This window comes from Nuphar pumila, chromosome 7 (assembly GCF_984573655.1).
Source record: "Nuphar pumila chromosome 7, dmNupPumi1.hap1.1, whole genome shotgun sequence".
NCBI classification, from domain to species: Eukaryota; Viridiplantae; Streptophyta; class Magnoliopsida; order Nymphaeales; family Nymphaeaceae; genus Nuphar; species Nuphar pumila.
The window spans coordinates 15,868,526-15,940,614 of record NC_143255.1 but is presented as its reverse complement, the minus strand read 5'-3'; the positions used below and the strand labels follow the sequence as shown (position 1 = coordinate 15,940,614).

General features: G+C 38.0%; 2 protein-coding genes across 5 annotated transcripts in view; both read left to right on the top strand.

Moving 5' to 3' along the window:
* The window catches only part of LOC149831271 (single myb histone 5-like), a 9,903-nt gene extending 5,113 nt beyond the window's left edge, over positions 1 to 4,790 (top strand). For all 4 annotated transcript variants that reach the window (XM_090013783.1, XM_090013784.1, XM_090013786.1 and 1 more), the window contains 3 exons: positions 2,126 to 2,209; positions 2,902 to 3,252; positions 4,376 to 4,790. In XM_090013783.1, the coding sequence (XP_089869909.1) occupies positions 2,126 to 2,209; positions 2,902 to 3,252; positions 4,376 to 4,390 (450 nt within the window). In that variant the 3' untranslated portion in view covers positions 4,391 to 4,790. The remainder of the gene's footprint in view (positions 1 to 2,125; positions 2,210 to 2,901; positions 3,253 to 4,375) is intronic.
* A 10,363-nt stretch (positions 4,791 to 15,153) lies between these two features.
* On the top strand, positions 15,154 to 67,987 carry LOC149831270 (DNA damage-binding protein 1-like). The gene is made up of 19 exons (XM_090013781.1): positions 15,154 to 15,262; positions 15,967 to 16,015; positions 23,195 to 23,254; positions 23,357 to 23,448; positions 48,930 to 48,981; positions 49,211 to 49,273; positions 49,469 to 49,518; positions 57,581 to 57,656; positions 58,459 to 58,668; positions 58,806 to 58,912; positions 60,196 to 60,304; positions 61,542 to 61,742; positions 61,858 to 62,073; positions 62,953 to 63,063; positions 63,687 to 63,962; positions 64,071 to 64,345; positions 64,791 to 65,142; positions 65,538 to 65,822; positions 67,222 to 67,987. The coding sequence occupies exons 1-19, from the start codon at positions 15,159 to 15,161 to the stop codon at positions 67,801 to 67,803; spliced, it is 3,270 nt and encodes a 1,089-aa protein (XP_089869907.1). The 5' UTR covers positions 15,154 to 15,158; the 3' UTR covers positions 67,804 to 67,987.
* Positions 67,988 to 72,089: the final 4,102 nt, after the last annotated feature.

Sequence of the window (72,089 nt, the reverse complement as noted above, 5' to 3'; positions counted from 1 at the left end):
GAAGTAAAACATCGAAATGAGGTGCTCTAATTTTCCAAAACTTGTATTTTTGCTCTTTTTAGATTCTGTTTACTTACCAATAGGTTTTCCTCAAAAAGTCCTCCTTGATAGAAATATCACACTTTTACTTGTCCAGAAAGACCTGAGAATGAAATATGTCCACCCACTGTGCTTTAAGAAACTATAACTACGTCCTATGACAGTTGCTTTCTTAGGTACCAAGATGCTTGTTGGGGATTAGTTTTTGATCCACAGTCATCATGTCAGGCCATGAGTGGTACTGGGTCATGGTGCATCTCAGATGAGTTAATTACATGCGGCATTAGATATTTTTCCAAAAATGTATAACTATTATTTCTTTGCATTTGTTGAGTATGCTTTACCCATTCATTGTTTCAGACTTCTATTCTTATAGTCTGAATTATATTTTTAGGCTTGGGGTATAATCTTTATGCAATGTCTTGAAAGTTATGTTCTAATGCTTTCCAATTTGCCAAGGCTGATTTAGTCTAGCAGCAAACCTGTTGATTTTCATGCAGCAGTCTTATATTGATATATGCAGTCACCAATATTGCCGATATTTTGAAAATATTGTGATGTTATCCTTTCTTGGCAACGGCCAGGAAAACATGAAAATATCATGACGTTTCAAATTAACTCCAGGACAATTAACATGACGTTATTTTTATGACATTTTTGAAAAAGAATTCTTATTTTTTATATATTATAATAAATATTTTCTTTTTTTATTTTGTAGTTTAAAACTTTTTCTACTTGTTTCTTTATATTGGCAAGAAAAAATACAAAACCTATTATTTGTTACCTTTGTATTATTCTATTTTTTTCAATTTTTAAAATTTAAGAGATTTTTCTGAAGTTTTTCAAAGAAAAACCACTTTAAAAAATTCCCTGGAAAAACCTTTCCAAGATATTGTCAAGAATGACACTGGTGACTATGGTTTTATACTACCAATTTTGTTATTTTCTTTTTATGAAATATCTGGAAGTGCAAATTGTGTTCTTCTCTGACAAACGCGTGTATCTTGGACAAATCACCCGAACTCTTTTGACAATAGGGAGGGCGATACTGATACCTCCTTAGGGATTTCTGATGCAGAATTTTGTTTCCAATTCACATGCAATAAGAATATCAATAGAGGTCCTGAAGGCTCCTATGCTAAAAATCATTTTTAGTCCCCTGTATCATGTTTAAAAATTGTAACTTATTATCATCAATGTGTTGGCTGCTTATTATATGCCTAACGGTATTGTCTTGATTTAAGGTACAAAGTTTACTTCTGTTCAGATTTAAGAGTATAATAGTGATTGTTTTGGCCGTATACAATCCATAATCTATATGCATTATCTTGGATGTCATGAGGTGTCACATCCACCGTGCTGCTGCAAGCACTTGAATCTCTTAGCTGTTGGCCTTGCGGCTTTCTTTGCTTAAGGTGGTTAGAAACGTCTGAGTTTTTCCTTTTCACGTCTTTTCTAACAAACTTCCTTTTTAAAGAAACGTATCCAACAGAAATTTAAAGTGATGGTCTGGTGACTGGTCATGTTCTTTATTCTTATGTTGTACACTGTATATTCTGCACAAGTGCCAGACAAGTCATTTTCATGTGGATTTCCAAGAAGTATTGTTTTTTTATTGTTTGCATATAATCCTGATCGAGCTGTTTATCCTATCATGGGGGAGTAGTGTCTAGATCTAGCAATGAATTTGTGGATGGGGGACAGTTGATAAGCAGTCTAGACTCTAACCTCCTTCGATAGAGCATAGGATGAACAATTTAAATTATGAGAATGTTATGCCCATCCATGAAGGTAGCTACTTATATCACACTATATGCTCAGCGACATGTGGTTACAGACGCAAGTGGATGCTCTTGTGCTTGCACCCATTCACATGCAACTGTATTACTATCAGCACATGTGTGCATATATAGTCATGGTTGCATGCATTCAAGTACAACTCTCTTATGATCCTTGTTTTTGGACTCTGCGAGAGCAGATGTTATTTCCAAGTACGTCCATGAGCTATTTTCTCTTGCGATGGTTGGAAGATGTTCATACAATCCATCTTTGAAATTATTTGTCGTTATGTTGCTTTATTTTGTAGGATCAGTACTGGTCACCGCCAAACTTCAAGAGGCTCTTGTCAGCAAAACTTAAGGCTCTAACAGCAAGTGGGAAGCTAATCAAGGTAAGAAGGCACAAAATCCACGTTTGGAACTAGACTAGAGAGACTAGGTTGTTTTAAGAAATGAGACCCTTGACCTCGGGTTGATTTTAACCCATAAGTTCGCCGCTAAGCACTAGCCAAGGAAACAAATCTATTTAGAGGCACATTATTTCCTTGATTGGAGATTTCGGTAGATGTTCTAAAAGACGTTAATTGCTTTAGTAGTTTGATTAGTAAAAGCAAAGATTGGCATCCTGATTTTCTGAAATTCGTAGTTTGTATATATGGAAAGATCCCTCTTTTTTATTGTGGAAATATTGACAAACATCTAGCATTTTTTCATCAGGGAGTTGGTGTTTAAGACTGCTGTAAATTAATCCTAGACTTGGTCGGCTTGGCCTGACTCTAATTTTCTGGGGATTCAAGCCAAGAGCCAGCCTGATGAGAGCCAGGCCAGTCTGGAGCCAATCTAAAACTAGTTTGTCCCTTCTCCTGATGTGGATGGCTATGAGGGAGCTATCCTGTTTGATTGGAGATATCTATTTATTTGTTTGTGCAATCATTTTCTCACTGACTTGCATTTGTAGTAGATGTCTTCAAGTCTCAAGTTTGTTTTCTGAACTTTTCCTTGACTTATGCATAAGAGAACTGCATAAATTTTGGTTTCCACACCATCTTTCTGTTCTTGTTCATTCAAAAATAATCATTTGCAGATAAAGCGTAGATACAGGATTGCACCTAGTATGTCTGTTCCAGAAGAAAGAAACTCTGGGATGTTACTTCTGCAAGGTCCAAGGCAGAAGGACTCTCCTAGATCAAAGAGAGAAGACCTGAGATTTTTTACTAAATCTCACATAGATGCTGAACTAGCAAAGATGAGAAACATGAACGCACAGGAGGCTGCTAGGGCTGCTGCTCAAGCAGTTGCTGAGGCAGAAGCTGCCATGGCTGAAGCAGAAGAAGCTGCGAGGGAGGCAGAGGCAGCGGAAGCTGATGCTGAAGCTGCACAAGCATTTGCCGAGGCAGCAATGATGACTTTGAAAAGCAGGAATGCATCAAAACTGGTAACTGTTTTTGGAAATGTCAGCTTTTTCCTCCTTTTCTTTCCTTTTCCCTTTTCCGAGTTGTGGGCAGTTTGCATGATAGAAGATTGCTCATTTTTTAAGACGTAATTTTTTCAAGTTGATTAAAAGTCAAATAATACTTTTTTTTTCATTTCTTGAACAACAAGCATAAGCATAGCTCAGAAGTGGCATTTCATTCTCGAAAAAAAGTGGTGTTCCAGTGTGGAATGGTTGCTTTATGGGTCCATGAATTCTCAAATGGTCTATTCTTATGTAACTGCAGTGGTCATTTTTAGCAGGCACACTTAGAGCAGTAATGCATTTTCTCTTGGTTACAGAGAATTGGTGCATGTAGATGGTTTGTGGTTTACTTGGTGAACCAACTCATGAATTAGATTCACCCTGGGTCTGCCTGAAAATTTAGGGTCCATTCGATGCTGTGGATCTCTGAGGAGATCCACACACACAGATCAAGGCCTGGGGCCTGACTCCCCCTCAAACAAGTGATCCCTGCTGTAGGCTAAACCCACTTCAAATCCTCAGAACTCTAGTCTGAGGGTAGGGGTGCTGGTCTTGGACTAGAGATCGGAGGATCCCTGGTCAAGATGCCTCAGATCTCATATTTGAAGGATTCAAACACACCCTCATTGACTAGAACATTTGAAGTGACCTGAGCCTTTAGTTTCCCTCGACCTGGCCAGCACAGTCTCTGATCACTATTCCACAACACTCCAGTGTCCGAAAACTTGAGTTTGTATATTACTTGTTCCAGTTTGAGAGTACCCAAAGAAGTGTGAACCTCTAGGATGATTCATTTTTTAAATAATTGACTGCCTTGTTAGTTTGGAAGAATGACAAACTAATTGAATGTCTGGAAGAACGTGGGTTTGCCTGAGTTTCTTAGGGTGCCCAGCATGAGTTGGTTGATTCAGTGATTTATGTATTGGATTCTTTAAAGAGACCAAATTGCTGAGTCCATTAGTGCGAATTCTATGCTAATACTCAAAGAAATAAATCTGCTTTTATATGCTGTCAAGAAAAAATTTCTCCCTATTATCCAAAAGAAAAAGGGGGAAATGTTCTCCCATCTCATGTATTTTTTTTCTTGGTTTTTCTTGTGCAGCTTGTTCATGGTTGAATCAGAACATTACATCGATGGTTTTATTGGATAGGTCGACATTGCCTTGACGAGGAAATTGGTTTGAGGATGCTGGAGAACATTTTACAAACTGTTTGTAAATATGGTAGGATCTGTATGTTGTTAAACAGCTGCTAACAAAGAAAACTTGCATGCAATTTTGCGTCCATGGATAGGAGTTTGAAATTTGAGAATGGGAAACTTTGGATCCAGAATTTTTTTTCTCTTAACATGTGAGTTGTGAACAATTTCTTTCATAGGCTTACGATGAAGTTGATGGTGATAATGGTGATAACTTGTTAGTGGATATGTAAAGCACCATCATGGCTTTCTGGTGTAGGAATCTGATCAGTGAATTGCTGAAATCCAATGAAAACATGAAATTGGAAGTTGATTGTCATTTTCTGAGTTTTCCTAATGGAATTCAATAAAAGGTCCTTTTTCCTTTTCTTTTTTGTTCCTAAATTTATTTCTTCTTTCTGGTAAAATCTTGGTCTTGAATGGTCTCATTCAATTGAAGAGCTGATAGTTCTTTGCCAGAATGCAGTGGCTGTGTATGTGTGTTTCTCAATGTTCAGGAGACCCTTGCATTGGCTGGTTCATTCCACCCTAGCTCATATTTTCAAAGTTTTTTTTTCTGACCATGGTAACAAACTTAGAAATTTGGAATATGTGATAGATCCAATTTAATGTGTGTTCTTAATGTGTTATAGTTTTATTGAAGCTTTTAATGTTTTTCCTTCTTTTCTAGTTTTTTACATTTGTTCAATGTTAATTCTTTTTTTTTGTTAACTTAGAAAAACGGGTTTTTTCATATACTTCTGAAAAATAGTTTTTTAGTGTCTGAGATTTTCTTCTTGAGAAATTCTCAAGACCCGAATTTGACACGATCTATTTCTAGTCTATCCTCTGAAATAGTTTTTCTTATAAGATTGTTTGGGAGGCTATCCTCTGAAACTTGCCTCTCGGTTCAAAAACAACATTTGGTCTTTGTTTAAACTTCAATCAGTTCCCTGCAGAAATGTATGGCATCCGATATCCGTATTTAAGAGGCAACACAATATTTGGTCTTTTAGATGCATGTTTGCTTGGCCCAAATTCTTTCAAGCAATCAAGAGAAAATGGGTTGGTGAGATTTTTTTTTTTTACTCGGAGAAACCGCTCCAGGTGCAGAGACCTAGCTGTGCTGGCTCAGCCTATCGTACTTATGGTCCCTGTCCATGTCAGCATAAAACTCTGATGCTTAGCCCTCGAACCTAGGGAGTCCAAGCTTCGGCTTACGAGGCAGGGTGATGCCCATGGGATTTGAACCTAGACTGCCCGTCAAACGGTCTAGGCCCCATCCTACTACGCCAAACCCCTTGGGTCTGGGGTTGGTGAGATTTGACATCACATTGGAAGCCATTTTATTCACTCGTCCTTTTGAGAAATTTCTTTTGAGAGAGCTATTTTATTCACTTCTCATGTGATTCTAAATCCACATTGTCCACCTTGTGATTTGGAATTATATGATTTTGAATCACGTGAGATGCAGGCAAGTATGCCATAGATGACTGATACTTTCTCTAGAAAAAACTGTAAAAATTGTCAACTTTTTCTAGTGATAACATTCCCTAAGTTTGTTGGGTTCAAGAGAAAGCGTGGCCCCATCTTTTTGGACAATTTTCTAGACAATCAAACAGCTCCTAAAAAGGCAATTCTTCGGGAGAAATTGATCCTACTACCCTTCAAATCCATTATCTTATTCCAACCGTGTTTCCAATAGATTGACAGAATAATAAAAAGAATAAATCAAAGTTTATGTTTACAGTTACGAGAGAGAGAGAGATCTTATATATCATTCCTCCATAGTTTATTTTCTAAGAGTTGATGGTATAGTATCAAATTTGGTTTTAAAAAACAACTTGAAACAAGAATTTTATATTAAAAATATAAATGAATTGAACTTGTTAGCTTTGTATTCCTTGACTTGATATATCTTCATGATGTAAACATGGCATGCTTCTATTCCATTTTTTTCATTTGCTACTATTTCATTCCTTGACTTAATATATCTTCATGACTTGACTATGTCAGCCTTTTTTCTTTGAAACACAAATTTCTTTCATTTGTTTTGACGATTCATATGCTTTTATTCCAGCCTTCTGTTTTTTTTTGTTTGTTTATAATGAACATGGTATGTTGGGCACAAAGTTTGATTTTTTTTGTTTCCTTAACTATTTGATACTTCTTTTTTGTAGATATGATCGTATAAAAAACCTCATGTTGTAAATGTTTATATATATATATATATATTTTATTTATTTATTTATTTATTTATTTGTATTTGGTTGTTGTTGTGGATGTTTTTTATGTGTTTTCATGTATTTTATTTAATAATTATTACCGGATTTACCGTTTAGGGTTTAAAATGTTTATATTTTTTTTTGTTTCTTTTTGTTTTCTAAAAAAAAAATCATATATATATAGTGATATCGATGTCATTTTCTCACATACTAGTTTTATAAGATAAGAGATATGTGTTGTGTGTTTGGTATAGGCACCTAACGATGGCTTTTAAAAGAGTTAAAATATATTATTGTAGCATTGATCACATTGTTTGGAGATCTATATTGGTCTCCAAAAATAATAGTTATAAAAAATTTGTAGCTTTGAAATCTCTTAAAACTAAATATGCGGAAGAGTCAATTAGCCTATGATAGGGGAGATCCCAAATTAGATTACCAATATATATGGATAGAGGTTTTGGATGATGATGACCTAGAATCTATATTATTTAGTGGTAACATTTACTTAGTTGCTTGTAAAATTAAAAATGGGATCCTTTGAAGAACATGCATCTATCTTAGGCACAATTTATTGAGCTCAGTCCTTTGGAGAATGTGCATGCAATGAAGAACGAACAATTAATGTTGTGCATGATCAAAGGATCGCTATAGAACATCAAAAACCACATTGTCAAACCAGTGTCAGTGATAAAGTTAGGTACAAGTTTTAATTTATACTTGAAATATAGGTGCAATTATTGTATTTTTGCATATATGGTTAATCTTGAATGTTATAAATAGAGTAGTGTTGAATGCATAAATGAGTTTGATGTGATAGATACAATGAATCTTGACTTAGTTTGTGTAACCAAACAATCAATTACTGTTAGAAGTGGAAAATCAAAAGATATCAATGATGATGACTATACCATGTTGATGGGAGAGGACGAATACAATGATGACATAGGATAAATAATGGTGGGTAAAAGCGATGCATGAATGACATTTGAAAAGTTGAAACCTTAGTATGTTGTAAAACTTATATGCATTTTTTGGACATAAGAATTGTTTTATGTTTTTACACTAATGAGATGTTGAATAAGTTATTATTCAAAGGATTCTCATACAGTGAAGAACACTTGAAAATCATTGAAGCACAAACATTTCATTTGTATAAGCAATTGTGTAACAAAACACTTAATGATTATAAACAATTTTAGTGGCTAACAACAAACTCAAATGATTGAGACATTGTTATCGGCAAAAGGTTTAATGATCTTCAACATTGTCGTGAGTTTTTAGAAAATCATATTATTAGGAATAACTATAAAACAAAATTTTTAAAGATCTGCAATAATAGAGTCACTATCATATATACGAGAAAGAACCTGCAAACTACAACTATTTACCCCTAAAAGATCCATTGCACAAAAATATGGGGAATAAGGTTCTTTCAAGTGAAAGTATCAAAGAGAGCATATATCCACTGAGCAACCTTGTAGTGGAAAAAGTATATTCCAAGTAGATTTCATATATTATTCACAAACGGATGCATGATAACCCAAAGATAACTCAAAGAGAATATATGAATGACATCAGTCGCGATGGAGTTAAGGTTACATACAAACAAATATAACATAGATGAGAATAAACTAAGGGGGCACTCTATGGTTCATTCAAAGAGTCCTTCAAAATGATTCTCATCTATTTGGATTATTTGATAAAATCTAACCTAGGATCACAAGGGTACATTCAGACCCATCAGAAAATTTGATTTCAATAGATGTTCTTATCCTTTCATCAAAACATCTATGGGTTTTTTAAAAGATGCCCTCCAATTGTTATGATAGTTAGAATTTTCCTAAAAGGAAGATACTTCAGTATATTGTTGTTGACCCACAGTACTGATCCTTGTGGTGAAATATTTTTATTAACATTTGCAGTTGTTGATAAGGAGCCAAAATATTTATGGGAGTAATTTTTGAAGCATTTAAAGGAAAGACTCGTACACTATGATGAATATAAAGCGATATTAGAACTTACAATTATCTCTCATAGGCATGAAGGTCTAAAGTATGTTGTCCCACACACATGACGTGCATTTCATGTTGGATATTGTATAAAGCATTCGACATAGAACTTTTCTAAGAAATTTGGTTCATCACTCAAAGTACTTTGGTGTAGTGCAACTCGAGCAACCACGAGACAACAATACACTTATTTTATCCAAAAAAATAAGAGTAAGACAAAGCCGCATGCAACTATGTTGCCACTGACATGCAACCAAAATATTAGGCTAACAAACACTTTTCAACAAAAAAATATAGGTGCTTAGAATCTAATATAACAGAGAACTTCAATGCGTGAATTCTTGTCATACATGACAAACCCCTAATTTCTCTTATTGAAAAGCTCCATCTCATACTGATAAAACTTTTTGAGAAAAGGAAGAATGTCAAGATGTATATAAAAGGCATTATGGTGTAGAAGGTAAAAGAAAAGTTACAAAAACTCACAGGGAAGGCACAATAAGTACATGTGCAAGTAGTGCATTGCCATCGACAGTGGCATGAAGCATTCAGTCGATCTCACAGTTACAATATTGATCTTCAAAAGCACTTGTGCTCTTGTCAAGAGTGAGAGGTTACAAGAATTTCACACGAACATGCGATTACATGCATTTTTTATGAGAAAAACCTACGAGAGGATTATTGCGATAAGTTCTTCACAATTGAATCATATCGAGCTGCGTATAATATATTTTCATTATTCCTGATGGTAAACAATGTCATACACATCAGTTCATCTACTCTTATACTTGTCTATCCACCAAAAGTGGTTCATAAAGCATGACAACCTAAGGTGAAGAGAAAAAAACATAATATAAGGATATTGTACCTTACAAGTATAGTGTATGTGGTGAGGTTGGCCAAAGCACGAATAACAATGTATGATTTGTTGAGATTTGTTTAATAAATTGCTTCTTTGCATTTATCTAGTATTTTTTAATCAATTAGTGCAATGTCTTGTGCCTTTTATTTATATGTTACGTAGAGCAATAATGTATAGATGTAAAGTAAAACATGATAAAAAGGAAACCAAATATTTGAGCAAGGAACAAATTGTGGTACCTCATATATAATCAATATCCTGAGTCATGTGTATATATTCGTCTTAATGTGAGGATGCACATTTATATACAATTTTAATTGGTGATGATAATAGGATAATGAGGAAGGAGCAGTTGTGCCTGTGAAATAGTATGATTTTGGCAAAGAAACTTTGTTGGCAAGTGACACAAGTATTAGGTTTGCTCGCTTGTATAGTTGTTCTTTTGTTATATTTTTTTATGCAGACTCATTTGAATATAACATGAATGCACCATATTTTTTGTATTATGTAGCATCTAGCAAGATTCGAAAAAGACTTCCAGTGGCCCACAATGAGGACATGAAAAAAAGAATGACATTGCCAAAGATTTTTTCCTTATCTTGTATTTCTTTGCGAGTCTGAAAAGTGGGGTTTCTATTGTTTTTATGTCAACTAATATAAACTAACTGGTAAATGATATTTTGTTCGCAGTAAATTATCGTAACTAAAGAGCAGAAAGATGGGCAACTTCACGCTTGAAGGAAAATGACTTGCCATATCAATTATTTGATATTGATAAGGTATCTGTTGGACAACTTTGAATACTTATAAAACTTAAATTTTTACGTGCACAACGACCTTAAACTCGATTTATATTGCATGTCTTAATTTCTATCAATTGAGGCAACTACCACTGGGTTATTTGAGAAATGAACATGCATGAGAAAGGTGTTCAAGCTGTACAATTTCACGAGTTCTACAGATTTACAAATAAAATTGTCAAACAATTGGTAATGATAACATTACTTATTTAATATTTGTTTTTGTTCTATATTGCATAAGTTTGCTAACTTAATTGTATGTTATGCATTTTTTGCTGGTTAATTTTTTGTGAGGTAGTTTGGCTGTAATTGTTACAATGACTAGAAAATTGAGGTCATGGAGGGTATTTCTCAACATAAAACATGTAATTTCTTTGCATATGTGTTAACTTCTATCACGTGCTTCATACTTCTTTAATACTTGATATATGGTTGTTATAGGTTTGATTGTGGTATATTTGTCCTCACATCCATGAAGTAATAATTGAACTTTATGTAAGTACGGGTTTATATGTCATGTTTTGTTCACTTTTTTTGGATATAATCTACAGTTAATTGTTTGCTAATAACCTTTTTTTTTTTTCAAAAAGTTATCGCAGTGTCCTATCGATATATGATAAAATTCTATGAACACCAGAAGAAAAAGGCTTTGGAGGGTGCCAAGGAGAAGGTTGAACTGCAACAGAATGGAGATGGTACAAGGGATACATTGGACAATGAGGTGCTCGCTGGCGATGTCATGATAACTGAACTGTAAACACTTGCAATGAATTTATTTTGAATTATCAATTTGTATAAATTCAATATTAGAACATAGTCTGTAAACTATGAGTTTTTGTATAAGATTCTTTAAAAGTTTGATATGATTTTTAAATTCACAGTTAATTTTGAATGAATTCGAATTGTAAATATAAATTTACAGTTGAACTGTAAGTTTAAATTTATATATATTTATAATTTGGTATGATTTGTAAATTCGTAGTTGATTTTGCATGAATTTGAATAATAAATATAAATTTGATTCCGTCAATTCTGTAATTCACAGCTTGCAACAACAAATATATGCAAAAAATAAGTCTGCAACAAATATATGCAAAAATAAATTCACAACAAAGATATGAAAAAAAGAAAGTTCGCAACAATATATGCGACAAAAGAAAGTCCACGATAAATATATATGACAAAAATGAAGTCTGCAACAAAACTATATGACAAAAGAAAGTTCGCAACAAATAATGGTGAAGTATTTTTTCTTTTTGCATATATTTTTTGCAGATTTTTTTTTTGCATATATTTGTTGCGAACTTCTTCTTTTCATATATATTTATTGCAAACTTTGTTTTTTCGCTTATATTTGTTATCAACTTAATTTTTTTGCATATATTCATTGCGCGAACTTTGTTATTTTCACATATACTTGTTGCAAACTTTTTTTTACTGATATTTGTCACATATATCCTTTTTTACATGTATTTGTTGCAGGCTACATTTTTTGGCATGTATTTGTTACAGACTTTGTTTTTCGCATATATTTATTGCAAACAAAAATTTTGTACATATTTATTGCAAACTTCATTTTTTTGCATAAATTTATTACAAACTTCAAATTTTCACATATATTTGTTGGTGACTTCATTTTTTTAGAATCAAAACCTCCGTTGTTCATAAAAAACATATCATTTACAAAATCAAAAGCTGCTCAATTAAAAATTACATAATCATTTACAAACATACAATGAATCTCAGTTGATAAATCTCAACTACACTCTTAAAATTTAACAGATTTAGAATTACATAACATTGAACAAATTTATAGAACATTGAAAAATTTTATATTTTGCAGTCACTTTTGCTTGTATAAAATATATTAAACAAATATATAACGAATTACAGAACATTGAACAAATTTACATTTTACAATCCTAAAAACATATTATAAATTTCAGTGTTTTTTGTATAAAAACATACAACGAATCTCAATATTTTTTATATAAAAAGTATATAATTTACACTAAAAAATTACAAAACAATTAAAGGTTCTGTAGTCATTGTTGTTGTAGATGCCTTATATGGGCTCATAGCTCCTTGTTGACCTTATTTGCGTTTTCAAGAAGGCCAACTTGAGTCTGTAACATCTCCTTTAACATACATATTTTGTTTAGTGCAAGAGACAACTAAGTATCCATCGTGAAATCATTTTTTCTCTATTGTGCCCTAACTTCCTCCTCCTCCTCAATGACCCGCTTTGCGGAGGGACTAACTGCAACTTGTTGGAATACAAATACATCCTGGTCATTTGTGGTACATACCATAGATGACAAACCGATGTCTTCACCGTCGTTATGCCAATCTTCAACTTTAGAGTGAAATAAAGTGGGACAATCTTTTGTCTAATCATTTGTTTACAATGAGACAAATTTGGATATGGTACAAGGGAGATGAGGTTGTTGAACAAACCCAAACTATCGAATGACTCGGCTGGCCATTTAATATTCAACTTCATTCATGTTATGCAATCAGATGCCCGTTCAACCACATCAGCATTCTCCTCCTCTGTTGTCACGTCTTCGTAGAGGCACCACTTTACGTACAAGAGTTTAAATAATTTATGGTTAGACATTTAACTTGCTCGACTTACACAATAATTTTGTAAATTGGGTGCGTCCCATGTGATGACCCATCAATCTTCAACAAGTCATTTCTTTTCGGTGTGACCGACAAAATATTGCAACACATGAAAATTCACGTAAAAAATCACGTATTGAGGGACTTATAGTTGATATGTGCTCCCATATCCAAACATGCAAGTATTAACAAAAGAATTAAATAATGTTTGAGTATACATCATAAGTCCTATTGTACAATAAAGAAATAAATACATCCAACAATATGAAGTTCAGACATAATTTTATGCAATTTCGTGATGTCCATAAGAAAAAATATGCAAAATTCCTTTTAAGGGAGAGTTTGCATTACTCAAGATCCGGAGAAATATATCGCGCAGACTTGGCCAGTTTTACCCATGTGAGGGCTAAAAAGGTCATAACTAAATTGGGTGTTTGCGACTTTAGACATGAAGAGAATAGCAAAATTTTTGAGAAACATGTCATAGTTGTTGTTCCATACACCCATTTTTTGATTCAAAATACTTTTAATCTCAAAGGCAACTTAGAATGGATGAATCGAATGAGAAATTTGTTCTGTGCTAACTGAAGTTGAATTAATCACATGGCATAGTATTGGGCAACTCTAGATTTGTATTTACTTATTGTTCCAACTTGCATGAGGGCTATAGGTGTAGCCATTATGTTCATGGTGCCAAGTATTTATAAATTTAGTTTTTTAACTTCTCTATTTTTTCAAAAGAACACATGCGCACGTGAGTTTTGAACTCATTAGATCCAAATGGATCTGATTTTTTTATCCATTGTTGAGTATGGCTTCATGCAATTATTTTGTATTTTAAAACATTAGTTGATATGAACAAAAAGATTTTAAAATCAATTATTATAATATATTTTTCTATGATTGTTAAGATAGGATCCCTTATAATTGTAAAGAGTATAAAATGCTTATTCCTCTCTTTTCAGTCATCTAAGAGGGCATTAAATATAGGAAAGAAAAAAAGAAGTGTACCTTAAAGATTATGGATCTTTTATCTCTCTATTCATCTAGGATCAGACTCTAACCTTAGGTAGAAGTGGTGGTTAATTAAACCACAACCTAATTAATTGTTTGACCTTCACCTACCATATGTTTCTCCTTTACTATTTTTGTGTTTCTATTTTGATTCAACCATAAATCAAGAGCAACATTCATAAAAGTCAGACACAACAATCTTATAGATGCAGAATTTTTTTGCTCAAACATTAAACTAAGTGGAATAACTTTTTTTTGTTAAACTCATATAATCCTAAACTTTATTTGGTCTTTTATAAATTCCGAATCATAGTATTTCATACTCAAAATAGTTTACCAAAGTTGTCAGTTTTTTCATGACTTTATCTTGGTTGTTATGCATAGTTATCTTTCAATAGATCAGGTTCTGACCCCATTTTTAACCGAAATAAGATTTACACAACTCGAGCTATCAGGATAAAATAAATGGGTCCAATTAGATATTCGGATCAGACCTAAAGGGTCTGCCTAACTCGAATTCACATTAATATGTATAATAAAGAATCCAAGAAAACTAACGTTTCACTGGGTTCTTACATGTTATCCGTTTCCAAACCAGAATTTGGGTCTCTACTCATCCCAGGTCCTGCCAAGTACCAACACCTGAAAGTCGGATTTGGATCCCGGGCTTCCACCGATTATGCCGTTGTTTCGGCTTATGTCACAGGGACGCACCATTTTGATTACATGTCCCTGGTGACACGAACAGACACCCGGATACTGACATCGACACGTACAGTTTTTATTTTAATATTTGTATTACATTTTTATTTTATTTTAATGAAAAGCTACTTTTAATGTTAAAATTTTCAAAAAATAGTTTTTATTGATTATAAAGTTAAAAATCCCGTGTCCTCGTGTCCCATTTTGAAAAAAATTGAAACTTTCGAGTCCAACCCAAATCCCATTCTTCGAGTTCACGAATCATTGTGACATTGGGTTTCGGCTTTTCCCGCCCCCATTTTTTTTTTTAATACTGAAACTGACCCTCTTTATTTCAGCAGATGTTTTGGTCGTATTTTACGTGTCCTTCCCCTCCTCCTCTCCCCCATTGTTCCATCACGAGAGAGAGAGAGAGAGAGAGATTAGGGTTTCTATGGGGGGTTTGTTTCTGCAGTGAGAGGAAGGGAGATGAGCGTGTGGAACTACGTTGTGACGGCACACAAGCCCACCAACGTCACCCATTCTTGCGTTGGCAACTTCACGAGCCCTCAAGAGCTCAACCTCATCATAGCGTCAGCCCCTTTCTCTTTTTCTTATTGTTCTTTAGGCATCGATTAGGTTCGAATTATTTTTTTGGTTGTTGCTCTAGTTTTGTTTCGCGAAATTTGGGGTAAATCTCAATGCGAGAAGTTTTCCGGTTGAGAAGGGGAGGATTTTTCTCTGTTTGCTTGTTTATTTGGTTGGATTTTTTTCTCTGAGCAAGTTGATTGATCGGAGTATCGTCTGTTTTCGGTTCATTGATCGGGCTTCGACTCTTCGTATCTTTGGAAATCAGAGATTTCTGCGTTCTGATTCTGTTCAAATATAGTGGAATGCATGTGGTTGGTGAGGTTCATTTTCGTGAGTCGTTTTTTGAAGGGTTTGTTTGCTTTAGCCCTCTTTTTGAGTTTGTGGTTTTGGTGTTGCGTAGCGTGAAACTCGGGTTCTCGTCTGTTGTTATTTCTGATCGAAACTTCTGGAACTTGACCTCGCCTTTTTTTCGAGTGCCTATTTGTTTTATTTTCTCTAATTCTCTTCATTTGCTTTGAAAGTTTAGTATCGGGACGGATTTGATTCTTTTAGTTCATTGGCGTTCTTAATGTTATTCTTCATTTGGGTGTGCTTATTTGGTAATTGTTGCTTCGTTAAGAATTTGAATGTGCATTTTGGTGTGCTTGTTTTGTGTTGCTGCTCGGTAGGAACTCTATATGCTTCTAACATGTTCTGTGCATTTCAGGAAATGCACACGAATTGAGATTCATCTTCTTACACCTCAGGGTTTACAGGTAACTTCTTAACTTTTTGGCCTTTTTGTATATCAGTTTTAGGTGGTTCAATGTTACTCGATTAATGGAAATGGATGATATGTGCAAAAAAGTCAAAGTTTCTATCAGATTTGATTACAGAGGCCTATTTAAATATAGGCTACAATGAAATTGGTGTAGATTTAAACTTACATGCGGGGATTTAAAAATTTGATGTTTATTATTGCTGCATTCTTCCCCGTCACCCACCCCCCACTACCTCTCGGAAGCTGATATTTCCCAAACAAGTCGAGGCATTCACATGACAAAAATGCTGCTTTTACATTTTCTTTATGTTATGTGTTCTCTTCGTAGTTTTGTATTTTTATATTTTTTATATGCCGAGATTTTCCCTAGAAAAAAAAATTGGAATCCATAATATGATCTTCCCTGAGAATTTCCTGAGATTTGTGACATTGGTTGTCACAAGAACACCTCTAATCCATAGTCAGCAGGGTCATGGGTTGTGGATTGTAGTCTGCCAGGTGACCAGATGCTAAGTTATCTTGGCTAAGATCATCTGAACGATGGTGGGCCCTTCTATGCTTAGAATCCTGGTTGTGGTTTAGGTCATGGTTCACAGCGTAAACTAGAGAACCTGATTCAATGTAAAGCAAATAAGATTGTGAACAAATGGAAGGATATATCCTGTGATTCTCATCCATTCACGTAATGAAGGACAAAATCCTACCATGGTGATAATAATCCTCAGAATTGCTTGATTAACCAATAGAGTCCTAAAAATGCTAAGGGACCAAAATACACCTGAGAGCACAACAAATGATTGGGTAACATTTCATAATGCACTTGAGAATGCAGCACATGACCATAATGTTTCATCCCCTCTATTTCTCTTTCCACGTTATTGTTGGATAACTTTCTTGTTTAACAAGATGCAGGATGCTTTGTGAAGGCTTTATATGTTTCATTGTAGTGTATGTGAAGCCGTGCCTTGGGAGTCGTGTGCAATAGGAAGTTGCTATTGAAAGAAGAATAAAGGAGAGAACTGAAAGGACATCCAGCATTGGATTAGGGCTGGCGTCTCCTCTTTTATATTAAACTCATGATAAAATTACAATATTGCCATTACACAAGAGGTTATAACTTGAATGCCTGTTATACCCTCACTAGATAAAAAAAATACAAACACAATGAAATACATGCAAAACTACTGAATTCCTTAACATTCCCCCTCAAACTGTGCATGGGTGAGAACCATGGATAGTTTATTTTTTAAAAGCCAATGTTTTCCGATAGTTAGAGGCTTGGTGGACAAATCTGCAATTTAATCTTCGCCACAAATGAACATAGGCAGAATCTCCTTATCTTCGACCTTCTCTCTCACAAAGTGTTGATCTAACTCCACATGTTTTATTTTTCCATGTTGAACATGATTAATAGCTATTGTAGTAGCACTTTTGTTGTTACAGTAAAGTATCGATCTGTTCACATTACAGTGTAGGTTGACCAAGTGACAAATCCAAGATACTTCAGCTGTGAATACAACCATAGCTTGGTATTTCACTTCAGTGCTAGACCTTGCGATTGTTCTTTGCCTTTTACTCGCCCAAGAGACTAAGTGAGGCCCCAAGTAAACTCCATAGTTCGTGATAGACCTTCGCGTAATCGGGTCTTGTCCCCAGTCAACATCAGAATAGGATATTATGGTTATAGAAATATCCATAACAATCTACTGAGGTCTCTTATAAACAAGTTCATCAAACACAATACCTTAGAATTCTTTTCACGACCTCAATGTGTCTCTTCTGTGCTACTTGCATATACTGGGAGACTTGATTCACAACATAAACCAAGTCTGGATGTGTAAATGTAAGATATTGAAGGGCACCAACTAAACTCCTGGATATTTCTTAGGCTTAGCTAATGGCGAATCCTTCCCCTCAGGGGATTGGCCCAACCGTGTGTTGAGGGTAGGGGTGGCAAAATCTGACACGACCCGCCAACCCGCTTCTTAGCCGGATTCGGGTTTGGCTTAAACGGGTTTAGTCTTAAACGGGTCGACCCGCCTAACCCGCTTATTAAATGGGTCGGGTTCGTGTTAGGGGTATGCCAACCCGCCAACCCGGCTGCCCCGTTTAATAAATGGGTTAGGCGGGCGGGTCAACCCGTTTACCCGAACCCGACCCGTCAACTCGCCCGCCAACCCGTTTACTCGACTCCGACCCACCCGCCACCCCGTTTACTCGAACCCGACCCGCCATCCCGTTTACCCGAACCTGCCCCGCCAACCCGTTTACTCGACTCTGACCCACCCGCCAACCCTAACCTCACCCGCCCCGCCAACCCGTTTACCCTAACCTCACCCGCCAACCCGTTTACCTGACCCGACCCGTTTATTAAACGGGTTAACCGTGTTGTGTCGGGTTACCCGTTTAATAAATGGGTCGGGTTCATGTTTGCCACAGCCGACCCGTTTAATAAATGGGTCGGGTTTGTGTTGAGGTATGCTGACCCGCCAACCTGACCCGATTGCCACCCCTAGTTGAGGGCAACATGGGTGAATATAGGCTTACATTGCAACATCCCACTATGCCTCGGTATGTCCATGGCATATTTTTCTTAAGTCAAAATGAGTGAACCACTTTTTTGATCAACCTGTATCCCAAGAAAGAATCTGAGAGTCCCTAAATCCTTAATGAGAGACTTCCTATAAATAATGTCTTTCAGCCGAGCTATATTAGAATGGTGTCTTGCTATGATGATTATATCATCCACATACACAAGAACCACAATTATATCATGCTTGTCACGCTGAATAAGCAAGGAGTAATCACAATGATTTCTTTGAAACCCAAAGCTTCTGACAACATTACTGAATGTCTTGAACCAAGCTCTAGAGGTTTGTTTGAGACCATAAATGACCTTCAACTTCAAAATTATAGCTTGGACATCTCTTGCTGGGTAGCTCCATATACACTTCTTCACTGAGATCACCATGAATAAACACATTCTTCACTTCTAAGTTTCTAACTAAAACAACTGCCATCCAAAAGTCACTGCTAATGATAAGGCTACTTGTTTCATCTCTATTTGAACAATTGGGCTGAAATTTTCATCAAAATCGAGACCGTACTCCTGTGTATTCCCCCTTGCGACTAGACGATCTTTATATCTTTCTATGCTGCCATCCGCCTTTTGATTTTATAGACCCAACAACATCCTACAACATTCTTGTCTTTTGGCCTATCAACAGTGTCCCACATGTTCCATTAATGCAAGGTTGAAACTTCTTCATTCATGGGATCTATCGGCCTTTGCATTTTTTAGGTTTCACTGAAGGATACAGGTTCTTTGTGTTCGACTAGTGATGCAACAAAAGTCTGAAAATCCATGGAAAAGGCTTCATAACTGACCCACTTCTTTGGTTGATGTCTAATACGATTGGATCTTCGAAGTTAAACTTGTTCTCCCTGTTCAGCCACATTATTTTGAGACTGTGTACAACATTGATCCGGTTCAACATTGTGATTGACATGTTCATGACTGCTGGCTGATTCTGTAGGCACATGTGTCAACTCACGTTCCTCACCATTTACAATCATAGGCTGCAGAATAGAAGACTGCTGCTGTCTTGAGTTGGCTGCACATGATCTCCTAGCATATACGTGCTGAAAAAGGCTGAAACGTTGGCTTATCTGCACCCGTGAGGACTATCATGCTGTTTTGCCTGTGCTGCTGATCACTTTCAGACCTGTCACAATTCTGTTCAGCCAAATCTACATGACTAGCTGAACCTGAAGTGGGCCAAAACACTTGAAGATTTCTGTTGGAATCGAAATCTGTTTCATTTCCACAAACATCCTCCTGAAATACTATATGTCTCGATATTAAAAGTTTATTGGCAGCCAAATCAAAGCATCTGTACCCTTTATACTTGTCATCGTAACCAACAATTTGACATATTATAGCCCTTGGAGATAGTTTATCTATCAAGGAGACATCAACATTTACAAAGCATCAACATCCGAAGGCATGTAGACGAGTATAATCTGGATATTTTCCAAAAAACACACGATATGGTACTCCTCCATTGAGAGAATTAAGAGGCATCATACTTATAAGATGAACAACTGTATGAAATGCCCTTGTTCACAAGTTATGTCTCAAATTAGCATCATACATCATAGTGATCGCAGTCTTAACAATGTGTCGATGCTTGCGTTCAGCCACACCATTTTGTGAAGATGTTCAAGGACAAGGCATCTCAAGTATAATACTTTAGTGTATGAAGCTAGCAAACTCTTGTGAAAGGTATTCTCCACGCCCATCACTACATAAAAAAGGAGTTTTCACATAAGATTTAATTTTTTAAACCTCTTGAATATCAAAAAGACCTAATCCTTGTACTTAAAAAAATCCAAGTGAACCGACTTAAATCATCAACAGAAATCACATAATATTGAGATTCAAAATATCAGAATGAACAAGTTCAAAAGGGAACAAAACTCTTTTATTAGATCTTCCAAAAGCCAACTCATGACTTTTACAAACTTTTCAACTAGAACATAAAAGAGGAATGTCTCTTATCATTAACTGTGACAAGCTGTTTATTACAAAGAACATCAAGAAACCTACTATTGCAGTGGCTTAGATGTCAGTGCTAGAGATCAGCCCCTTTGTAGACCTGCTGCACACTGGAGACGAACAACGAGCAAGACGAGGAAGAAAATTGGAATTGCGATGGAGTTTCATTCAAGACATAGAGATTCTCACATCTCTTTCCCTCAGCAAGCATATGATTCGTGTGAATATTCTTCACAGAAACAAGATAGAGAAAAGGAGATGCAAGAAATAGTTTCACAAGCCTATTGAGAAACAAAAATCAGATTTTTTTTTCATATTTGGGACAAGGAAGGTATTATGTAAATGAAGAGCACCATGAGTAGTAGGGACAAGAGTAGTGCCAATGTGCGTGATAGGGTGATGTTTACCATCACTAGTAACTATTTTGTCAACACCAAGATATGGTTCAACGTGAGACAACTTACCTGGATCTCTAGTAACATGGTGCACCACTACTGAATCCAGATACCACGTGTTTGATGAAGAACTGTGCTGCTGCTGCAAATTTCTTGGTTGCATCATCCCACTTGGCTGCCCTCTTAAATTAACTTGCGAAGAATTCATAGGTGAACTTTGTTGAAGACTTATATCTCCAAACGATGCGCTAAGTGGCCTGATAATCTGAGGAACCACTAGCAACTGACAGAGCATATGGGCTGGGCGGTGACTGCAGAGACGACAACTCATGGCGAAATGAGGGCTGATTTCCATGAGGGGTTCCCACAATAGGAGGGACTCCGGTTAATGCACAAAAACGTGCCTGAATGAGAATTGTTGGAGGGAGAAATGTGGAAACATATCTCCAATAGCAATATGAACTTGTCATCATTGAAATGGGAGGACCACTGTAGTTGGCCACAATTTTGTTGCAGACATGTCTTTTTTGCTTTCAATAACACTTAGAAATTAAAAAGGAGAAGCTCCGGTTTAGTTCCATGCTGTAAAAAAAATCAGTTTTTTGGAGAAACACTGTAAAAAATTATATTTCAGAAATATGGATCTAATTTGATTTGGGGGTCAGGTCGAATTATATTGGCTCTTGGATTCAAATCCCATGGTTCCTATACCCTAACATGCCTTTTCAAGGAAAATTCTCGCCACGTATCCCTTTTCTATGTCGTTTTATAAAACTAAACCAAAATAGATGTGTATATATATCTTCTGCATGTATGATCTTCATTTCTTAATATTTCACATATTGCTAACTATGGAGAGCACTAGGAAGAGTGCATGGAGGAACATGCGACTTCATAAAAACTCCTTATTTTCTGTTGACTTGGGAAAGTAGATCCACAGTTTGGTTTAGGCTTTAGAGTTACTATTGCATGATGATGGATTCTCTTTAATATGAGCCTGAATTCTTTTCTCGTTTTCTAAATGTGCCCTTATAGAAATTAGGGAGTCATGGGTGTATGATTGAATTAAAACATGCAAATTTAATAAATAATTCAATACTCACAACACACAAACACACACAAAAGAATGTAGGCTATCAACTGAGAGAGGAGATCAGGCGGTGCCCTTGAGTGCATCTTGGCGCATCCGGATATTTGACCTCTCTCCAAACAATTAGCTTCATATCAAAATTTAAATTTTAAAAGTGTTCTCCTCTGTTCTAAAAAACTTGGGAGCCCCAACACACTAATCCACTCTTAAGACTCAGTAATGTTTATTCTTATGTCACATGGACATGGAAACAGATTTGACACGCGGACACATGATTTCTGTGAAAAGCAGGGCATGAAGACACATAATTTTTTAAATATTTATTATATAAAAATACATTTAAATAATTTTAATACATAAATGTATATTCATGTATAATAAAATACAAAATTTCATTGCAAAATTATAAATGGCAGCAGACACATGTCATATCATGTCACATGGCTTGTCAATGTGTCGTATCATGTCCCTTAGACTGGGGACTCCAACTGACATGTCCCTATTACATAGGTTTATGCTGTCATATGATGCTTTATGGATTGTTGGTCCAGCCAAAGGCAGAGAACTAGGTAGTATGGGTATATACTTTTGGTAAGATTAACTGATTCTATACATTTGGTTTGCTAGTTATGAGTTCATGACTTCATTCTTTTTCTCTTTTAAGATGTCTATGCTCTTTGAGTATTGAATACAATCATTTATATTATTATCATCATATTGTTGTTATTCTCTTCTTCTTATTATTATATGCAAATGATTGTATTTTATTACAAGGGAGGTGGAATGGCTAGACCTCTTGGGAATCATTCCCTTGCTAAGGTTAGAATCTGTTCACAAACTTTCAAGAGCATGTCCAGTGCTATTATGTTTGAATTTCAGACAACTATTATCTTTTGTGCTGTTCATCCCAGTGCGTATATAAGATTTGCATATCCTCAAAATCTTATTTCTGTGCATGCCATGCTTGTATTTTGTTCCTTTTACTCATCTTCGTGGTGTGTAGAAGTTGGCTAGTGATTGAATTTGATGATTTTGTCTAATTTCTGTGTTTAAAACCACATGTTTTTTCCAATTCTGATTAGATGTTTTCCTTTATTGAGCTAATTTGTGATAATGTTGCATGTTTTGCAGCCTATATTGGATGTTCCCATATATGGAAGAATTGCCACACTTGAACTTTTTCGTCCACATGTGAGTTTTTTTGGTTTAAAAAACTGTTAGTTTTTTTATCCAAGTATCCCTGTCAGTGTCATTTTAAACCTTGACATCTTTCCTGATGCTTTTTGTGGACAGGGTGAAGTACAAGATTTGTTGTTTATTGCGACAGAAAGATACAAATTTTGTGTTCTTCAGTGGGATTCAGAGACTTCTGAACTTATCACCAGGTTTATTACTGAAATCATTCTGTAAATTAAATTTTATGTGATGTTTTACATGGAATAAAGAAAGGGCCATTGATTTGTTGTGTCACCTGTTAAACTTTGCTAGCTCAAGTGATTTGTTAAAATGTGCTTGTAATAGCAGTTTGGCAATTATCTTACATCTGTATGTTTTAGATTGTTGCTGTTGTATGTGCACATTTTTCTGGAGAAGATGACTAAAGAATCAATACAAGGATACAAGTTCCAGATACATGTGACTAATGTTGGGGCAAGTCCTTGTAAAAAATAAAAGGAATTGGACCATGCCAACCATCTAATTGGGCGCTATTATTGCAAAGTTTACTTTTTATTCTGTCTTCAATGATTATGATGTGGTTAGGGTAATTATATTTTTGCCTATGGGAATCTGAACTGAACCTTTGTTCATAATAACCCAGTGATGTTTTTGTTACTTTGTAGTTTGTAGTTCTCAGTAAGATTATAGTTTCCTGATGATTAAGAATGTCAAAGTTCCTCCTTTGAGATACTATTGGAAATCATTTTCTTCCCCTCCTTTTTCTTATGTTGGAGAATCTTGTCTAAGGTTCATCTTTAGGATCACATGGACTAGTTTGAGCACTTTTTGCAAACTCTTTAAGGTTTGAATGGACCTTATCTGGATTATGATTCAGCATTGATGATTTATCTTATGTTTTCCCACTTACTCAATAGGGATGTCAATGGTATGAGTTTGGGTCTGGTACCCGACCGACCTGCATCGTTTGGTCAGGTTTGGTAGAAGATTTTAGATCCGAATACATAATTGGGTCAGGTTCGGTATCAAACTCGGTTTTAGGAAGAAACTGTTAAGATCTGTTAAATGTAAACATATATGTATACATATGTTTACATATGCATTACTGTACATTTCTGTATATTCGGAGTTCAGGGGTGTTTTGGTCTTTTCTCATGTACAGCAGAAATAAGTGTTTTGTATTTTTATTTTTGTGTTTTTATTTTATTCTTTTTAATGTAATAATTCCCAACCTTCATGGGCTTTTTGGGAATTAACCAAGAGCTGTTGGATCCTACCCAGTTGCTGGATTTCTAGCCCTTGGGTAGGTCCCAACGGCTCTCTATGAGCTCCCTCTTGTATATAACGGGGTCTGCCCCCTCTCATTTGTATTACTTCTTTAAGGGATTATTCTCCAATAATATTTATTATTTTTATGTGTGATTCTTAGCCCTTAGTGGTTTATTCTTGTGTTTTCATGTGTTGACCCATAAGTGGTCATATTCTCTAAGTGTTCTCTTGCGCATAAGTGGCACACTGATGCAGTGAAGGGCACAATGAAGACTTCACGGATGTGGTTGCACTTTGCTGTCACGTGAAAATCCCCACACAGCCACGTTAAGGGACTGCCACTGGTACGATGCGCTTTGCTGAGATGGTTGGTACAATGCTCACGAACGTGCGATGTGCAGTGATAAGAGAACAGCCACCCCAAAAATGATGGTGCTGTATTGTTTCTTTTTTTTATTTCAATGGAATCCAAATGAACAATGAGATGAATAATAAACTGGATACCATAAAGAAAGGGAAATGAAAAACATTCAAAAAGGAGAAAACTTAATACTGCCAGAAGAAGACAAAGAGGGGAATCAAAGATATGCTGAAAAGGAAAAACTGTCAGAAGGAAAAAAACTGCAAACAAAATAAAGAATCAAAGAACTGCAAGAAGGGAAAAGCTGCTGGAAGTTTCAATGTTCTCTGCCTCTTCACGAAACCCTAGGCAACTTATTTAAAGGGTTTCAGTTTGGATCCGGGTCTCGGGTCTGGACCCAGACCCGAAACAATGCCTGGGTGTTGTTGGGTTAGTGATGCTTCGGCCTGCTCTGCATCATTCTCCACGGGTTGGGAAGAAGTCGGCTCCGACGACTTGTTGTCACCACACTATTTACAATTCCATCTAAAAGTTTGGCCAAGTTTTGGGCATGAACATTTAAAAAAGTACATTCTGCCTAAGATAATGTAGCGCTCAACGATATTCTTTGCAACTTGTAAGTGATCGAAACTCCTTCCCATAATCGCCACAAGGTATGTAAAGAGATCTAGTAGCTGCACTGCCATTGAAATCGCTTGAATCACTGTGGCTCTCCATAGTTGCATACTGTCCCCCAGAAAAAAAAATTCATCAGCTGATTCACCCCGTAACTTATGAGAAAACTTAGCCAGCTCATTTGCAAATGGATTGATTCTATCACCAAGATGTTCAACGATCAAAGATACCAAGTTTGAAACTACCACCTTCAATTCAAACATTTGCACCGCTCCAAACAACTTGAAACACAGACTCCAACACATTTGGAAACAACCAGAAGGACCTAGTTCGTAATAATTATCATCATCAATAAGAGAATACAACGACCAAATTGTTGCAAGTTCAACTGCTAGATCGTTATCCTGGAGCAAGATAATCAAAGCATACCACACTGGTTTCCTTAAGCCGCCTTTGATCTCTGAAACCCATTTTCCAAAAATCCATGCAACTTTTCGATGTATAATTCGCTGATTAGGATGGTTATTTGAGAGTTCAAGAGACAAAGCCCCTTCATACCAAGTCTTGAAGCTGTGATATTTTGACAGTTCGTGATATGTATGTCCAGCAGAACCATAGGCAACTTCCTTGAGAAACAAGGCAGTCGGTATTTCAGGTTCTATTGCTAAGAATCCAATCATTGCTGCGTGGATCCTCTGATTCGTCTTGAGCGGAGGAGGCAAATCGGAGTGGGGAGGGAGAGCCGAATTCAGACCTTTGTCTTGTACAGGCTGAACGTGCATCGACTGAGGGTGCATCGACTGATCTGGGTCGACTGTCGCAACTTCAATGAGGACGACAACATCGTCGGCCACTCCCGAACCTCTTTGACGTGTAGTCACTGTGTACGGCTCCATCCGCGACTCGATGACCACGATCCGAGTTTCGACCCCATCGAGTCGTTTGGACATGCTGGCTACGTCCCGACTGACACGCAACAGATCTTCGTTCATTCGGGTCATCATCTTCATCATACGTGACATTTGATCTTTCCTACCGGCGTCCTCCTCCTCCTTTCCGATTACCGGATCGTTCCTCACATTTGGCAGCATGTTGCCAGCGACGGAGGATACCCGGTGCTCTGATACCATTTGATGCAGTGACGGGCACGATGAAGACTTCACGGTATTTGAATCTGATGTGGTTGCGCTTTGCTGTCACGTGAAAATCCCCACACATCCACGTTAAGGGACTGTCACTGGTACGATGCGCTTTGCTGAGATGGTTGGTACACTGCTCACGAACGTACGACGTGCAGTGATAAGAGAACAACCACCCCAAAAATGATGGTGCTGTATTGTTTCTTTTTTTATTTCAATGGAATCCAAATGAACAATGAGATGAATAATAAACTGGATACCATAAAGAAAGAGAAATAAAAAACATTCAAAAAGGAGAAAACTTAATACTGCCAGAAGAAGACAAAGAGGGGAATAAAAGATATGCTGAAAAGGAAAAACTGTCAGAAGGAAAAAACTGCAAACAAAATAAAGAATCAAAGAACTGCAAGAAGGGAAAAGCTGTTGGAAGTTTCAACGTTCTCTGCCTCTTCACGAAACCCTAGGCAACTTATTTAAAGGGTTTCAGTTTGGATCCGGGTCTCGGGTCTTGACTCGGACCCGAAACAATGCCTGGGTGTTGTTGGGTCAGTGATGCTTGGGCTTGCTCTGCATCACACACCAAAGCATATATTGTAATTCGTGACATGGTATTAGAGCCTATCGACTCCTTAGTATTATTCAACTCTTTCTCAAGCGTGTTTTGAGGTGGCGTGAAGATTGGGCCTTGCCTTGGAAAACATGCCTACCAACCTTCTTAAAGATTGGTCTTCTTATGAATGCATAGAGACATTGGTGCTTCAAAAAGAGTTGAAAGTTTATTTAAGTATTTATTTCTTTTCCTCTTTCTTTTCTCTTGATTTATATTCTTTGGTTTTATGGCCGAAAAAGAAGTGGTGACGGTAGTTCCAATAAAATTTGATAGAAGGAACTACAATTTATAGGCTACCACCATCAAAAGAATCCTTATTGGAAAAGGATTGTGGGAGTATGTTGATGGTTCCACAATAGAACTGCAACTCACCCTCACAAAATCCATTAAAGAAAAAGATGGAAGCATTAAATAGGAGGGTTTTAAAGGAGAAAAAAAAATCTCTTGTAGGCTATAAGAAAGCCTTGAAGGAATGAGAAATTGCTGATGCCAAGGTACTTTCCTTATTTATGGGAAGTATGAACGAAGATTTATGTAAAACTCAGTTTTAACAAAAATAAATAAATAAAAAATCCCGGACCTGGGTCGGGTCCAGACCCGACCCGAATCCAACCCGTGCCCAGCCCCTCGAAAACCCTTTTCAGAGGGGCTGGCAGCCCGCGGGGGGGGGGGGGGGAATCTCCTGCGACACAGGGGGTGGGCCCTGTGTGCTCCCCCTCCTTATAAAAAGGGGAGAGGGGAGGGCTTACGAGCCTCCCCCGACCCCTCGACTCTCTCTCTCATCTCTCCCCTCTGTCTCTGCTCTCTCCCTCCGACTCCATCTCTCCCTCGTTCCCTCACTCTCCTCCCAGCGAGCCCCGTCGACAACGTCTCCCTCTCCGGCGAGCCCCCTTCACGGCAGCCACTCCCCGACGACCTCCTTTCCCTCAGCAGCCTAGGTAAAACCCCCCTCTTTTCTTCCTCTCTCCGCCTCCCTTGCCTTCATCTTTTTAGCAGGCAGGGGGCTCAGCCCCTTGCCCCTTTTTATCATTCGGGCAGGGGCCATGGCCCTGCCCTTCTCTTTCGTGTAGGGGCCGATGGCCCCTACCCTTCTCCTTATGAAAGGAGGCAGGAGCCGAAGGCTCCTGCCTCATTTCTCGGAAACCCAGCAGGGGCCAATGGCCCCTGCCCCTCTCTTGACCGACAGGGGCCTCTGGCCCCTGTCTCTTTTTTGTCGAACAGAGGCTCGACAGGGGCCATTGGCACCTGCCTCCTCTCTTGATGAGCTGCAGGGGGCCTTTGGCCCCCGCGCTCCTTCTCTCTACTCGATTCCTTGGCAGGGGCCATCGGCCCCTTCCCCTTTCTTTTCAATATCTGGTAGGAGTCGAAGGCTCCTGCCCCTCCTTTCTTTAAAACCCAGCAAGGGCCTCCTAAGGCCCTTGCCCCTCCTTTTGAAGACTCAGCAGGGCCCCCCTGCCCCTCTTACTGTTATCACGGCAGGGGCCGATGGCCCCTGCCCTCCTTTAGATATCCGGCAGGGGCCGATGGCCCCTGCACCTGTCTCCTTTAACGGCATGGGTCATTGGACCCTACCCCGTTCTTTTTAATAACTGTAGCGGCCAATGACCCCTGCATTGAGTCACGGAGAAATCGAGTTTTCTCTCTATCCTTATTCGTTTTATGCATGCTAAACAACGTACTTTTGCTGTGTTACGCAACGGAGCCCGTTCGCGCCTCGCGAACTAAACCAACGATCACCTACGCTCGTAGACGACTTCCTCGCAATACCCCAAGGTAGGAGAAGTTGCACAAGGACTTAAATAATTAAATCAAGCTTAAATAATTAAAGATTGAATGAACTTAATGATATATTTATATACATATACATATATAAGTACACTTTTAAATCAAGGACGTGGTTTTGCGATCCTTGTCCTTTACATTCGCATTTCCTGTTTTTGTTTGCCGTCGCGCTTTGCGCCTATGCTTTTGTTTTAACAATTACTACTTACTGTCTTTTAATTCAAGGACGCGGTTTTGCGATCCTTGTCCTTTGCTTTCATATTTCCTATTTTAGTTTGCCGTCGCGCTTTGCGCCCAGGTTTTTGCTTTCGTATTTACTACTTACTGTCTTTTAATTCAAGGACGCGGTTTCGCGATCCTTGTCCTTTGCTTTCGCATTTCTTGTTTCTGTTTGCCGTCGCGCTTCGCGCCCAGGCTCTTGCTTTTCGCATTATTGTCTTTCGTTTTTGCCTTGCCATCGACTCAGCGTATTTGGGAGGAATACCTATTCCACTATTTTACCCGATATATTTTAGGAAAACCCTTGATCTGGGGCAAAATCAAGTTATTGGGTGATGAGTTCTTTTGCGTTGCCGATTTACCAAAACCAGTGTCGTGACTTGCGTAGCACGCAGACACTGCGTCATCGGATGTCAGATTTGAGAAAATCACTTGCCATATGTTGGCAAGTTGTAGATCGTTTCGAAAGATTTAAAATGTTAAAATAGTTTTTTAAAACATTATATCTCTGCGAAACACGCTCCCGAGGATCCTATTAAGGACCTATATCCCTTTCTTCGTAAGTGTACTCTTGAACATGCGAGGCATGTTAGTACTACGACGAATGGATGAGATGGTCTTATGACCTCGATTAGTGCTTTGTGCACGTTGTTGAAAACACATAAAAATGGGATCGCCTTCTTAGGCAAGATGCTCGTTTTGGTATAATGGACCAGAGCATGGAGAATGAGGCAACGGCTAAGAAACCCCGTCGCGCTCAATTCAACCTGGATTCGTCAAGAGAGAGGACGAAGGGTACCAACTCCGATGGACAGACCATTTACGGTTTTTTTTTAAAAGGTCAAAAGACCCGTTTTCCCCAGTCATCGGAGGTTAGGGGGGGATAGGGGCTATATAAGTTAGCCTAACACTTGTGCAGAAGTTGGATGCATCCCTATGTTAGAAAGTGACTTGGAATACATTGGGTTCAATAATGAACCCATACTTATGCACGTGGAGTGCAAATATACCCATTAAAGGGAAACAACATAAGCACATTGCATATCATTGAAGAATAATGTAGAAGGGGTAAAAACCCCATTACAATGGAGCATAAGCTCACTCAAGAATTAAGAAATACAAAGGGGAGAGCCCCTATTTATAACAACAAAAAGGAGCCTTGGAGGGGCTCCACTCATAGACGTTGGAGCCCCTCCAACGGTCACAAATGTGACCGTTGGAAGGGGCCCAACGTCTATTTGAGTGGGCCCCCCAAGGTACCTTTTGGTACTTGAGAAAAAAGAAAATAAAAAATAAATGAAAAATAAAAATAAAATAAATTACAATCACATTCATAAAGTGAATGTGCGTAAAACAGAGGAAAAGACTAAAATACCCCTACGGCTAAACAAAAGGAAAATATATATTTTATATATATAAATAGGAGGATACATATACATATATACCATATATGTATATGTATCATCTTTTATATATATAAAATATATCTAATTACAACAATTGATGGGTACATTTTAACACCCCCCTCAAGCTTTGCAGGGAAACGAAAAGATTGAAAAAAAAGGCAAAACTCCACGAGGCTTCGGCGACTCCAAGAGGCTTCGGCAAGGATGCAATGAAACTTGAAATAGCCTTCCTCCAATTGTCTTCAAATGATGAACCCATTTCCCGAACCATCCAGGGTAGTTCCCTTTGTCCTATCTCCAAGATCCTGAGAAAAAGAAAACAACAAAGAACAAGTAAACAATATCTTTGCACTTTACTCAAAAAGGAACATTCCTAACAAGGTGCAAAATTTATGCATAATATGATAGTTACTTTAGTATGAAACCAAATAATTTAGAAAACCAAAGTTTCTAAATCATACATTATGTTAAAACAAAATGAGCGGAAGCAAATTATGCAAAAATTGCAAGAATGCATAATGCATTCATAAGGTCCACCATTGGACAAATATAGCCCCATAATGGAGAATAACAAAATGATCCACTAAGGGATACCACAAGAAGCCTACGAAGAGACATAAAATACATATGTTTTATTGAATGAGAGACCAAAAAAGGCCATAAAGAGCATATGCATATACTTATCATTAAATGAATTAATACTCAAAGAACTCATTAATGATCATGCTTCAAACATGTAATGAAGTCCCAAACAAGAGAAACGAAGTCTCCAAGCATACTTTATGCAAAATAAACCCAAGAGTTCACAAGGTTTTAAAATCATTTATGAAAGTCATACTTACTTGACAAAATCCACATTTTGCATATAAGGGTGGCAAAAACCATAAGCACTTAATATATAGATTAAATGCTAAGAAATCAACTTGATATGCATATCAAAAATATGATTTGCTTGAAAAACACAAGTCATGAATGAAATTTTGCAAATTTCAACAATAGTTTATCCATTACAAACATCTTCCTCATTAGTCCTCCAAAACCCATAAATCAAGTGTATAAGCTACTAGATCAAGAATATAAAGCCATTAAAGGCCAAAGACACACGCAAAGGTGTGTAAAAGAACCTCTTGTCTACATATAATAATACTTGAAATAAGTGCATCTACGACAAGAGCAAGAGAATACATGCCAACATGGACTAAAAAGTATCTCTTGTCTACGTAAAAATACACTTAAAACCAAGTATGTTCAGCTACTAGAACAAGAGTAATAAGCCAACCATGGGCTAAAAACATAATACATCTCTTGTCTACATAAGATGACACTTGAAATGAGTGAAATAAGCCAACCATGGGCATACATCTAAGCGACTAGAACAAGAACACAAACGCCAACATGGACTAAGATCACACACGATGGTGTTAATCAACGTGTCTTGTCTACATATAAGATCACTCAAGACAAGTGTGTTCAACTACTAGACCAAGAGAGCAAAAGCCAACAAAGGGCTAAAAACACACGACGGTGTAATAAAATTCTTGTCTACATATGATGACACTTAGATAATGGGCATAAAAGGAAAAGACTTTTGAGGCAATAAACTTGTAATAAAAATAAACCTCGAATGAAACAATATTTCTTTTTTAAAAAAAAGAATACTCATAATAACATTTTGGAATAAATGCAAGTAAAACGTATCTTCAACAAGATACTACAACCGATAAAATAATATTCTTTAGAACAAATGTGTGAACATACACACCAAGAATACTTGTGAAAAAACACAAGAACACATGTGCACAACGAGCACAACATACGGAATCACAAATGTGCAAATGCACTCATAAGATTCATAAACAAATAAAAGGTTGGGCTATAATCCCAAAACATCTTGATTTTAAATGTACCTTAAAACATTTAAGGTTTCAAATACCATATGTCCATCACATTTACTTAGAAGCATCCATAATATCAATGGCACAAGAACAAATTAGTGACACACTCATATATCAAATCATTCTAGAGTCCCAAGGTGCCCATAACTCACCTCAACCACCATCTATAATATGGTAAGTGGACAATCTAAAAAGACATAACAACGAGTGTCACACTCATAATTAGAGATCATATACCAAATCATTCCAGAGTCCCAAGGTGCCCATAACTCACCTCAACCACCATCTATAATATGGCAATTTGGACAATCTAAAATGATATAACACGAGGTGCCCATAACTCACCTCAACAAATATCTCTAATAAAACAATAATAAGGCCAAAACAATGATGCATTAAATAACATGTGATGGACAAACATAAATGCCACAAAAGGGCAATAAACACATAAGGAATCATTTTCCAAATAAATTTTTTTTACAAAGAGGACCGATTAACAAATTGAATCAAGGTCCAATATAATCCATCAAAACAATTTTGCATAACCACGAATTATGCTTAATCTTCAAAAGAAGTCTTGTACACCAAAAAAGGCTTACTATGCAACATAACATGAAATATTAAGCAACATCATGTGTATGAACCGATTTGGAACAAACAAGCCTTAACTATGAAAGACATAAGGTGCAATTAAACGGTGAAGTTGGTGAAGATCAAAAATAACAAACTTAGGCCAATATAGGCATTCATAAAGATGGTGAATTTCGAAAAACTTATGAAATCTACTATTTCAACTTAAAAATGATAAACAATCATGAAATCTTCATAAAAGAGTATATACTCACAAGAAGATTATAAGGACCGAAAGGCTCCTTAAGGAGAGTTTGAACAAACAAACATATACAACTCCCAAAGAAGGAGAAAACTCCATTAAAGTGGAAGAAATCCCAACAAAATAGATTCATTAACAAAACCTTATGATAAATAAGATTGTACTATGGCTTAAATAAAAAGTAAACATTTATTGAGGAAAAATTTAACACTCTTAAGTTTTATCGAAAAACATGACTTAATAGATTATTACCTACTCCTAATGAAATAAGTACACAATAAACATTAGTGAAGACCATAACTTTTGTAATGAAATATGCGGAAAAGCAAAAGAGTGCATTAAGCACTTACAACATTCACTAATGAACAAACAAAAGGGCAAACACCAAAACCCACAAGAGACAATCACAACATAAAAATATAAATGTCTCTTATTGAAAAGAGAGAGAACTCTCTAAATGTTGAAAACATCTTTAAGAGTGTAAAGATGAAAATAAAATCACCATATTCCATAAGACCATTTTAAAACTTAATTCAACCGGTATTAAAAAAAACTTTCTTAATTAAATGTTGCTCATATAAAACGGACACATAATATGGAATTTTTCATATATGCCAAACATTTTTCAAAAAACTATATTTCACAAGCATTTTAATCTTAACATACCTTTCTTTAAAGACTAAACATTCATATAAAGGTATTTTCATAAACAAGGTTAGGTTTAAAATGTAAATTCAAAGTTCCAACGGTCATAAATTTTTACCGACCCATTAAAGCAAGTTTTGAGCAATCATATATCTAATTTTTCGTCAAACAAGTTATCATTTAAAGTTTTTCAAAGAAAAACATACGAAAACGATTCAATGGAGTAGCAAGAAACTCAAAAAAGACATAATGACAAAAATCACACATAAAGAAAAGAACATATTCCATTCTTCATACAATACTCAAAGAAATAGAATGCATACCGAATAACTATAAGAAAGACAATAGAGAGAAATGAATACTTCACCATTTTTCTTTAACAAATTCTTGAATACCACGCTTCCCGATGCACCAAAGAGCAACTCGATCTCAACCGTGCTCTGATACCATGTTAGAAAGTGACTTGGAATACATTGGGTTCAATAATGAACCCATACTTATGCACGTGGAGTGCAAATATACCCATTAAAGGGAAACAACATAAGCACATAATGTGCTAACACATAAAACCCATAAAAAGGGAAAAATATGACATAAAGTCATAAGTTGCATATCATTGAAGAATAATGGAGAAGGGGTAAAAACCCCATTACAATGGAGCATAAGCTCACTCAAGAATTAAGAAATACAAAGGGGAGAGCCCCTATTTATAACAACAAAAATGAGCCTTGGAGGGGCTCCACTCATAGACGTTGGAGCCCCTCCAACGGTCACAAATGTGACCGTTGGAAGGGGCCCAACGTCTATTTGAGTGGCCCCCCAAGGTACCTTTTGGTACTTGAGAAAAAAGAAAATAAAAAATAAATGAAAAATAAAAATAAAATAAATTACAATCACATTCATAAAGTGAATGTGCGTAAAACAGAGGAAAAGACTAAAATACCCCTACGGCTAAACAAAAGAAAAATATATATTTTATATATATAAATAGGAGGATACATATACATATATACCATATATGTATATGTATCATCTTTTATATATATAAAATATATCTAATTACAACTATTGATGGGTACATTTTAACACCCTATCAGGCCTTGGGTACTTACTCTCTCGACCATCGGTCGTCTCCATAGGAATAGGATTCAGTCAGCCAACCGAGGTATCTTAAAATACTTAATATAATAAACACTCAGCTTGGTCTCGGCTGTTTCGACTCACGTGCCATGTATGTATCCGCATGGCCGGTTAACAAGTAATAACTAATTTGAGCATGCTCACCTTTTCAGTTTGTTGCACTCAGTTTGTTTTCTCCAGTTTATTTACTTAGTTTGCTCGTTACTACCTGCTGCATAAATTATTTATGCCTAATTTAGTTCTTTCTGTTTTTGTGCTCACCTACTAGTTTTTTCGCAACACTAACCCATTTCATGGGTACATGTGACTAGGGGTGGCAATTTCTGACACGACCCGCCAACCCGACCCGCCAACCCGCCTCTTAGGCGGGTTCGGGTTGGGCTTAAGCCAACTCGTTTAATAAACGGGCCGACCCGCGTAACCCGTTTATTAAACAGGTCGGGTTCGGGGTTGGGGTATGCCAACCCGCCAACCCGGCTGACCCGTTTAATAAACGGGTTAGGCGGGTGGGTCAACCCGCCGACCCGCCAACCCGTCTGCCCGACCCGTCAACCCGACCCGCCAACCCGATCCGTCAACCCGCCAACCTGACCCGCGAACCTGAAAATCCGTTTACCCGACCCAACCCATTTATTAAATGGGTTGGCGGGTCGTGTCGGGTTACCCGTTTATTAAACGGGTCGGGTTCGTGTTTGCCACAGCCGACCCGTTTAATAAACGGGTCGGGTTCGGGTTGAGGTATGCTGACCCGCCAACCCGCCAACCCGACCCGCTAACCCACCAACCCGACCCGATTGCCACCCCTACATGTGACGAATAGGTGCATCAGGCGATGGCGCGACTGTGAGATGATTTAAGGATCCACTGTTTCTGCTCGTTGTTTTTCTCTTAGACATTTTGGTTTTTGATACGGTTTTCCCTAGAGGAAATCCAAATTTTGTAATAACCTGACACTCTATTTAAATAGAAGAAATGGTTTCCTAAGTATTATTGCAGATCGTCCATGGTAAATCTTTGTTCTCTCGCTAACGTGCCCAAGGTTGTCAAACTTGTCCTTTTTCTTTTAAAGAAATCGTTTTCGCTGATTTTAAAAATAAACTTTGTAAAGAAAAAGAATTTTCAATTATTTCAAGGAAATTATAAAGTTCGAAATTTTGGGGCGTTACAACTTGGTATTAGAGCCGATCGAAAGAGTGATTCTTGGTCATCGAGCATTCGCATCGCGCTGTAAGTAACTTAATTTCCTTTTTTTCTATACTATTAGACTAGAGCATACCTTACACAAGTATTTGGGGTTTTCTTGTTCGAAGAAAATGAACCCTTCGGATGGTGAGAGGTTGGCACGCAGAAGAGGCGCACGAAGAACGCGCTGTCGTTCAGTTAGGGGCAGAAGCTCCGTGGTGGGAAGACTTGAGCGTTCGACTACCGGTTCAGAATATTTGACTAGCCGACCGCCCCTTCCCACTTTTGCGGATTCGTGGGGCTTTACTTTCCTGATGCCTACCAAGCACCGCTGGCCACGACATGGGCAGCAGTGCACTTTCGGGAAGGAAGTCGCGTACCAAATCATGTTTTAGTTATTCGGCACACTTCTCTGGAATCTTCTGAAGCAGAATCTCCCTGGCAAGCCTCGATGGAGTGCAAATTCTGTGGTGAAGGACATATGATAAATAATTGTCAACTCGAGTAAGCATACGATAGAAGGGCGACTGCAACACAAGATCTGGAAGACACAGGATCTTCAGTTCAGGGTACTTTAGACACACCAACGTATGATGGACATATATTACCCCTAGAGAGTTCTCAGGACGTCGCTCCACCCACTCATATGCCTTCCCCCAACTCACCAATATACACACCAACCCCAAACTCACCGCAATACATATCAGATACTCCGGTGAACACTTCGGCTTCACCGCTGTACATATCGGATTCTCCGGTATACACACCAGCTTCACCACAATACATACCAGATTCTCCCGTATACACTCCGGCTTCGCCGCCCTATGCGACGAATGCCTCGCCATATTACACCCCCACTACTCCTCTTCACGGGCAAGGAGTCTCGAACGAGGATTTGCATCCTTTTCCCCCTCTGCGTGGGTTAAGGCGCACGGGTATCGCAAAAGAGTACTTGAAGTACTCTCATCATCCCTAAAAAGGAGATAAAAACTCGTTGGTTTTTGTATCCGTGGGCAGTTTTTGTTTTTGGCTTTTTGTAAGTGCCCTCTTGTACCAGCACTGTTGGGCTTTTGTAATCTCTATTACTCGGAAATACGATAACCTTTTTGATATTATTCTTTCCCTTCAAGTATTAACTTATGTATCATCTGGTTATTTTAAGGATGGTTCGAGGTTCGAATGAGGGTTCGTCTGACGAATGGTCAGATCAACGGGGATTCATCATGGATTCCCTGAGCGCATTGGCTAGCGCCATGCGAAATCAAGTGCACAACTAAGTACCTACCCCAGAACCAAGCCACCATGCGACAGTATCGTATGAAAAGTTCTTAAAACTCGATCCTCCAACCTTCGCAGGCAAGCCTGACCCCGATGCAGCTGAGAACTGGATATTGGAAGTAGAGCGAGTATTCCACGTTTTGATAGTCCTAGAAGACAAGAAGACTCTTTTCGGTACTTTCAGACTTTTGGGTGCCGCCCGCCATTGGTGGGACACGACTCGAAACATACAGTTCCCGAGAGCTTCATTTATTCCTTGGAAGACTTTCAAAAGAGCTTTCTTGGAGAACTATTTTCCTCCTCATGCAAGAGAAAGGAAAAAGGTGGAGTTCTTGGAATTTTGCCAAGGCACGTCAAGTCTGGTAGACTACATCTCCAAATTCCAGGAGTTGGAGCGTTATTGCCCCAACTTATTCGAAGATGATCGCGAGCGGGTGGGGAAATTCATCCGCGGATTTACAGAAGGACTCCGACCAAGGGTCCTTAACAACATGCCCTCAACTCTCTCCGCAGCCGTTGCTGCAGCCACTCTCTTAACCGAGGATTGAGAACGCTCCAAGAGCACCCAAAGTAAGAAGCCACCCGTTGTGGGTAGCGATCAAAAGAAGTATCCCTCTGGCGGTCAAACCAAGCGACCACCCTTTTTCGTAAACAAGGTGGAAGAAAGCAATATCCTCCTTCAAAACGTCAGAGACCTCAGGGCAACCCTCCCGTCCGGCAGCAGGCGGGCGATATCTGCCCTAAATGCGGACCTCACCCCGGGCAAGCATGCCCTCTTCTTACAGGCAGATGCCTGTACTGTGGCAAGATGGGCCAATTCGCACGCGAGTGCCGCAAGAAGGCGGCTGACGACCTCAGACGGAATGGTGGAGCACCTCTGCTCCCCCGACCACCGCCGCAACCGCAACAACAACAACATTCTTACCAGGCGCATCAACCACAGTCCGACCGCCAGAAGAAAGCATCGGGATGCGTTTACACTGCCACGGTCGAACAACTGACCAAATGCGAGCTTGTGCAAGGTACCATCTTGATTGCTAACCAAGCAGCTTTCGTACTCTTTGACTGCGGTGTCACTCATTCTTTTATTTTCGCAAAATTTGTTGAACTCTTGCATGTACCTGTAAGTTCGTTAGATAATGCTCTCAACGTCTATAACCCGATTGGGAAAAACACTATTTGTGCGACTTACGTGCCGGCTTTGGACGTGGTCTTGGCGGATCGACATTTGCCGGCTTGCGTTATCTTTCTAGATATGACCGAATTTGACGTCATCCTAGGCATGGATTGGCTGCATAAGTACCATGCCAAAATCTTTTGCCACGAAAGCAAGATTGTGTTATCTCTAACAGGGATGCCTAAGGTGGAATTCAAGTTCGCAAAGGCGGTCCGTGCAAGCAAGATGATTTCTTCTCTTAAGGCACAAAATTACCTGAGAAGGGGATGCACTGCCTTTTTAGTCAGTGTCGTCCAGTCCGAGCCGACGCAAGTTTCGATAAGAGATCTGGCGGTGATTCGGGATTTTTCAGACGTCTTCCCAAAGGAGCTGTCAGGACTTCCCCCACCACGAGAGGTTGAATTCAACATCGAGTTGCTGCCGGGTACTGCGTCAATTTCTAAAGCTCCATACCGTATGGCGCCAGTCGAGCTCGAGGAACTCAAGAAGCAGCTACAGGAGTTGATGGATTTAGGATTCATTCGCCCTAGTGTCTCACCTTGGGGAGCTCCTGTTTTATTCGTTAAAAAGAAAGACAGATCATTGCGGTTGTGCATCGACTATCGAATGCTCAACCAGACCACGATAAAGAATAAGTATCCGTTACCGCGTATCGAAAATCTGTTCGATCAACTGCGGAATGCTAAGATTTTCTTAAAAATCGACCTTAGGTCAGGATACCATCAACTCAGAATTAAAGGAGATGATATCTCCAAGACGGCTTTTCGAACCAGGTATGGGCATTTCGAGTTTACTGTCATGCCTTTCGGATTCACCAACGCACCTGCAACCTTTATGGACCCCATGAACAGTGTGTTCAAACCCTTTTTGGACACCTTCGTGATCGTGTTCATCGATGACATTCTGGTGTACTTTGAAACCTGGAATCAACATCGTGAACATTTAATCATCATTTTGGAAACCTTGCGGAAAGAGCGTTTGTTTGCTAAATTCTCTAAAAGCGAGTTTTGGATCAAGGAGGTTATGTTTTTGGGACATGTTATATCCGAGAAAGGAGTGTCTGTGGATCCTGCAAAGGTGGAGGCCGTGCTAAGCTGGCAGCAGCCGAAGAACGTTTGGGACATTAGAATTTTTTTGGCTTAGATGGATATTATCGAAGATTTATCCAGGACTTTTCCAAAATCTCTTTACTCATGACAAAGCTACTAAAGAAGGAAGCTAAGTTTATGTGGGACGATTCGTGCGAAAGCAGTTTTCAGTTGCTGAAGGAGCGACTTACTACCGCTCCTATCTTGGCCTTGCCTTCAGGACAAGGCGGCTTCGTGATTTATACTGACGCTTTTGGGACAGGCTTGTGCTGCGTCCTAATGCAGAATAGTAAGGTAATCGCCTACGCCTCACGTCAACTTAAGATTAATGAGAAGAATTATCCGACTCATGACTTGGAATTAGCGGTTGTGGTGTTCGCATTGAAGATATGGCGACACTACTTGTACGGGGAACAATTCGAGGCTTTTACGGATCATAAGAGCATCAAGTACTTATTTTCACAGAAGGAGCTAAATATGAGGCAATGTCGGTGGCTAGAATTTCTCAAGGATTACGATTTCACCCTTTCCTACCATTCAGGAAAGGCGAACGTGGTAACTGATGCTCTCAGCCGTAAGGCTTATAGTATTTCCGTCAACCTATTATACGTTAGTTGGAAGTTGATTGAGGATTTGGTCTCATGGAAACCGTTTACAGTCTCGTCGAATTCTATCACTCTTTCAAATCTGATAGCTCAACCTGAGCTATTAGCCAAGATCTTTGCTGGGCAAAAGACTGATGCGCAGTACGAGAAGCTGAAGACTCGTGCACAACAGACCGATACTCCTTTCCGACTTAAGGACGATAGAAGCATTTGGCTCAAAAATCGTCTTTGGGTCCCAGATGATCCTGTTTTGAGAGTCGAGATTCTCGTAGAGGCCCATAAATCCAAATATACGATTCACTCGGGAGGCACGAAGATGTTCAAAGACTTGTAGCGCAGATATTGGTGTAACAGAATGAAGTGAGACGTGGCCGAATACATCTCTAAGTGTTTGACTTGCCAACAGATTAAGATCAATCATCAACGACCTGATAGAGTGATGCAGCAGATGGAAATCCCACAATGGAAGTGAAAAGACATTGCTATGGACTTTATCGTCGGTTTGCCTAGGACACGAAGACAGAACGATGCGATTTGGTTGATCGTTGATCGACTCACCAAATCGGCTCATTTCCTTCCTATCCGTATTAGTCAGTCCTTAGACAGTTTGGCGGATCTCTACATTCGTGAGATTGTGAGGTTGCACAGTGTTCCGGTATCTATCATCTCCGATCGTGATCCGAGGTTTACCTCAAGGTTTTGGGGACAACTTCAAATCGCTTTGGGTACGAATTTAAAATTCAGCACCGCTTTTCACCCTCAGACAGACGGACAGTCTGAACACACAATTCAGACTTTGGAGGACATGCTGCGTGCATGCATGATGGATTGGAAGGGAGAATGAGATTCTTATACCAGTCTGGCTGAATTCGCGTACAACAACAGTTATCACGCTAGCATCGAGATGACCCATTACGAGGCCTTGTATGGAAAGCCCTGTCGTTCGCCTCTCTACTGGGACGAGGTTGGCGAGCGAAGGATGGAATCTCCTGTAGTGCTACAACACTACACTCAGCAGGTGCAGATGATACGAGAGCGACTCCGTACTGCACAGAGTCGGCAAAAAAGTTACGCTGATTGTCGTTGTCGAGAACTCACCTTCTCGATGGGAGATATGATTTTTGTTAAGGTATCTCCCACAGAGAGCGTATATCGGTTCGGGAAAAAGGGAAATCTAAGCCCTAGATTTGTCGGACCGTCTGAGATCCTGGAACGGATTGGCGAAGCGGCTTATCGTGTGGCTTTACTTCAATCCATAATGTTTTTCACGTATCCATGCTTCGGAAATACGTTCACGACCCATCACACATCATCCATTATGATGATGTAGACATTCAGAAGGATTTGTCTTTCGAGGAAAGACAAGTCGAGATCGTTGATCGTCGAGATCAAGTGCTTAGATCTAAGACGATATCTCTTGTAAAGGTGCGTTGGAAGCATCATGGGATCGAGGAATATACTTGGGAGCCTGACTCTGATATTAGGGAGAAATACCTTGACTTGTACTTTGATCGATAAGTTCAATTTAATTTCGAGGACGAAATTATTTTAAGGAGGGTTGGATGTAAAACCCAATTTTAGCAAAAAAAAAAGTCTCGGACCCGGGTTGGGTCCAGACCCGACCCGGATCCAACCCGTGCCCAGCCCCTCGAAAACCCTTTTCAGAGGGGCTGGCAGCCCGCAGGGGGGGGGGGAAATCTCCGGCGACACAGGGGGCGGGCTCTGTGTGCTCCCCCTCCTTATAAAAAGGGGAGAGGGGAGGGCTTACGAGCCTCCCCCGACTCTCTCTCTCATCTCTCGTCTCTCCCCTCTGTCTCTGCTCTCTCTCCCTCCGACTCCATCTCTCCCTCGTTCCCTCACTCTCCTCCCCAGCGAGCCCCGCCGACGACGTCTCCCTCTCCGGCGAGCCCCCTTCACGGCAGCCACTCCCCGGCGACCTCCTTTCCCTCGGCAGCCCAGGTAAAACCCACCTCTTTTCTTCCTCTTCCCTTTCCCGTCAGGCAAGGGGGCTCCGCCCCCGTTGCCTTCATCTTTTTATCCCTGCCCTTCTCTTTCGTGTAGGGGTCGATGGCCCCTACCCTTCACCTTCCTCGCAATACCTCAAGGTAGGAGAAGTTGCACAAGGACTTAAATAATTAAAGATTGAAATGACTTAATGATATATTTATATACATATACGTATATAAGTACACTTTTAAATCAAGGACGCGGTTTCACGATCCTTGTCCTTTACTTTCACATTTCCTGTTTTTGTTTGCCGTCGCGCTTTGCGCCTAGGTTTTTTAGCAATTACTACTTACTGTCTTTTAATTCAAGGACGCGGTTTCACGATCCTTGTCCTTTGCTTTCACATTTTCTATTTCAGTTTGCCGTCGCTTTTTGCGCCCAAGTTTTTGCTTTCGTATTTACTACTTACTGTCTTTTAATTCAAGGACGCGGTTTTACGATCCTTGTCCTTTGCTTTCGCATTTCTTGTTTCTGTTTGCCGTCGCGCTTCGCGCCCAGGCTCTTGCTTTTCGCATTATTGTCTTTCGTTTTTGCCTTGCCATCGACTCAGCGTATTCGGGAGGAATACCTATTCTACTATTTTACCCGATATATTTTGGGAAAACCCTTGATCTGGGGCAAGATCAAGTTATTGGGTGATGGGTTCTTTTGCGAAGCCGATTTACCAAAACCAGTGTCGTGACTTGCGTAGCACCCAGACACTGCGTCATCGGATGTCAGATTTGAGAAAATCACTTGCCATATGTTGGCAAGTTGTGGATCGTTTCGAAAGATTTAAAATGTTAAAATAGCTTTTTAAAACATTATATCTCTGCGAAACACGCTCCCAAGGATCCTATTAAGGACCTATATCCCTTTCCTCGTAAGTGTACTCTTGAACATGCAAGGCATGTTAGTACTACGACGAATGGATGAGATAGTCTTATGACCTCGATTAGTGCTTTGTGCACGTTGTTGAAAACACATATAAAAATGAGATCGCCTTCTTAGGCAAGATGCTCGTTTTGGTTTAATGGACCAGAGCATCGAGAATGAGGCAACGGCTAAGAAACCCCGTCGCACTCAATTCAACCTGGTTTCGTCAAGATAGAGGACGAAGGGTACCAACTCCGATGGACAGACCATTTACGACTTTTTTTTAAAAGGGCAAAAGACCAGTTTTCCCCAGTCATCGGAGGTTAGGGGGGGATAGGGGTTACATAAGTTAGCCTAACACTTGTGCAGAAGTTGGATGCATCCCTATCAGGCCTTGGGGACTTACTCTCTCGACCATCGGTCGTCTCCATAGGAATAAGATTCAGTCAGCCAACCGAGGTATCTTAAAATACTTAACATAATTAACACTCGGCTTGGTCTCGGCTGTTTCGACTCACGTGCCATGTATGTATCCGCATGGCCTGTTAACAAGTAATAACTAATTTGAGCATGCTCACCTTTTCAGTTTGTTGCACTTAGTTTGTTTTCTCCAGTTTATTTACTTAGTTTGCTCGTTACTACCTGCTGTATAAATTATTTATGCCTAATTTAGTTTTTTCTGTTTTTGTGCTCACCTACTAGTTTTTCGCAAAACTAACTCATTTCATGGGTACAGGTGACGAATAGGTGCATCAGGCGATGGTGCGACTGCGAGATGATTTAAGGATCCACTGTTTCTGCTCGAAGTTCTTCTCTTAGACATTTTTGTTTTTGATACGGTTTTCCCTAGAGGAAATCCAAATTTTGTACAAACCGGACACTCTCTTTAAATAGATGAAATGGTTTTCTAAGTATTATTGTAGATCGTCCATGTTAAATTTTTGTTCTCTCGCTAACGTGCCCAAGGTTGTGAAACTTGTCTTTTTTCTTTTAAAGAAATCGTTTCCGCTGATTTTAAAAATAAACTCTGTAAAGAAAAGGAATTTTCAACTATTTCAAGGAAATTATAAAGTTCAAAATTTTGGGGCGTTACAATTTATGCGAAACTATTTTGGAGTTTGAAAGAACCAATGAAGCATGGCTCTTCATTAAACAAACATATACTCAATACGACATTGCATTTCGATGGGGGCTTCAAGATAAGATACACAATTGAAGACAAGGTGACAAGAGTGTTAGATAGTACTTTGACTCTTTAAAGAAATTATGGGATAAAATGGTGCTATTTTAGAGTCTGTTTGGGAAACTCCCAATGATGCTCAAACTAGAAAAAAGCAAATAAACAATGAGAAATTCTTTCAATTTATGAGAGGGTTGCGACTCGAGTTTGAGCAAATGAGAAGCAACATCATACATAGAAGACAATATGAGCTTCTTATTCACGAGGTTTTAGCTCAAGTATGCATGAAAGAGACTAGATTAAGGTCTCAAAATAAAGCAAAAGAAGCCAAGGACAATGTGTTGGTCGTTTCAAAACCGGGTGCCAACACTCATACATACAAACTCCCACACTTTTATAAGAACAATAACTATGAAAAAAATCATGCGTATGAAAGAAAAGGAGATAGGAAGGAAAATATAAGGTATTTTTTGCCATAATTGTGAGAAATCGAGACATATTAAACCATTTTGTCCGGAACTTAAGAACAAAGATGAAAATATGGTTGCTTCAGTTGGTACTTCGCAAGCTCACCAAGATTCTTCAATTGCAACCTTTACTCAAAGGACAATCCGTGACCGGTGCCACCGTCTCCCCTTTTTCTCCTCCAAGTATAACTTCTTGGCTTTTAGACTCGGGTGCATGATTCCATGACATATGATAAATCTATACTTTCTAATTATAGAAGTTCTACTAGTTAAAGAAATTTTTGCACTGTCGATGAAACCTCTCTTGATATTAATGGAATTGAAAATTTTGAAAATTTTATTATTCCTCAAATAGGATTTGTTCTAAAACTAAATTTAAATTTACTTTTTGTTTCTCAAATCACTGATCATGAATTTAGAGTCTCCTTCACTTCTAACCAATGCTTAATACAAAATCTCCAGTCCAGAAGGCAGATTGGGGAAGGGCACTGAGAAGGAGACTTGTATATGGATCAATTGAAAATTCCTGTCAAGACTTTTTGCTTTAATATTCAAAATTTGAATAAAGTTTTGTGGTATCAAAGACTAGGACACCCTAGTATGTATAAATTATCCAATATTCTTCATCTGAGGATCTTTTGTAATGAACAAATCTTTTGTACCGATTGTATTCTTGCAAAAATGAAATCAATTCTATATCATGAGAGGTCTTTTTCTTTTATTAAACTGCTTGAATTAATTCATTCTGATGTTTGGGTCTTGCCTCCTTTGCCTTCAAAGGAGGATACATTTATTATGTTATTTTTTGTGGATTATTACTCCCGCTATACTTGGATATATATTTTCAAACATAAACATGAAGTATTTGAGAAGTTTTTTAAAATTTTCATAGGTTAGTGATAAGTCTTTTAAAGTCCAATATTTCTGTTTTTCGTTTTGACTCGGGGGTGAATACATGTTTAATGACTTTCAACAATATCTAAAAGAAAATGAAATACTTCATCAAAGGTCATGTGCTAATATGCCACAACAAAATGGTTTGGTCGAAAGAAAACATCAACACATAATAGAAACCGCTAGAACTTTTCTCATATCTAAAAGTGTTCCCAAATATTTTTGGGTTGAAGCAACTCTCACCTTTATAAATCTTATAAATAGACTACTTTCTTAAAAAAAATCAAAATCTTTCACCATATAAAAGAATTTATAATGTCTCTCCTGATTATCTTTGTCTAAGGATCTTTGGGTGTAGATGCTTTGTTCTCACTCATAGTAATGATAAATTGTCTCCTAAAGCAATTCCATGGATATTGTTAGGATATGGAGAAAGCCAAACAGGATTTAGTTGTTATGATACTAAAAACAACAAACTTTATATTTCTAGGAATGTCATATTTCTAAAAGAAGAAAATGGTTTTGACACTATCTCATCCAAAGTTGAAAGTGAATACAAGTTTTTAGAAGTATCCCCACTAGATGAAGACATTAATGAGATAACTTGGAACAAATCTCAACCTATTGTGCCCTATGATCATCCAAATGTCATTCAATATCAAAGAAGACAAGATAATGAACAACTAAGTGCTTTTGAAAAATATTCAACCAAGAGAGCGAGAGGGGGCGCTCGGGCCCTCCCCTTCCGAAAACAGAGTGAGAAGAGGGGGGCTCCGCCCCTCCCCTGCCGACCCAACAAGAGAGCGAGAGGGGGGAGGGGCTCGGCCCCTCCCCTGAAATTAAAGGGAGCTGAGTGGGGGGCTCGGCCGCTCTCCTGCCGAAAACAGAGGGAACAGGGGTGGGCTCAACCCCTCCCCTACCGACCCAACAAGAGAGCGAGAGGGAGGAGGGGCTTGGCTCCTCCCCTGCTGATCCAACAAGAGAGCGAGAGGGAGCAGGGGGCGCGGCCCCTCCATTGTCGACACAATAAGAGGGTACCTACTTGCGACGAGGGAGAGGAGCCTAGGAGGTGGCTTTGGGGCGTCGGGAGGAGAGAGCTCGAGCTGAGCTCCTCGGGAGAGGAGAGGAGAGGAGAGGAGAGGAAAGATTAGGGCAATTTTTTTTTTCCCTAATCCTCCTTTTCATCGTTTTTTTTTAAAGTCTGAAACGTGGATGAAAATGACCCTGGGTGCGTTGACCGCACCCAAGGTCGTGTTGGCCGCACCCGCATCGCGTCGCGTCGACGCGGGTGCGGCACCTGCTTTGCTGAGTCACTGTGACTTTGCGTGTAATTGTATTCATTCTTCGAGCATTTGTTTATTAAAAATTATTATTTTTTAAAGAGTATTTGTGTGTGCTCTCTTTTGGCCCTTAGTGGCTCTTGTGCTTGTGCCCATAGTGGCTTGTGTTTGTGCCTCTTGTGTGGTGTGTGGGCCCTTTCCTTATTCCATTACAGCAACCTGATAGGTCGCTTATGGGTATACTTTAAAAAGCAAATGCTGTAAAAAAAATTAAAACCTTTAAGACCGAGTTGCTGGGAATTGTGCGGCTGTAACTGCAGTAAATGCAGATACTGGCAAGTGTATAGACTAGGGACTATTAAAAGTTGTGCAACCACGTATTTTACAAATGACTTTTTAAAAACCTCCCTTATATGCATAAGGAAACTAGATAAACTTCTAACCATGTGTGGCGCAAGTGGGTTAGATTAAATTTGTGAGCATTTTTTAATAGCATTAAATGAATTTTATCGGATTCCGATCGGATCCAGATTTGATGGCTGGAGTTGGATGCGGGTTTGGTTGGCATATTTATGCATCAGCTCTGAATCCAATTATCAAAAAACCGCTTAATCGGATTTGGTTTAACCTACATCCGACCAGTTTACATCCCTGCTTGCTAGGTTCCTTTAACCTGCTTCTCATCTACTTGTTATTACTAGTAGATTCACTGAAAACCCACCTCAGTGATAATTCATCATCTTCACAAGCAATATAAGCTCCACGGTGATATCTTTTCTTCGTCTTCTTCTTCTTCTTCATCTTATTTTTAAATTTTACTAACAAGTCGAAAAAAGTGAAAAAATTCCATCATTATTGATTGTCTTGTATCAACAGGTTGTGAAGTCATTATTGTGTTCATCACTGAATGCAGTAACAAGTCATTCTTATATTGTCTGATATAATATCGCGATATTTATAAGCTTTGGAACAACTGAAAAAATGAAAATATTGCAGTATTTTGAAACTATCCTCATTACATAACATTCTGATATAATTTTTGAGAGATTTTGGAAAAAAAATCCTTTTTTATGTATTTTAAGTGCATGCTTACTATTTTTTGAAAATCTTTATGTTTTTGCAGGAAAAATACTACAAAATCTATATGTTTTTTTATCATCCTTTGTATTTTTCAATTTTAATACTTTTGAGACAAACCACTTTCTAAGAAAAATTGTTGAGAATGATGTTGATGACTATGCTTTTAAGTCTTTGGCTGCTGTGCGGTCATCTTTGTGTTCTCAAGGATTTACATATCTTTGTACTTTGTAGCTTTGAGTGTTTGGTGGCCATTATACTAGAGGTATAACCGTATGAATGAAGTTGCTTTGATTAAGGATGTGCAACCTATATTCTTTTTAATGATTTAATCCACTAACACATTGACAAATCTCTTTCTGATCACCATTTTCTCTACATCCACAATTTACTGAATAGCTTTGTTAAAAAAATAACAAATTTTCGTTTTGATATTTATTAATCTGCAGAATGCTAATCTTTTCGATGATTCTTAGGACTTTTGATGTTCCAATGCTGTAAATAGTACAAAAAACTTATGAACATACATATACCAGCTTTAAAATTGTCATTAAGATGTTAAAGCAGGGACATCTCTTTGTTTAATGTAACTAGTATTTCACAAACACTAGTTTGGGGTACTCTCTTAATATATATATATATATGATATACATGTTTATTTTTTCTCTTTTCATCCTTTTTTTGTAGAGCAATGGGGGATGTTTCAGATCGTATAGGCCGTCCTACGGACAATGGGCAGGTGGGCTTTTTAAATCATGGTTTCTCATTTGTGTACATAATTTGCTGTCCAAGTTTGTTTCTGTGAATTAGTATGCCTTTGTTGTCTAAAATAGTGCATGAAAGAAAACAAACTACCAGGTTGGCTTTGTGGTTCTTTGAAGGCACATGGGGACCTTTTGGTCTTCTATAAAGCAGGTGATGTGTCAGAAATTACTGATGCTGATAATATTTTTATCTTCATTTTGTAGATTGGCATAATTGATCCTGATTGTAGATTGATCGGTCTCCATCTCTATGATGGACTATTTAAGGTCTGGTAATACGATTGTGCGTGCTTAATATCATTTGAATAATGATGCCTTCTGCTGGATTTTTAATGTACCTTCCCTTGGTTTAATCTTTTAAGTCATGGTGCACCTGAGATATTTGCATGCGTATGCAACATGCACGTGCAATATGTATCTTGTGTGCATTTTTTAAGATTTTGACAAGTTTGTTTTTATTAGGTCATACCATTTGATAATAAAGGTCAACTGAAAGAAGCATTCAATATAAGGTATTGTTTTTAAGCTTTAGTCTTCTCTTTTTTGATAGTTCTAGTCTATGTGCTTTCTTGTTTGAGTTCGTACACATTTGAAAAATGTTTAATGTCTAAGCTTTGGTGAATTTGAGCAGGCTTCCTAATTTGATAGTTTTATAGCTTTTCTTGCTGATAAACTAGAGACGTCATAGATGGGTCTACTTGTTCCTTTCCCTTGTGTGTTTCATGCCATACTGTAAATGAAAAATTTATGCCATTGATAGATATTACATGTATTATTACTCAAAACTTACGGAGAAAATTATTTTCAGTGGTACATGGTTTAAGTATAAAGTGGTTTTCTTGTATAAACCTATGTCACAGGGACTTGCCAACTAGGTGCCGCACCCGCGTTGCACCCGCACCCGATGCGGTCAACCTGACCCTGGGTGCAGTCAACCTAAAAAATAAAAATCCCATAAAGAAAAGCAAGGGACACATGCATGCAGATTGAAAAATTTACCAACATCATGGGTCTAAGCTACCTGCGTGCCTATTGCTTAGGGATTTTGGCATGCTAGTGTGTGTACTAACATTTGTGTGTTAGATGTTCAATATTTAATGACTTGTTATTAGTTATGTGACTATTTTGTAGTCATATCATGCATAATTTGCTGTTGATGGGTTTATATCATATACTAATATATGTATAGTGGATAATGTAAAATGAAACCTAACTCAGGCATGAAAATTTGGTTTGCTGATTTTTGCAAGCTGAGTTGCCAACAACCTGTGGTCCAATATGTATGACCTAGTCTACAACTTCTGGCAGGTCTAGTTAATCTTGTGACATTTTTTGATCATCTTGGATGGAGACATCGATCAAATAAAATGATCTGTGATGGTCATGTATCTAAAAAATGCCATTTTGACTGGGATTGAAGCCAGTGTGATCATGCAAAATTTTTCCTCTTTTCCTTTCTACCTCTTTTTCCCTTTTAAAGGGAAAAAAGAAAAGAAAGAAGAGAGAAAGAAAGAAAGAAAGAAAGAAAGAAAGAAAGAAAAGAAACTCTTTTGCAAGGTCTCACTTGACTTTTATTTGAAAAAGATTTTGAAATTACTCGCTTCCGTTTTTGAAAATTTGCGGGAAAAGATGGAAAGACGAGATTCACTCGTCAGTACGAGGTTCAACCGTTCCTGACGCCTTTACCAGGGGTAATTGAACCAAGGATCGAATAAATGCCTTTTGCTTTGCCTAAATATTGTCTAAGTAATTATTCTGAAATTCTAAATGCACAAAGAATCATGCTTGTGTAATGAAAATGCAAAGATGTATGCTTTTTGAGAAAGTTCTTCAGAAATTTTTGGGACTTTTTCAATTGATTTTGAAATAAGTTTTGAAATTAAGACTGAATTAGAGAAAATCGATTTTGAGACTCAGTCAAAAACTTGATTTTGAATTTCAAAGTGAATTGAATTTGAGAATCAAACTCAGAATTTAGATAGAACTTGGAGGTTTGGAATTTGAAATGGAAATGGAGAATAAAACCTAAATTCAAACTTGAAATTTAAAATCAAAAGGGAATTTCAAAGTTGAATTGAACTTTGAAATTGGAATATTGAATTGATTTTGAACTTGAAAACGAAGTTGGAAATTGAAATTGAATTTAGAATTCGAATTTGAAATTGGATTGAAAATAGGATTTTGAATTTGAAATCAGGAAGGAATTTGAAATTTGGAATTTTGAAATAAGATAGAATTGAAAATAAAAGTTGGAAAATATATTTGAAAGAGTCATCTTAAAAATCACTTGGAATTTGTAAAATAATTTGAAATGCGATTCTATCCTAAATGATGAATGCTTTGAAAGAATTTAAAGATTCTATCTTTAGGAGAATTGAAACAAGATTAATATTATAATACATTCATGACTATGGTAAAAAATGTATTATAATATAATCTGTATTTGAATTCAGATAAAGAATAAAATAATTTTTTGGTGCCTTTATATGATTTAAAATGAAATTAACCTTCAATATATCTTGACTATGACCATGAATATATTTTAAATTAATTTACATGTCAAATTCTGATAAAGGGGAAAACTTTCAGAAAAAATATGAGGATTTTCAAAAGAGACCCCAGCGGTGGTCAAACGTTATTCCATAAAAGATAAAAATCCTAAGTATTGTTCACATTTTGACTATGGTCATAAATGTGAATCATTTACTTAGGATTAATTACCTCTTATTAGAAAGGTGCACGTGCCATTCGTGAATTTTTGAAATAAAAAGCAAAAATAAGATTTTCACAGATAATTCTTTGAAAAATACATGCTCATACATTCTATTTTAAGTTGGAAATATAAGATTCTCATTAATATCTAGCTATTACAAATTTACAACCTTAATTTGAAATTACAAAAATTCTTAATCTAAGAAGGAGAATAGCATTTTCCGAATATCTCCTGCAAAAATAGTGTTAGCAGAAAGCAAAATATAATATATAGAAGAAGATGAAAATGCTATCTCTCAGAGACAAAATGGACATGATCATGCCTATTCTAATGAAGAGTATCTACGTAGAATGCTTATGCTTATGTCAATGGTGAAGTGCACAGGGTGGTTGCATGCTGCATTAAGTGGCAGCAGGTAAGTGTATATTTGTGAAGGAAGTAAAGGAGTGTTAGCAGTTGCAGCTGTGAAATCATGCTGTGAAGGTGGAGAGTGTGTACAGGGGGTGTTGCTTTGAAGAAAGCAATAAGGGTGTATGTATGTAAATGCTAGTGAGTATGCTGTGGTGGTGATGACAGGCGACATTGTGCTGTGAATGGTGATAGTGAAGGCAACAGGTTACAGTGACATGGTGGAAGTGTGAAGTGAGATAATGTGCTGAAAATGTGCAGGTTGATACTGAGGGTGAAGGTGTAGATAATGTTGTAGGTGTTGCGGGTGAAATAGCAGGAAATGAAGTGTTGATGAAATGTACAATGAAAGATTACACACAGATGTTATATGGAGTGTTGCGAAATGAGGTGATGAAATGGAGTTGGAAAAACATGTGGGTAGTGGTGCTGGTGTAAGGCCGGGGCAAGATGGTGTGCACAGGGGAACATGGAATGCTGTACAGGTGGATACAGTAGTGGGGGGGAGTGCGTGTGCTGGGTGCCGTAAAGTGGTGTGCTAGATATAACATACTAGACTGTGCAGGGGATATGTGAGTGTAATAGTGAAGGTGAGGAAGCAATGTGCTGTAGGGTATAAAGGCAGCAGGTGCTGAAATGGAGACTACAACAGGCGACTATTGGTGCTGTGAAAGAGGGTGATGAAGGTATAGAGGTGTGAATGATGCTGAGATGGCTGTGAGGGCTGTGAAGGTGCTGTGAGCGAGTGTTGACATGCTAATGTAGCAGGGAAGAGAGTGACAGCAGGTGGGTGCTGTAGCAATGAAATGCAGTGGTGGCACAGGGTGGTTACATGCTGTATTGAGTTACAGTAGGTAAGTGTATGTTTGTGAAGCTGGAAGTAGGTGAGTGTTGTGCTGTAATAGTACAACAGGTGAAGATATGCTTCTGTGCTGCTGGAATGGGATGGATACATGGGAAGGGCTGTGAAGGTATAGCAACAGGCTGGGCGAGATGCTGTGAAAGGAGTGGAGGCCAGTATGTGTAAATGATGTGCGACAGTGAAGTGGAGACTGTAGTACTGTAGAGATGAACTGTGCCTTTGTGAGGGAAGTGAAGATGTTGGGGGCTGAAGGTGCGATGCAGGAAGTGGATATGCAGAATGCTGTATGATGCATACACAGGTGCAGGGAGTGTAGTGACATACGTACATGACACAAGTGTTGTACCAGTGCAACAGGTGTTAGTGAAAGTGGATCAGTGCAGTGATGGTGTGATGGGAAGCAGGTGGTTCAGAAATTATATATAATAACACAGAATATGATGACCCAACGTTGCTCACAAGAATAGGGATATGCCTATGAATCACCTGCTTGACAGCCTTTTGAGCGCATCCATAAATACCAAAGATAAGTTGGAGAAGGCCCGGTTTCTTAGTACACAAGGCAAGATAAAGGGACATACGACATTGAGCTTGTGACAGGGACACATGTCGGGTTTTTACCCACAAACTTCTTGTCACCTTGGATTGAATCACTATTAATAGCTCCAGATTCTTAGTTTTGGTAACCACCAACAGGTGTTTCATGGGTTTCAAAATTCAATAGCATTCTCTGTTCAATGCAATCTGTATTTGGAGATGGCTTGCCATTAACAACCAGCAGCAACATATTTGTCGCAAGCTGCTCAATTCTTTCTGATAAATAATCAAGATGAAAGAGTTTATTTACTACCAGATGAATTGCTTTGGCTCGCACATTACCTTCCACATGAACAGAACACTTTAAAGCAATGTCCAAGCAGGACTGACGAACAGGTGGTTGCCCTGAAATTAAGCTCCAAAGAGCACCAAGACCCTGGGCGACACGTTCAAATTATATGTTCCTTCTCCATTGTGTTCAACCGACTTTGAGTGGCAAAATTCCTCCAGCAGTTGTATTGCTGAATTAGGTAAAAGAGGAGCCTCGCCAAGAAGCCTACTAAAAAAATTATCTGAAGCTGGCGGCTTATCACGCAGAGCCTTAGCCACAAAGAGAAGAAACTTTTCATATTGTCTGGGAAGACAATAAGCTGTGTCCTCCAGATTGGGGATACATTGACAGCATGCGAGTGGTACAATATATGCATAATATCTAAGAACCACTAAATATTCATCAATAAGTGGAATCTTGCCAAGAAGGCTTGCAGATGGAGCATTTACTATAGCAAGTGGAAGGGATAGCAAGTGAGGAAAAATGAAGATAACACGCTGAATGAAACCAATTTAGATTACATAGATGGAAATGCAGATATACGAACCATGAACATTTAGTACACAAAAATAGGGACATGACTAAAAAAAATAAAGAAATAAAAAGGCCAAATCAAAGTAAATAACGTAATGCAGAGACAATACTAATAGAAAAATGAATATGAACATGTATAGAAATATGATGCAATGCCTAAATGCAGAAGGCTAAATCCTATAGATGCGCAATCATAACTGAAGATGCCCAAATGGAAATAACATAGCGTATGATACTGAACCAACACCAAAAAAAAATGGAAATGAGTGGAATGAGGCGATTGAAATGAACATCCCATAGCAGCAAATGAACAACTCACAAAATAAGCAAGAGGATTGCTAAACGAGATGCCACATTTAGCTTAAAATTGCAGAAAAACACACGAAATTGTAATGCTAGAAACGAAGTATGAATAAAACAAATAAAAGAACAGATACTAAACATAAGACAATAGAGAATGAAATGCATTACAAAAAAAATGATGGAGGACTACTGGATCTAGCGTGAAAAGGGATAAACGAATGCTCAAAACAGGAAAAATCTAGGGATCAATTGTAAAGAAAAGGAAAGAAAGATGTTGGAATTGAAGAATTCCGTTAATGTTGCCATTTGTAAGCTGATTCTACTATATGTAGATCGATGCTACAAAGAGGCTTGCTAAAAAAAATAACTCAGAGATTCATAAATCAGGAAGAAAGAGAGAAGTGAAGGAAATCCTTATTGTGGCTTTGCTGTGAGATTTGTCCCCTTCAGTCGACTTGGGAGGAAGATCGGAGAAGATGCAGAGGAAGGAAAGGGAAAAATGGGAAGGGGAAGAAATGAGGAAAGAGTGCTAAAACGAGATGCTATAACAACAACAAAAAAATGCAGGTATACAGAAAACAATCCAAATGAAGAGCAAATCAACTTAACTTGAATGTAAATAAACCAAAGAGACTCAAATAAAGCAAAGAGGAAGGAGATGTTGGAATGCAAGCATTCCTTTGCTGTGGCATTGCGTAGATCGGCACTGCTATATGCAGGTCGATCCTACGAATTATGCTCAAGATAAATCACAAAGAAAGAAGCGAAATCAAGAAAACTGTAAATGGAGATTTTACTGAAAAGAGAGGAAGAGAGAACGATTGCTTACCTGTAGCTGCAAGGGTGATCGATCTCCTTCTGTTGATTTGGGGAGAACCAGAGGAAATTGGAAGATGAAGAAGAAGAAGAAGAGGAAAGGGGAGAGGCAGATCGTCGAGAAGGAGAAGGGAGAAGATCACATGCGTAGAAAGATGGAGGGGTGAAGGCGATCGAGAGGAGGAAATGCTGGGGTGCAAATGGATGGGAGGCCATCGACCCTTCGGCTTTGTTTTATAACAGATGGCCATTAAGATATTTTCAAAGGGAATCCCTCATATTTTTCAGAAATTTTGAAAAAGAGGTTTTAGAAAAAGAGTTTTTCAAAAAGGGTGATTCTATTTACAAAATTATTTCAGAAAAAGGAGGTTTAAGCTAAATAAATTTTTTTGAAATCTTTTTATATCTTTGAGAAAAATTCTAAGAATACGAGGGATTTTAATAAAATGGGATCCAAACGAGGTTTTTGAAGTATTTTTGTAAAATTTTTGTTTTGAAATTAAAGATTTTTCGAAAATGAGGTTTTCGAGAAAATACATGGTTAATTTCGAAAATTGAGTTTCAAAATTGGTCTGGATCCGAGATTTTTAGAAAGTATTGTGTTTGGATCTCAAATTGAGATTGGATCCAGGTAAAACCTCTGAGAAAAGACAAAGAATTGATTTTTTTTTTTTGATTTTTGAAAAACAGAAGATCTGGGATCAGAATTGGATTCGGGTATCAAATCTGGGTCCGAGATTGGTTCAGATATGGAAATTGAATTTGGATTCCAGTGAATCCGAGAAATGAATGGAATTTTGATCAGAAATTGACCCGATTTATTCAGAGGATGGGGTCAGGGGTAGAAAGGGAATTTTCTGAAGTTTTTTTGGGAAATTTGGGGTGTTCACAGCCAGTCAAATAATGTTCAATCCAATGACTACCATCTTTGCTCCCATAGCATATAAATGTCTGTTTTGTTGTTATGTGGTTTTGCATACGTCAGTTGAATATTTCGAAACACTTTATGAAATGTTGTTTTGAAGTGCTTGCAAAAACTGGATTCATTAGATCACTTTCTTTAAGGGTTTCCTTTTCCCATCTATTTTAACAAAACCGTGAATAGGTTGTTCAGGCAACCACTTTCACTCCAATCATTTAAATTCTGTTACACATTGGATCTAGTTTGTAAGTGGAGATGTGGTTGGATTTGCAGGGATACATACTGATTTTTCTTCCCTATCAATGCCGCTATTGGGAATGCCTTTGTAAATCTTCAACGAGTTTGTCATGCTGTAGCATATTGCTAGTGTTGTATGGATGAATTATGTCCTAAACTTGAAAGTAATTAAGTTCATGGGCTGAAATTTGTATATAGTTTACATTCAAGGCCTCTAGTGTATCTCAAGACATATCATCAATTATGTATGATGGAGGAGTTATTATATCAGTTGCACGTTAGTGGTAAAGTGCTGGGAAAAACTACTTTTCTTTCAGAGGAAAAGAATCTGTGTATCAGTAGTTTCACATAATATTAGAAGTTACTATGTTTCTTGTCATTTGCAATGACTGTGGGGTTGTATCAAGATTATCTTCTGGTTGGTTAAGTATGCATATGGTATTATTGAATTGTCCCACTTCTTATCTATAAAAGATGAGATTCTGACATTATGATCTTTCAACTTTATGCTGTCGTTGGTTACAGCTGAATTTATCTGAGATTGTGAAAGTTTTCAAAGTTAATGTTAGTGATTTAATATTTCTGTGGGTTAAAAATGATTGGAGGCAACTCTGACAAAACCACCTAGGAGTTGTGGGTTTGAAATTATAGTGGATCAACAACAGTTAACAATCCATGATCAGTATTTTTTTGGAATCAATATTGTCATAATTTATGTGATGTATACTATGTACATTTAATTCTCTATATGTTGATAATTTCATTCATAAATTTACCATCTTATTAGTCTCATGTTGGTCATGAAGCAACGAGTGAACATGTTTGTCTTCCTATTGCTTAATTTTCTTGCTCGAAACATTCATATGATTATTTATAATGTATTATCTTATTATTTCTGGTGGTCCTATCAGGCTTGAAGAGCTGCAAGTTTTGGATATAAAGTTTCTTTATGGCTGTGCAAAACCTACAATTGCAGTTCTTTACCAGGTAAATTTCACTTTCATTTGTTATACTTCCATTCTTCTATACATTGGTTGTTACTTCTTTCTTAATGTTGTAAGATTATTCACTAGTTCTTGTTTGAAACATGGGGCTTTATGCGTTCAGAGATTTTAATCAATGGGCAAGTAGTTTATTTATTTTTATATCGGATGTTTTGTAGCTTTGTTTGCTTATTTTGTTCATGCGCGTTTGGGATAATGCACTTTAGTAGTTGAGTTAATTATGGTTGCTGTCTAGAAAATCTTTTTCGTGAATGTCCTTCCTCAAAAGTTGTCATTACCTTACCTAGGTTTGATTTTGTATGTGACTTCTTCCCAAAGCAAAATTAGGAAAAATGTACTTCTGATTTTAAAACGTGGCATACAAAGTTTTTGGGACCAAATATTGTTGCAAATAGATGTTGTTTTTTTGACAATAACATTGGTTTGAATTGACTTTATTTTCCTTGTCATCTCTTAATAGGAAAAAGATCTTTTGTATCATTCATGTGAATCCTGAACATTCTTTGAGAGAAAGTTTGCTATATCATCCGCTTTCTCACCTGTTTTATTATTTGATTCTATCTTCCTTTAAGTAGTGATTATTTCTGTTGAAGGGTTTCTTACATTTTTGTCATTGGTCGAGTATCATACTGAATATTCTTTCATCTTTAAGATGTTATAAGCACCAATGACAATTTTCCAACACCATTTTCTGTTTTAGACGTCAATTATCAAGGTCAAAGTTGCAAGATAAATGCTAAGTTTGAAAAGTTGAAATGCTTATTATGATTTATATCTTTCTGCAGGATAATAAAGATGCACGCCATGTGAAAACATATGAGGTGGTTTTGAAGGATAAAGACTTTGTTGAGGGACCATTGTCTCAGAATAATCTTGATAATGGATCTGGTCTACTAATACCGGTTCCAATGCCCTTAGGTGGTGTTATTATAATTGGAGAGCAGACAATAGTATATTGCAGTGCATCCGTTTTCAAAGCTATCCCAATTAGACCAGTAAGCATAGTGCATCCTTTAGTCATGTTGTGCTTGTGTGCTGATTTTTGGCTTTAAGAATACTGTCAAGCTCTCATCCATTAGATGTCATATTAATTGGTTACTGAGTTTTTTACAATGTATTCTTTGTATGCTAGTCTATCACAAGAGCATATGGGCAGGTTGATTCAGATGGCTCTAGATACATGCTTGGTGATCATGCTGGACTCCTTCATTTGCTTGTTATCATCCATGAAAAAGACAGGTCTCTCTCTCTCTCTCTCTCGTGCATGCCCATGACAAGTGCATCCTTAACAACATAATTGTTTATTGAAAAATGAAAGTATTCCCCTAATTTGAAAGAATGAATTGGGTATTGTTACAATTTGGATGTTCAATCCTTGCTACATAATTAGTTTTACCATAATAAAACAATTTCATTGCTTGTCATGAAAAGCCAGATGCAACCAAAGTGTTAACAGAAGCTTGATTGTTCTTTTGTTTGTACATGGTTTTCATGATGGTCATGATCAAAGCAAGCTTGTACATTCTTGCCTTCTGCCTTTGCACATAAGAGGGACAAATTGACTGGTTGGAGCTGCATTATCTTAACCAACTGAGTATTCTTGTGTTTGAATCCAACTGAGGAAACACTTATGTTGACTATCCCCTCCAATAGTCATTAGTACAAGAACATAATATATAGTTCATTTTTGTTTAATTTTTCTGAGAGAGTAACCAAGCAAGCTTATGGATTCTTGCCTTGGAAAAAAGTGCATGCTTGCTTTTGCATATAGGTGTTCTTAATAAAAGCATTTTTTCTAGGGAAATCACCAGTATACAGTATGAACATAAATATACCTCCTGTTTGATGAATTTTTGTAATTGAGATGTTTGGATATCATCTCTAGATCCAATACTTGAGTGCCTGACTTTCAAGCAAACATGCATCTGTTGTAAACTCTAGTTATGCTATGATGTTAAAATTGCTAGACTCCATCCAATAGGTGATATAATCAGGTGAGGTCTGGGCTAGAGCAACTATAATTATGTGGTATGCTGTGGTTGTTCCTCGCCTCACGACAATAGGATCAAGGTTCGGATTATCTAAAAGCAATCCAAAATTTGACTGTTCTAATGTGGTTTAATCTTCAAAATGTAAGTTTCCTTGGCTGCATTTTAATCTCGACCTTTGGTGACTCCTTCCTTTTTTGGGCTAAGATTACCTCTGTCTATTCTTACTTTCTCCTCACTTTTGACTTTAGAGTAGTTCCTCAGGACTAGATCCTAATAGTGCCTGCATAGGTTGGACCACTTTGCGCTTCTGGTCTTTCATTGTTTCTCATCCACAAATATACTTAATTGCTCTCTATTTTGTTTAATTGCATAATCTGACATATTTGAAGGTCGTTTGCCAGACTATAAAATTCTTATCAAAATATTTATATTACTGATCCTTTTTAGTTTCTGTTCTAAATTTATTTCTCTTCTCAAATAATTTTCATTGCTGTTGCATGAATACTGATATGCACTGTGAACTTTTCTTAGGGTAACCGGACTCAAAACAGAACTACTGGGAGAAACTTCTATTGCTTCAACTATATCTTATCTTGATAATGCATTTGTTTATGTTGGCTCAAGCTTTGGAGACTCACAGGTATGTGACTGTCAGAATGAAATGTTGTGGTTGTTTTATTATGTTTCTTTTAGTTTATGAATCTTAGGTTGCATTGTTTTATATTTTCCCCCACTATAATTTATCAGACATGGTATACATGAGGCCTATTTGGAAATAAGGGTGGACCTGGAAATGACTTCCAAGTAATTGAAAATCTGTGACTCTGGACATACAAAGGGCCCCAACTACTATTTGGAAGATTTATAACACTTTTCTCTAAGGAGGCGTTTGCATGCCACAGAAACCTTAGGGTTTCCGTGGAAATGCATGGGAACCCATGCGTTTCCGCGGGCCCCACTGCAGCAATCCAAACACGGCATCCCTTTTCTTGAGGAAAGGGAACCATGGTTTCAACAAGGACCACCCCCTTTCCGTGGAACCCTTTCCCGTGTGTGTGTGTGGGGGGGGGGGGGGGGGAGGGTGCTGGTTTGATTCTGTTTCAACAAAAGAGTACTCCGGTGAAGAGGTGCCTCTGAGCCCTCTTCCTCGGGATACAAACACACCCTAAAGTTGTTAGAGTCACTAAAACCTTGTGCTTGTGTTGCAAAACGCAACTTGACCTTGATTGGTTTCAGATAGCTGGGTAATATTTGTGTCCTTTTTCATCTTCTTTTCTTTTGACAACCTGGCTTAATGATCATAAATGTCACAATCAAAGGTTGCCAAGCTCTGTTCTATAGGTCCCAGCATTTGTTCCCCTTAGATCATGAAACAGCGCCAAAGGGCGGGAATTTTATTGATTGGGCATATTTCCATAAGGTGCAGCTTGACATCTGATAGAAAACATTACCTTGGGATTTTTTTCTGTCAGTAAAAAATCTGATTGCCTGAGCGTTCCCTCAGTACTTCTTCCTGAAGCGCATTGCCTAGTTCATCAAGCAATATTAGTGCACAAAGTCATGTGTTACTATGTTTAGTGTCTCTTAGAGGTATTTATCATTTTCAATTATTTGAATATGATATTTGTATAGTGTTATCTGTAATCAAATTGTGTTGATATGCCAACAAAACCTGTTATGTTTTTAATTTCAGATAAGTTATGAAGTGTCCACACACACACACACACGTGTGTGTGTGTGTGTGTGTGTGTGTGTGTGTGTGTGTGTGTGTGTGTGTGTGTGTGTGTTGTTCCTTTCACAAGCATTATCCTTTAGTTTATTATAATAATTTATCGTGGATTTTAAGCTTTAACTGAACGTTTTTATCTGGATGACAGCTCATAAAACTCAACCTCCAACCTGATCCAAAAGGTTCTTTTGTTGAAGTTCTGGAAAGATATGTAAATTTGGGACCTATAGTGGACTTTTGTGTTGTTGACTTGGAGAGGCAAGGCCAGGGTCAGGTTGTCACTTGCTCAGGGGCATTTAAGGATGGTTCTCTTCGTGTTGTTCGGAATGGGATAGGGATCAATGAGCAAGTATGGAATATCATTTTACTGCATGTGCACTTTGTCAATTTCATGATCATGTTTGCTAGAGCTTTGAATCTTCGAAAATGCTTGTTTTGTTTCATGAGTGCCTACCTACTTGCAGGCATCTGTAGAACTTCAAGGAATAAAAGGAATGTGGTCATTGCGCTCCTCCACTGATGACCCGTATGACACCTTTTTAGTTGTTAGCTTTATCAGTGAGACACGAATTCTTGCAATGAATTCAGATGATGAGTTAGAAGAAACTGAGATAGATGGCTTTATCTCAGAAGCACAAACTTTGTACTGCCAAAATGTAATCCACAATCAACTTGTTCAGGTGATTGTCTAGCACTGTCATGTTTGCTTGATTTCCATCCTGTTTTGGTAAATTATTTGATTTGTGGAAGTTCTGCATTTGCCCTTTCGAATATTTTATCCTTAATGAGTGGTTTTTTTCATAGTGTCGGTTAATTTTATACAAACATGTTTGTAGGTCTTATTCTATCTTTTATCATAACCTTCTGTTCTCCATTTGCTTGTGATCTTTGTAAGGTGGGTACTTCTGGAAGGGTGCCATACCCATGTCGACATGTGTACTGGTGCTGGTAATTCATTGGGTGTGGGCCAGACCAGTTTTGGATTTGACACGATCCTGACCTGATCCATTGCCTGTTTTCATCCATTTTCAAGGTCATAAAGGGTTGTTTTCTTCCATTCACACACACACACAGAAATTTTTGTCTGTACCCTATGCATCCTTACCCATACTGATACCTATATGAAGTAGCTTCTGATCCTTTTTCTATTTTTCCTCAGTTGAAGTAGCATGTGGCATCACTCTTGCTTTATGTTCCGTCCTTCTTCCACTTGTGCTGCCCGTAAACTTTCTCCTTCATGGTTGTTGATGTACAGTGCTTGCTTGTTGGATTTTAATTTGCTTGGTTTTGGCTATTGTGACCATAACTAGATAGCATGTATGAAGCAAAGTTACTTATCTTTCATCTTTCACTTTTCACATACTTTTGAAGTTCGAGGTTTTATCATTGTGCATCATATCATAACTATGTAGCTATTTTTCAAGCATGGGGGGTCTATTTTAACCGAATGATAAGGTGCCTCTTGTAAATTTGACTTGTGAAAATTATGAAAAAAATGATATTAAATTGCAAAATTTAGAAAATTTTGTAAGTAGTTTAAATGATTTTCATGATTTCAGGTCACAGCTGGTTGTGTTAGATTGGTGAATTCGCTAACTCGAGAGTTGCTACATGAATGGAAGGCACCTTCAGGATTTTCTATTAATGTTGCTACAGCAAATGCTACTCAGGTATTTTCCTCTAATCTTATAATCTCTCTAGTTCAGATCTCCATGTTATTATATGGCTAGTCCATTCCTATTTCTGGCTAGCAACACTTGATTACTCACATAGTTATCGTTAGTCAGCATAGTTTGTGTTGTATTCTTTTGTACCATGAAAACAGGTTGAGAAAGAAAACCGCTAGGTAATTTCATGGACCAAAAGGTGTTCCTCTTTGGCAACTTTATATGAATTCTTAACCAATATTTTTGTTTTTGGGACAATACCTTAGTCCAGCTGATATCTAACTGAATTGTTTAATTTTGTAACCATAAAGAGTGATTTAATTTTTGTACCATTTCCAGTCCTCAATGTTCATGGCTTATGTATATGTTTCTTTCTTGAGATTTTTCATTTCTCTTGTATGTGATTACATAAGAAGGCTCTTATTGATTTCTGGGTCTTCATAGAAGTACAAATATGAATTTAATGCTTTCATATTTTTTTGTTCTCCATTTACTGCATCAAGAAGCTTTTTCAAGAAAAAATTGGTTTCTTTTCTATTCAAGTATTGAAGCATTTCCATTTTCAGCACACAATGTGCAATTATGCTAAAAATGCGGAATCCTAACAGTGCTGTTAATGATGTCAGGTTTTATTGGCTACTGGTGGTGGTCATTTGGTTTACTTGGAAGTTGGAAATGGTACAGTGACGGAGGTGAAACATGTGCTTCTTGAGTATGAGATATCCTGTCTAGACATAAACCCCATTGGAGAAGACCCCAATTGCAGTAAGCTAGCTGTAGTTGGAATGTGGACAGATATAAGTGTCCGGATGCTTTCTTTGCCTAGCCTAGATCTTATTACAAAGGAACATTTAGGAGGAGAGATCATCCCTCGTTCTGTTCTGTTGTGTGCTTTTGAAGAGGTATGCTTATGCTATTTCTTTGATCTAGGTCTTCAAATGTCATTATTTGGGTTGTACATATGATATTTAGTTGTGTAAAGTTTCTTTGTTAATTTATATCCTTTTCAGGTGTCATACTTATTATGTGCCCTTGGAGATGGGCACTTGTTCAATTTTTCGTTGAACATGAGTTCTGGTGAACTGTCGGATAAGAAAAAAATTTCCCTTGGGACACAACCTATCACACTCCGTACATTCTCCTCCAAGAATACTACGCATGTGTTTGCTGCTTCCGATCGACCCACTGTCATCTACAGCAGCAATAAGAAAATGCTCTACAGCAATGTAAATTTGAAAGAAGTTAACCATATGTGTCCTTTCAATTCCGCTGCCTTCCCAGACAGGTATCTTTGTATTTTCTGCTTTAATTGTATGACTTTTTTGGAGAGTTAACTTCATCTGGCAATTCAGTATACTTTTATTAATTTCCTTTTCTATTATGTTTTGCATGATTTTTACATCACGACAACGTTTTAATTTATATATTTTTTTATGCACTCGTCTAGCTTATAGGTGAATGAAAATTTTATCATTTAGTTGATTAGTGTGCATGGATATGGTTCTTGTGGCCGAATATTACTAGATTATTGTATGATTTTTTTTGTATGTTTCACTTGGCCTAGTGAAGTTTCCTTTCTCTATTTTGGTGTGGTAATCAATCATCTTTGCAGTTGTAATGAAAAATTGATTTGTTGATTAATATATTCCAGTGGGTTTTATCATGGCATTTTTCTTTGTACAATTCTCTCCCTCTCTGTTCTTGATTCATTTCTGTTGTGGGTTGAACAGCCTGGCAATTGCAAAGGAAGGCGAACTTACAATTGGCACTATTGATGATATCCAAAAGCTTCACATTCGCTCGATCCCTTTGGGAGAACATCCCCGTCGTATCTGTCACCAAGTGCAATCTCGGACGTTTGCTTTCTGCAGTGTGAGGCACTACCATTCTGGGATGGATGAGTCAGAGATGCACTTTGTGCGGTTATTAGATGATCAGACGTTTGAGATCATTTCATCCTATCAACTTGATACCTATGAGAATGGCTGTTCAATTCTTAGTTGTTCATTTTCTGATGATAATAATGCATATTATTGTGTTGGGACAGCATTTGTCCTACCTGAGGAAAATGAGCCTAGCAAGGTAGCCCTCATGTGATTTACACTTTGCCAATAAAGTTCTTTATTGGGAATGAGAAATTTCAAGTCATCATTTAAAATAGATGTATTATATGACGTGCACACACACACAGACTTTTATCTTTGTTTTTCAAGGAAATTACATTGTATGGATTTGTTTGTCTCAATCCATTCATCAAGTCAATATATTGATCCAGCAATCTGAGCATCTTTTTAATAATTTCACGTTCGTGCAAATCTGGGTCCTCAAGTTTTGTTGTCCAAGTCGCCAAGTTATGCATGCATGTTATATTATGTTAGATCCTCTTATTATTTGTAAGTAATTGTAGCTTTGTTCTCTGATTGTCATTTAAATGTAATCTCTGGAACTCATTATTCTCAACTACTTGACGATTATAGGGCCGTATATTGGTATTCACAGTTGAAGATGGCAAATTACAACTGATTACGGAGAAGGAAACGAAAGGGGCAGTGTACTCCCTCAATGCGTTCAATGGAAAGCTGTTGGCAGCAATCAACCAGAAGATTCAGTTATACAAGTGGACTCTTCGTGATGACGGTTCCCATGAGTTGCAGTCAGAATCTGGTCATCATGGGCATATTGTTGCACTATATGTTCAAACACGTGGTGACTTCATTGTCGTTGGTGATCTAATGAAATCCATTTCTTTGTTGATATACAAGGTATGCACGGGTTTTGGAGGTTGATAGTATGGCTGTCTGATCTAATTCACCAGTGACTGGGTCAAGATTTAGATCCAGCTCAAGGGTCAAACTGGCTTTCTCTTCTTGTAACTGTCAATCTGAACTTGGTTGACTCAGCTTAAGTTGTTCCGAGTCTCTTTTTCTCGAAATATAGAGCAGGATCTTGTTCTCCTTATGCAATCAAACACTAGGCAAGTGGTGTATGCATGTTCTTGTGCTGCATGTGCAGTTACGGGAAGGAACGTTCCAGATTTATTTTTCAGGAGAAAATAGCCTCCTTTTTGGAGTAGGCTATAGCAAGATGCCTGGAGATGCCTTTTAAAACAATATCTAATGCCAGTTCAGTAATTTCCTTTGGATTAGTGTCCCCACTTGTCCATGCTTATCATAGGAACTACCTATTTGTACTAGATTGGTTTCAAGTTAAGAATTGCTGCCAATTTATTTCAATCTTTAGGAACTTGAGCTTGAGTTGGTTCGGCCTCAAACAACTAAGCTTGAGTTCAGATTGATTAAGCTTGTTAAGAAATTCTATTTAGATATTTTATTAAACAGTAGCATAAGGTGTTTTTTGGACCCTTACCTAAAAATTCTTGACAAGTTTTTTGTTTTTTGATCTCCTAATGAACCTGACTAAGAGTTTTAGTTCAGCCAGTTTAGCAAACAAGCCAGAGTTGTGCTCTTATTGACAAACTATTCTAGTTTGTGAACCACACGGTTCTTTGTCCACCTTTAACAAAAACTGCTGGGATTTAAGTTGGGGCATTCAGTCAAGTCCCTGCAGCTTTTCTAGGATGAAGTGTTGGGGCCAGAGTTACCGGAAGCGCCATAGGGCATAGGGAAGCATGCTTCCCTGAAAGAGCGTTTCGGAGGCGCAAAATGTGGTGCTTCTGAAACGTACTGGGAAGCGCGCTTCCCCTTCTTTTTTTCATTTTTTTTTTGTTTTTATTTTTCTTTCTTTTTTCTCTTTTTTCGCTTCTCCCTCGCTTCCTAGGTCGCTTCCGGTTCGCTTCCGAGACAATTCTTGGTTCACTTCTAAGTTGTCCCGCGCTTCCTGCTTCCTAAAATTTTAAAAGTGCCTCGTTTCCCGCTCCCGCTTCCCCGACTGGCAACTGTGGTTGGGGCAACTTGGCTGCCACTTGTTTGATTCAACTGTCACTCTGGACAGAGTTACAGGTAAACAAGTACTTTGGGCTTGGGTCAACTAGAGCTTGTTCCTAGTGTTCTAGTCTGTTTTTTCTCTAGTTTTCTGAAGTCTCTGCCTGAGTTACATAGACAACACATGATCTGGCATTGCCTGAAGTAGAATTAATATTTAAGTTGAAGGATTGTTGATTATAAATTTCCAGTTTTTCCTGATTCAGTGCTTTGTTTGCAGCATGAAGAAGGCGCTATTGAGGAGTGTGCTCGTGATTACAGTGCCAATTGGATGTCAGCAGTCGAGATATTAGATGACGACATATACCTTGGTGCTGAGAACAACTTCAATCTCTTCACTGTTCGGAAGAACATGGATGCTGCCACCGATGAAGAGCGCAGCCGGTTAGAGGTGGTGGGTGAATATCACCTTGGAGAGTTCATTAATCGGTTCCGGCGTGGTTCGCTAGTCATGCGGATGCCAGACTCGGACTCCAGTAACATCCCCACGGTCATCTTTGGTACCATAAACGGTGTGATTGGTGTTATAGCCTCGCTCCCTCATGACCAGTACCTTTTCCTTGAGAAGTTGCAAATGAACCTCAACAAGGTGATAAAGGGTGTTGGTGGACTGAGCCATGAACAATGGCGTTCATTTTGCAATGAGAAGAAAATCTCAGAGGCAAGGAATTTTCTGGATGGTGACCTGATCGAGTCATTTTTGGATCTAAATCGGAACCGTATGGAGGAGATATCAACAGCCATGGGGGTCCCAGTGGAAGAGCTATGCAGAAGAGTCGAGGAGCTTACGAGGTTGCACTAGGAGTCTGTAACATAGTAAGCCCTGTTTCTCCATTTAGTAGCTGCTTCCGTTCCCCACCTCTCTTGTATTTGTTCTTGGCTGTTCACTTTGTAATGTTTTTTCTTACGTTTGTAAAACTGTAGATAGCTCTTATGCCTTTTTTTTGGTTAGGTTCAGTTTTTCCTTTGCCTATGAGGCCCCTGATTCCGTGAAATAAGAGGTGTGTGTGTGTGTGGGTGTGTGTGGGGGGGTGCTTTCTTAATGTGCAGGGATGGTTGTAACAGATTTCCTGATGTGCTGCATTTTCATGCATACAAGCTGAAGCCCAAGGGTTCAGACGTAAGAAATGATCTTTTATTTATAACCACTGTCTCACACACCTAGATTCTCCAGGGCAGAAACCTGACGCTTTGCGGACCAACACGTTGTGGAGGAATTGCCATGATTTGGGATGTGTAGAGGTACCCCAACAGTTGCATTATTATTTCCAGCTAGTTTGGGATTTGGATTGTTTGAATTGTCATTAGCTCCTCTAGTTTCTAAGTAGCTACATTTGTATCGTTTGAACTAGTATCTTTATTTAGTCTATCCTTTCAAGTGCCCTTGGGAAACATTGCTTATGCTTGTTGGGTTGCATATCCAGAAATATAATTTTCTGCTGTTTTACCTTCCAAAATTTTTGAACTTTAGGGTTTCAAGTTCTGAATAGTCACAGTTGTTTGGATGCACTTGAAAATATGGAAAAAGTTATCCACATTTTGCTGTTTCTATTGTTTGGCTGTTTGGAAATTCTGCTCTTTCTCTCTCTCCGGATTTTTCTAAGAACACATTCTTCAGTAACAATTTTTGTTTCCTCATTAATGGGTTATCTATGTCCTTGCATCATCTTGCAATTCTGTGGTGATGGTGGGGTGGGAATAATCAAGTTGATCGAAGACTGAGAGTTTGCAATCATTGTAGTTCCATGAATTATATCAGAACATGCTATAGCCTCATCCACCTCACCTGAATCGAACAATCCTTGGAGTGCGAGGCATTTGCCAGGATTCAACTGGGTGTGTGTTGGGATGCACATCGGCCGACTCGGTTCTGTTAAAGCTCGGCTTGGGCTCGGCCACTTTGTAAATGAGCCGAGCTTGAACCGGTGTATGAAGCTCGAAGCTCTGACAAGCTTTCGAGCCGAGCTTGAATGACCTGTTGAGCCCAATACGGCTTGGTTTATTGCTAACCCTATATATATATATATATATATATATATATATATATATATATATATATATATGCAAATAAAACCAAATGATCATTGTTACGCAGGGTGTTGGACTTCTTCAGAAGGTGTTGGGCTCAAATCCTTTTTTGCTGTACTTTAATCTACAGAATTTTTAGTATGTATACATTTTTTCAGTAACAAAAGTCAAAAACTGTGCTCTAGCTTAGTGGTGGGTCACTTGGTTAATGATAAAGAGGTTTGGGAATTGGTTCCCATGTTTTCTAAAAATTTTTTACTGGATTCTTTATGGAGTGTCATTGAAGCTCGGCTCAACTCAAGCTCTGAACCGAGTCAGTCTGGACAATGCCATACAAGCTTGGCTTCGAGCTTGAGCTGAGCTGGGACAAAGTCATTTTGAACCGAGAGTTTGAACAACCCAGGCTTAGCTCGAACTCAGCTTGTGTGCAACCCTAGGTGTGAGGCTTGAAAAACTGAGCCCCAGAAATAAAAATACAGACACTGGCATTTTATTGGCACCCTCATATATTAAGAATGAACTTTAGATCACAAATTATCTATAAGGTTTAGCTCATTTTTGGGTGTGAACACCTACAGCCATGTCACCCGTGGGCAACCAAGTAATGTGATTGAGGAACAGGAAATTTAAACCTCATTTGCTTCTTCAATCCGGTTAAGCATGCCATGTTCACTTGCTTTAGGGAACAAGAAAATCCTCTCTTGGAACACGGCCTGGAGGAAAAGCGCATGAGAATCCAACCTTTCCATCTAAAATTTCAAAACTTAACCCTAATCTGCCTAAGGAAAACTAAAAATCTTTTGTTTCGATAAATCGTAAATCTGTGTTTTTTGTATTTAATATATGGGCTCCACCACATATTTCTCATTGCCATGTTTGTCCATGAAACAAATGCGCCTTTGGGGTATGCGATAGGTCCACTTGCCAACCGCAAGGTCCAAGTATTAGATTGGCTGGGCTCTTGTTTGGAAGTCATGATTCTCTAGAAGACAGACCCCAGTTGTACTATTAAGAACTGCAGTTTTCCCATATGACATATAGAGATTTTATTAGTTCCCCTTTTTGTTATTCAAACGTGACTCCATACCTGATCCTACCTGAATAAAGTTTTTTCAGACCTGGACCCAGTACCCGCACGTCAAAGCTGGACCCAGTTTTCAGTCCTTTGGTTGCTATTTAGGTCTGACCTGTTGGCAGCCCTAGGAGAGTTAATGGTTGGCAAGAGGGAGGGATGGAAAGCAAATGGCGAAAATAAACTTTTTTTTTATAGTCAAGATGGGGTTAGGCATACCACTACCAGTTCATTGATCAACTAAATGTTGTAGTTTGTATACAAGAAAAAAATTCACCTTCCATCAAAGGGTGCCAGTCTCGGGGGTGATCTTTCCAAGTGTTGGACATTCTAGCTGTGCTATGTTTTTAACCAAAAAATATACTTTACAGGAACTATAGCTAATGTTAATTCTAGCAAAACTGTACAAGGTGTTTAACAGCTCTATAGACAACTCCCCTCACAGTCTCCTTTCAAAACTTGTAGCACTCGATAATAGATATTCCTTTGGCTTGTTTCTATAATTACTGTACCTTAAACTGCTGCATTCTTTATAATTTGTAACCATGCAGACCATTCCCTTTCCTCTAAATTTCATCATGGAAAAACACCTTGCTTTCACTAGATAGCCACCTTGTGTCACACCGTGTACCTCATATATCATTTATCTTGGAAGATGCTATGGATGTTAATCTTAACCCATCCCTTAAGAGGGGGTCCCAGTGTCGTAAATGCCTCCATCGAGCTGTCACTGAGTGCTTTGAATGCGTCAGAATGCATATCAGATGCTTTCACACTCCTTGAACCACATCCTTCTACCTGTTGCAAAGCCTTGGCTTTTCTCTAAAAAATTGCCTCATTTCTTTTCCTCCGTATCATCCATATGATATGTTATATCCTAGCATGCTGGAATTTGTTTTTTTGAATTTGGTCCACCTAAGCCTACCATCTTTAACATTGTCACCTGCTCTCCAAAAAATTTCAAATAAGTTTGATACTGATTTTCATGTGTGATTTTCATATGTGAGTTGCCCAAGGACACCTTAGGAATAAATGATTATATGTTTCCAATAAGGTTGTCAATAGTTCAGGTATGCCTTCATTCTGACCTAAATTGGATCCGAGCGGGGACCTACAACCATAGTGACAAATCTCGCAAGAAATTACCCGAAAGTTAGAAACAGTAATTTCTTATGATATTTTCAATTTCTCTCAAGTTTTTCATCAAAAACATAAATATCACATTTTCATTAAATTCCATATTTATGTTTTTATTGGCTATTTATCATGAAAAAGACATGTGGCTTTTATTTTTAAATATTTTCATTTATTTTGTTTATATTTTACCAAAAAACATGAGATTTCCAAAAAAATCAAATCCTTGTGTGTTTTGCCTTTTTTACTGCCGATATTTTTTTGTTTTTAACTTTTATCACTATACCTACAACTTGAGTTTGGTCTCTCTCTCTCTCTCTGTCTATATATATATATATTTATATATATCATTGCTAAAAAAATATGCTAAACTAAACAGGTTTTTGAGTTTTCTTTTTTTTTTAAAAATTTTGACCATAGAGATGTGATCTATGTACTTGATTTTATAGGGATTAGGTTTTGAAGGGTTCCATTCGGACACATGGGTGGGTTTTTATACAATTCCAAAAATCAACGACGCAAAATCTTTGTAAATTTCTGAGGCTCCATATATCATTTTTTTCATCGAAAATACATGATCTAGGTGTGAATTCCTAGTAAATCGATCATGCCCAACACATTTATGGGGTCGGAACTGCAAAAAAATGCCAAAAAAACCAAAAACCCCCATTTAGCATGTTTTATTTAGCACAAATGTATTACCCACATATATAGGAAAACATGTATTGTCAGAATGAGGTCGGACACACCCAGCGCATCTGCGTATGCATTTTTTTGACATTTAGCAGAGGTTTGGACTGCCACTAAATGTTAAAAATGTAAAAAAGAACATGTGTGTTTGTCTCCGATTTAGT

Coding starts and splice junctions, on each gene's coding strand:
- LOC149831270 (XM_090013781.1), top strand. CDS start 15,159: ATGAGCGTGTGGAACTACGTTGTGACGGCACACAAGCCCACCAACGTC. Junction 16,016..23,194: donor TTACACCTCAGGGTTTACAG/GTAACTTCTTAA, acceptor CATGTTTTGCAG/CCTATATTGGATGTTCCCAT. Junction 62,074..62,952: donor TCCACAATCAACTTGTTCAG/GTGATTGTCTAG, acceptor TCATGATTTCAG/GTCACAGCTGGTTGTGTTAG.